Source organism: Tasmannia lanceolata, unplaced genomic scaffold (genome assembly GCF_043159265.1).
Source record: "Tasmannia lanceolata isolate RefF3 unplaced genomic scaffold, GAP_Taslan_0.1 ptg000029l, whole genome shotgun sequence".
In the NCBI taxonomy this organism is placed as follows: Eukaryota; Viridiplantae; Streptophyta; class Magnoliopsida; order Canellales; family Winteraceae; genus Tasmannia; species Tasmannia lanceolata.
Window position 1 is genome coordinate 11,070,598 of NW_027518706.1, and position 72,089 is coordinate 11,142,686.

Sequence of the window (72,089 nt, forward strand, 5' to 3'; positions counted from 1 at the left end):
ATTTAGGCATCAAACCCTTAAAAAATAGATTAGCATGACAAAATCACCATCCTTTGCATTAGAAAAAAAGCCATCTAACTAGATTAGCACAACAAAATCACCACCCTTTAAAAAACCAAGTGACTTGCGGGTGCCCGTGGGTTGACCCGACCCGACCCGACCCGTGTTTTTGCGGGTTGGGTCGCCCGCGGGTTAGTTTTGACGGGCCACTAAAACTCAGACCCGTGCCCACAAATTTGCGGGTGGGTCGGGTCGACCCGCGGGCACGGGTCGCTTTTGCCAGGTCTAGTTAAAAGGGAACGGGCAACCTCTCTCTAATGGCTACCTTTTACAGGTGAGTTCTACCCGGTTAAATTCCCTACAGGTCTAGGATCATCCTATGGAAATGACTTTTTTGCTATCAAGTGGATGGTTTGGATCATCCTATGATGAATGGCAATATGGTATATTTAAAAAAATATTTGGACTATATGGCCCACTCCATAAGATGATCCAAACCATTCATTTGTTGTGGAAAATCTTTTCCATAGGATGATCCTAACCCTCCCATCTACAGAGAGATTACACATTGTGGCAACGTATATAGATCCAAGGGTTAGGGTCGTCCTTGAAAATGATTATTGGGGCGCATTCTATTTACGATGTGGCCCAACAAATTAACGGTTATGATCACCGCCATATAAAATCTACGCACAGGGGAAAAATTCATGATTTGTATTCTTTTAGTGAGCTCTTAAATATCCAGTCAGGTAATCTAATCAATATTTCAATGGTTGTTCTATTTGGATCAGGATAATCCTTACTTCCTCTAGTAAGATCCATCCAAATAGAAGTCAACAGTTTAACTTTTCTTTGAAGAATTTTAATTCAAAAAAAAAAAAAAAAAATCTAACAAAAATTCCATTCCAAAAGGGAAGGAATCAAAATACCACTTATTGAGGCGGAAAACAGATTCCAGCATTTTTCCATCCTCTAATTCTGCCAGGCGTCAATTCCGCCTCCTTCAATTCCATTCATTTTTTAAACCAAATGCCGGAATCAGGTGGATTTGGAATCAAATCCTGATTCCAATGCCTGATTTTGGCAATCCAAACGCATCCAAAAAGTCGGCCTATAGGATCATTCAATCATGAAATAGGCTTGACTTAGTGATTGAGCCTCTAGCTAGGTTCAATCCCAGCTTACTTACCAAAATTAATTAGATTGCCCACCAAACGAAAAGGCTTTATCATCTCTAGGGCAAAAAGGTTAAAAGTAGGTGGATTTCTTGTTTTTTTTCTATCATTTGGCTTAAGAGAGTTGTTAGGAAGAAGGAAGCCCTTTTCTCAAGGAAAATGGGGCCTGAAATTATACCAGGCTCCAGGAAAGATGTTGAGGACAATGACCAATATGCCGCAATCCAATTGTAAAATTTTTAGTGTAAATTTTTTGGTAGGTAAGCTGGGGCTTGGCTAGGACTAACACCAGCTATTAGTTGTTGTTTGGTGGCCAGGAGCGATCAATTGCCAAATCATATGAGAGTCCCTTTGCCCAAAAGTGGGCTCCCGGCCAACAAAATAACAATCCAAAATATGACACGTATCTTAGATCTACGGCCCACCTTTCATCTGAAATACTCTCCTCCGATGCCATATTGGCCGGGCTGAATAGATGGGGGAAACAAGTATTACCTCCATATCCTCACCCTTTTTCATGGGTGATTGCACGGTTTATGTATAAGTATGTAACGTATACCGCCATAGCCGCTGAATGTTTTGTTTTATATAAGAAAAACACAAGCCATGGATGATACCACCACAAGCAAGCAAGTGAAATTCCCTGGCTCTTCTACTGTAGCCCCAATCGATTTCCTTATCGCCATCATAGCCTTGCCTCACCCGAATCCCATTTTTGCTATTTCGGTGCTCACCTTCCATTGTTGCTTTCTTGCATCTCTTCATAGATATCTGCTTCTAACCTTCTCTATTGTTTATTAGTTTGAATTGATATGAAACACTCGATAAACATTATTGTGGTTGATAGGTGACCCCGTAGTAATAGTTTCATGCCATTACCAAGTGTGAAACAACCAGTAACAAAAGCTTAACCTGTTGGAGAAGGTATTATTTAATATTTTATACTTTAACACTCCCACTCATGTGTGGCCCTTCTTTTAGGGTTGGCCTACTCATGGCACATGTGGTCCCTTATTGGGTTTGGCCATTGCATGTGGATTTTTTGCTATAAGAAGGTTTGAACCCAGACATTTGCTCTGATTCCATGTGAAACATTGAGTAACTCCAAAAGCTTAAGCTGTTGGAGAAGGTGTTATTTAATATTTTATAATTTAACAGCAAGTTATTGTAGGAATTAGGGGTGCAACATGGGTTGATTTTTTGGGAATTCGGGTAGTGCTTTTACCCTAAAATTGATTCCAATTCATTTTTTAGCAAAAGCTCATCGACCCAACCCAAGCCGTACACATTGGGCTCTATTTCACTACAAAGGGCAAATCAAGCAATCTACGAGTCCTCCTAATTTAGTTCCTTGATGACCCAACGGTGAAGATGATTCCAGCCATTGGCGAGAATGATTCTTGTTAAGAAGTATGAAATTGATAGATGTACCTCACCTTACCCAAATACATTCGAGCACATTCTACGTAATCTATCAAGATCAAAGCACAATTCTGATTTTCTAGTCATCAAGACACTCGGTGAGGATGGTTAGAGCAATTGGCAGGACCACATTATGTCAAGAAGCATTGAATTGAGAGATGTGACCCGCCACCCCAGCATAGGGCCACGGCACGACAAGAATCGTCAAATTGAGTGAGGTATCGCAACAAGCACAAACATAATCAAGCCTGATCAAGGCAATTCATAAGTATACATCTGTGTGCCACATAAGGGAAAGTCCTTATTTGGTTATGTTGACATCATTAGACTAGTAGGGATATCTCTTGGTCGATCAGTGCATGCCATGCAGAGGGCAGGTTTGATCGATGTGGGATGCTAAGGTAGCAAATTCACAAGATGTGATTGATAATCAATAATCTACTTGCTGAGTCATGTTTGCTTACCTACAATCATATTTGCTAACTCACAAGGTAAATCATAATTGCTATCTAACACGGTCAATAATTGTATTTGGACATGATTGTATATCCATCTTGATTGGACATGATAAGACACGATTTAGTAATGCTTCTAGATGTTGAGGAGAGGGCTCTAACCACTTTCCCTAGGTCTTTTATTATCATGGACACTCAATGGGGCACTTGCCTAGTTAAAAAAAAAGAAAGGCAAGAGTGAAAACTGAGAGTGAAGTTTCCACAGAGTGGGTTGCCACTGAAGGGGCGGCATGTGAAAAGTGCAACCTGAAAAAGGGCCAGAGCGAAAGTCATAACAAGTGGGCTACTAAGGATGGCGGATGCGGAAGCGTGCTGGAAAGTTACAGTCTTGAGCGGGGGCCTGCTTAGGTACGAGACTAGGTGGGACTAGCCTGGTATGAGACAGGAGGTTTAAAGGACCTAGCCTAAAGCATTCCATCAACTTTGGAGCCGGCGTAATCTTTAACCATTTTCAAAATAAGGCTTGTGAAATTAGAACTACAACTAACTAAGGCTTTTGAATATCACTACCAACTAATTAACCAAGGCTTGTGAATATTAGAACTACATCCCACAAGAAAGTCCCAACGTAACGTCCTTTCACACATAGAGAACTTTGAGTCCAATAATCGGTTTAGGTGTCAAAATCTAAAACAAACAGGGCCTTAAGAAACAAAATCTTCTATCATCTGCATATATCTCACCTTAATAATTGATAGTTAGTTGAAAAAAATTCAATCTCCAAATAGTCCTTCCAAAACAAACACATTGACATTCACAATAGCCTTATTCATGTTGATATGATTTGATATGTTAATTTACCGAGGAATGCTAGACTCACAGGAGCCCTACCCTTATTCATGTTGATATGATTTGATATGTTAATTTTTATGGAGGAATGCTAGACTCACAGGAGCCCTTGCCAAAAAGAGAGTAAAGGGCTCTCTCATTTTCTGTGCCATTGTCATTTGATTTTGACCAATGGGAGAGCCCTTTACTCCCTTTTTTTGCAAGTGCTCTGTGCTCCTGTGAGTCTAGCATTCCTCTTATTTATCAGGTTCATGTTTTTCTTTTTCTTTTCTTTTTTCTATTTTTTACTCCTCTTCTTCCTTCTGCTGCTGCTTCTTCTTTGTGAAAGTGGGGGCAGAGAACAAAAGAGACTGAATAAAGAAGAATAGTTTTTGTACTGAGTGAGATTTTTTTTTTTAAATTTAAGGTTTATTTTATCGTTTTCTTATTCAAAATACTCTGCTGAGAACTAGCCATGGATAGTTTGTAACTCCCAAAAAAAGACTACTGATATTGGTTTTGATAATGGCACGAACTCATCTTGTCTTTTATTTGTTGAAACAGCTGCACAATATGTTATTACAGCTCCCAAAAAGCTCTCAAAAGTCAATTAAAGAAGACAAAACAAACTGAGTTTGTGCAATTATTAAAACATAATAGTGCCAATATCAGTACTCTAAAAAATCATAAGGGATTTTTGCTGATCAGTCCCTACGTGGCAAAATAATTGCTTATTAGTCCCTGAGAAAAGCACATTAGCTGAACAGCCCTACTTTTAGAAAATATTTGCTAAAAGGTCCCTAACACTCACGGTTATTTTTCTCTATTAAAAATTTTAAAATGTCAAATTTACCCCCAACCCATTTAATCAGTTTTAACGTTTTTTTTTATTTTCTTCCAATATTTTGAAAAAAGACTAGGAAATAAGCAACAATATCATCTTTTCCAATATTCTCGTCAAAAAAACTTCGACAAAAAGATCATTTTAGGAATTAAATAAATTGAAAACCCCTCTAAAATAAATTAAATAGGGTCGGTTTGAGTTATCTTTTCTTCGTAGATAAATAAAGTAAGAAATTTTAGGAATATTTTTCATTTTTACCTTTTCTAAGAAATTCCTATCTTGGTTGGATTGCAAGAAAATATCTTTGATGGAAAATTATTTCTATGGGATTTTTTTTCTATTGAGGAAGAAGAACTAGGGTTTGGCTTCTAATCTTAGAAGAAGAAGAAGAAGGCAGAATGTCAAAGGGAAAGTCAATATTGGAAGAGATAATATTGTTGCTTATATTTAGTTTTTTTCGGAAAATACTGGAAGGGAAATAAAAAACGTTAAAACGAATTAAATGGGTTAGGAGGGGTGAATTTTCCATTTTTAAAATTTTTAACCGAGAAAAATGAGGTTCATGAGTTTTAGGGACCTTTTAGCAAATATTTTCTAAAAGTAGGATTGTTCAGCTAATATGCTTTTCTTAGGGACTAATAAGCAATATGTTCACAACTCACGTATTTACACTCATGTACAAAACCCTTACAACGATAAACAGATTTATATATTTTATAACTACACGCAGTTGCCCATAAAAAAAAGGGAAAATTACATTTACACCGCCTCTAGTTTCTGACACATCCACCCCTATAGTTTAAAACGTGACAAATACACCCCCTGTAGTTTCAATTTGATTAAGGTAGGCCCCCTCAGTTGACGGTTCGTCCACAGATTAAAGGGTTAGGATGATCCGATGGAGCTGAATTTTTGGGCACACATTATCTATGTCAGGGCCCATCAAATGAACGCTTTGGATCATCCAAACAATGTGGGCCCATACCCGAATCCAAACACTACCAAAAACGCAGTGGGCCCACATTATTTGGATGATCCAAAGCTTTCATTTGATAGGCCCTGGCATAGATAGGGTGTGCCCAAAAAATCAGCTCCATCGGATCATCCTAACCCTTCAATTTGTGGACGAACCGTCAACTGAGGGGGCCTACCTTATACAAATTGAAACTGCACGGGTGTATTTGTCGCGAAGAAGTGGATGTGTTAGAATCTAGAGGGGGTGCAAATGTAATTTTCCCTAAAAAAAAAGGACCCACGAGAAAAAAGCCACATCTCATACATTCCGGGTGAAAAAAAGGCTTACAATTAGGAATCATCTTAACCCTCTGTTTCTCTTCAAACTCTCCAAGACAAACAACACAATCCAAACCCTCTTTCTCACTTCCCTCATAAACAAACACTGGCAAGGCTCCAACAGCCGCCGGATTCAAACCCTCCGGCCGGCTCTGTTCTCTCCGGCGCCGGCGTCCGGCCATCTCTCGGGCGGCATTTTCTTCGGTGAGGCGGCGGATGTAGACCGAGAAGTAGCATACAAAAAAGAGGGCTGTGAGGAGAATTAGGATTGTTATGGCATATAAAGTGTTAAAACTTGAAGGGGGTTTGAAGGGTTTTTTGTTCATGTTTTGGTGGGTTGATGGTAAGAGAGATGAGGGGTCATTGTTTAGAAATCTTCGGCTCATTGAGGGTATTTGGTGTTCTATTTTGATGGTTTTTTTTATTATTGAGATATTATGAGAGGAGGAGAAGGGTTTGTTTTGGTTTGGGTTTTGATTTGTATGGGAAATGGGAAGAAATCTAGAAAGGAGGAGATGGAGTGTGTAGAAGTATCCGGAGTTTGGGAGTTGAGACTGTACGGGTGTGAGGGAATTTATTCTCTTGTATTTTTGGATGGGTCGAGTGAGATTTGGAACCTTTTGGAAGAAGGCTCGAATCTATATTATCAAAATTCACCCCATTCTAGGATGAATTCATCCGATCTACAGAGAAAACTCTATAATCAAACCCCTATAGATCGAACGGTTGGGATACCCTATGGAAATTATTTGTGGGGCACAACCTATTTATATTGTGGCCCATCAAATGGACGGTTTGGATCAACCTATGGTGTGGGCTGCACAGTCGATTTTAAAAAGTACGGGGGTGAATTTTTCACTGCCCTTTCGGGGAAATGTGTAAAGTGGTGGGCCCCACCCTAATCCAGAGGTTTGAAAAGTGAAGCCCACCTCATCAATAACATTAGGGGTAAAATGGTGGGGCACTGCCTTGTGGCTTTAGACAGATGGTGGGACCCACCTCATCAAAACGTACATATGCTCGACGACAAAAAGGGCAAGAATTCAGAAAATGACAGATGGTCTCCCATTTCCCAAAAAGCATTGTTTTCTGATTTCTCGCCCTTCTTTCCGTCAGGAAGACACCAGGAGATCATCCCATGTTTCCAGGTTTTAAAAATCTCTGGATGGGAGGATAGATTTCTAAAACCTGGATTTCTTGCTTAAAATCCAAGATTCCGCAGAACGGACGGTCTCCTCTTGTCTCCAATCTAGGATTTTGAAGAAATCCCAGATTCTACAACCTGCGTATCCAAACGGCCCTTCAAGGTTAGAATCATCCAAGGAGGAAGGCTCTTAGGGAATGGCCTATCAATGGTGGGCAAATAAATGAAAGGTTTGGATCATTAAGCAATTGATTTCAACCTGCACTTAATCCCCACTTTCCTCTGCTTACAGAAGATCCATGGAACAAGAACTATTAAGGATTAGAAATAAACACGTACGCAATGCAGTTTATTTTGCTTCTACTATTGTAAAAACAATAATCAGTCAATACATACATGAATGAATACAAAACAGTAAGAGTTGCTTATGGAGATGAAGCAACTTCAAGAACTGCATTTCGTCGACTCAATTTCATGTACAAGCCCTGCAACAATCGAAGTAAGCTGTTCAAGAACATGTACTGACATCATAAACACAACTCCTGAAACTATATAGCTACTTTTCAGTTAATAGCAATCTAAAGACAGATTTTTTTAAGTGAGTGAAAAACCAATTCTTTAGAGAAAAGAAAAAATGTTGCACTTAAAAAGAATTTTTGTCTGCAGCAATACCATCAATTTCATTGACTGTTCAAAAGAAAAGAAACACATTACGAACAATACTCCGCTTATTCTTCTGAGTACGCTCTACTATTTTCATCTTTACAAGTATGAATACCTCGGAAGTTGTCCATTTCCACTGGTGCAAGCTATGGGGTCATATCAATACCATCCATGTTACATGGATTCTTCAAAATGGGAAAGTACCCATGTCAGACACATCTCTGATTCTAATACTTTTGGATTCTCTGATATACTTCTAGATCTCTTTTATCTGTTTTTTTCTAAATACTACGACCACGACTTTACAATTACTGTATGTTTTGAGCCTTACGTATTCTAATAGTAATAATTTTAAATAGAAATAAAACATTGTATCTACTTGTTAAAATTTTCAATATATTGCTTGTTATGACCATGTTATTAAAATTTACGAATTGATTAAAATATTTCATCTAATTTACGAATCAGTATTTTTTAGTTTTGCCGAATCTGATACTCCCTACCCATGTCGGATTCCAATACTTGTACCCGCATTGGTATAACATAGCAAAACATGGGGGTTTCATCTCGCTTACAACAATGGAATGGCCGTCGTTCCAAGTCCAATAAGCACATATTACCGGTCTTCCAAATACCAAAATAGCCATACCAATTGAGCTTGTATATGTGCTTGTGTTAGAGACAGTTCATGTGGCAAGGCCTTCATAGTGTCTCAAAGAGAACATTTTATAGGGGCATTTGTGCACGTGTGTACTGTGTAGTATTCGTATGTGTGTGGAATCTGCATCACATGATTGTACAGAGGTATTTGGGCTTACATTTGTTGTATGAATAGTAGCTCCAGTAGTCATGCTAATATTTTGATCGGCAACCAGCTCAAAGTTGATATGCTGCAGAAAAATTGCAAGTGCAGCAATTGCTTCCAGCAAGGCAAACTGATCGCCGACACACTTGCGTGGTCCTCCACTGAATGGAATGAATCTACAATGTAATGTTACAAAGTCAGAATACAATGAACATCATTATAATCAGTGCATAAAAAGGCGGAGGCATCAACCATATTGTGAAATGAGCTATAAGGCTCACAGAATGAGCACAAAAAATGGCGAAAGGGGTGTTTTATATTCACATGACATTTTTTACGGTTGGTTTTGTGAAAAATGCATCTAAAACTACCTTCTTAAAGAGAAATATATTGCGACTCAAAGGTTTCAATAATGTAAAGTGGCTGCTAAGAATTTGTGAAAAGCTCCTTACTCAAATTGTGAGCTCTTGAAAGGGAAAAATGAGTACAGAGATAAGATGTGGTTACATAAAACCATCGAAAGCTTTACTTCTACCTTCTTAACCGTGACTAAGGTTTATTACCTTAAAGGGGAAAATAAAAAAAGGGAAGAAAAAGGAAAGTACGAATAATATCCATCTTTAAGTTACATGTGGGGCATTTACTGTATTGATCTTTAAGGTTATGCACTGCATTGATGTTTATGGTTAACATATGCCTCATGAGACGTATACTTCGTGAGCACCATGCTTGAACCATGTGAGTTAGAGGCAGTTTCCTACTTTCCTATGCCACGCCGCAAGGCATATCATTAAGCCTCATCCCTCATCATCCTCTTTTTCATCTTTTCCATCCGCTTTTCTCATTTTTTGCATATTCTAATTTTTTTTGTATTGTGCAAGGTAAACGATAATTATCACCATTTCTCGCCCATTTCTTATTCTTTTCTTTCATCGTCTTCATCTTTTCTTTCCCTGCCTCAACACACATCACCTTCTCCTTTTCTTCCTCTCCTCCTCTCTCCTCTCCCATATCTTACTCATTTCCCTTTCTTCCCTACTCCTCACACCCACCATCATCCTTGACAAGCCCATCTGAACCCTCTCCATTCACATTGGCACCCACTCTACCACGTACCACCACAAACACTCCATTGATCAAAACCCCAATCCGCTGCATCACCGCCCATACTTTATCACCCCACTTGCCACCATCCTCGGCTATACTCCCTTGTGCTATAACGTCGCCTTTGATACCTGTTAGGTCTAAAATTGGTAATAGGTTATGGTAGGGCCGGAAGGGCTGATCTGACAAGCTACAGCTGAAGGGCTGGTGGAGTCCTGCGCTGCACAAGGGCACAGACAAGAAGACAAAGGGTCATAAGACCAACCCGGAGTGTTGCTCCGGACGGGCGCTTCGACACTCAAGTCAGTATGAGCAGGAGTGCAGAGCAATGTCAGAGCAGAAAGCTTAGGGTTTTTGATTTCAGATCCCCCACCTTAGCACAAATGAGGGCTATTTATAGTGTGATCCTGAGCCACCTGTCCAGGACAGGTGGTAGTTCTGAGCCACCTGTCCAGGAGAGGTGGTGGCCTCTGTATGGACCAGGTCTCATACCTAGGAGGGGCAGGTGGAAGTCCCTGATTGGTCCAGGTGTCATACCTAGCAGGGACAGGTGTTGGCTTTGCAGTGGTCCCTGTGAGGGCCACGTGTCAACAGCCAATTGGTTGCTGAGTTCGGACCCCATCGCTGAGTTCGGACCCCATCAGTTGCCCCCTGGTTCTCCGAGTCGTGACAGCGGCTAGGGGAAGCAAAAAGAGGGTTAGAACAGCATCTGGCAGGCCTTAAGGCCTCTGGGCAGCTGAGGCCGGCCTCAGGCAGGGGCCAGAAAAAACCGCGGCGGCCAGGGGCCTCTGGGCGGCCTGGTCCGACCTTGAAACTTGGTCTGAAGGAGTACGGCCGAACAGGAGCCTCTGGGCGTTTCAGTCCGGTCGAAATCTGAACCAGAAGTCTGGCCGGCCAAACCTCCTGGGCGTCATGGCCGGACAGATCTCCTGGACGGGGCGGCTAGGCCGGACAGGTCCTCTGTCGCCTAGTGAGTGCGCCATATCCTGTCCGGCTCCGGCTAAGGCGCTGGACGGCCAGGCCGGACAGGTCTTTTGGCGTTTAGCGAACGCGTCATATCCTGTCCGGCTAGGCCTTCTGGGCGGCCAGTTCGGGCAGGTCTTTTGTCGCGTAGCGATTGCGCCATATCCTGTCCGGCTCCGGTTAAGGCGCTGGACGGCCAGGCCGGACAGGTCTTTTAGCGTTTAGCGAACGCGTCATATCCTGTCCGGCTAGGCCTTCTGGGCGGCCAGTCCGGGCAGGTCTTTTGTCGTGTAGCGATTGCGCCATATCCTGTCCGGCTCCGGTTAAGGCGCTGGACGGCCAGGTCTTTTGGCGTTTAGCGAACGCATCATATCCTGTCCGGCTAGGCCTTCTGGGCGGCCAGTCCGGGCAGGTCTTTTGTCGCGTAGCGATTGCGTCATATCCTGTCCGGCTAAGCCTTCTGGGGGGCTACGCCGGGCAGGTCTTTTGGCGTTATCACTTTGGAACTTGTACCTCGCATTTAATGCGGACGGTGCATTTAATGCGAGCGGCGCATTTAATGCGGTAGGTGACGTGGCGCACTCCGGCTGGTGGGAAAAGGGCGGGATTTTTCCCGCTCTTCCAAGCCTATATATACCGGAGTTTTTACTCTTCATTTTTCACTTTTCACATTCTTCTCTCCTTCTCTGCTGCTCGGCTAGTCAAATTTCTGCCCGCCTCGGATCAGTGAGCCCGGAGATCTTCGGTCAACACCTCAGTTCGGTAATTTCTTTTAGCTTTTCTTTTCTTCCCTTTTTATGTCAAGCACTAGTTCCGAGTCGGACTCTGGCTCAAAGGAGTTCGGTTCGACTAGTAGTACGGGGTCCGGGGCGTCGGAGAGGACGAGGCCGGCCTCGCCTACAGAGGCCGGTGTTGAGGACGAGGAGGTAATAATCGTAGTAGACGAGGAGAGCGGAGAGGAAGTGATTGTGGACTTAGACACAATCCCGGTCCGTGGGGACGGACCGCACCGGGTAGAAACCAGCGACGACGAAGAAGACGTTGAAGCGGTAGTTCCTCGCTTGCCGCGCGCGCCCGTTGAGGTGATAGCGGAGGCACGGATGGAGGCCAACCCACAGTACAACGTCGGGGCCCTGTACGAGGTGAATCATCTGGGGCCGGGCAAACTTCAGGCCGTCAAGGACAAGTACTGCATCCCTGATCGGTACATTTTGAGGGCGGCCGTTGAGGGGGACCGGGCCAGCAACGATAGTGCAGATCTCTGCCTATACGAAGAAGCCTTACGGGCCGGGCTCAGGCTTCCCTTGCATCCATTTTTTGTCGATGTGCTGAATTATTACGGGCTGGCGGTTACACAGGTCGTGCCGAACTCTTGGAGGACGCTGGTCAGCTTCCTGCACCTTTTGGGAGTTCGGCTCCGTAGGAACCCCACCCTGCCCGTCTTCAGGATGTGTGCGCACCTGAAGAGGCACAAGGACGGCGGCTGGATCTACATCAGCCAACGGCCCGAAGTGAAAATGATCACTGGCATACCTACTTCCATTCACACATGGAAGAACAGGTTTTTCTACGCTAGGGACACCGAGTAGGGCTCCCACTGGCCGTTCTCATTGGAATGGAGAACGCCGGACACCCAGAACCTTAGTCGGAAGTCAGCCCTTAAGGGCTACGACTATATGACCTTCGCTTTGATCAAAGAAGAGCTGAAGCGCGGTCAAATAAACTGCTCGGAGTTCTCCGAGGAGGCCGTCCTGGTAGAGCTCGGAATCAGCCGTGCGACGCAGGCACGTACGTGGACCCTTTTAGGCCAGCTTTCATTTTTTGAACTGTTCCTTTCTCTCTTTTTTTTTTATAGTGCTAACTCTGTTCTGTTTTCACGTTCAGAAATGGTGAAGCAGATGTCCATGCTGGACAAAATCAGGCAGACCTCCCAGGCGTCCCCAACGCATGAGCAGCCCCAACCCAAGGGCAAGAAAAGAAAGGTGCCGGAGTCAACTCTGGCAATGGCCGCACTGGCCGAGCCACTTAAATCAGCCGGGCGACGCATAAGCTGTCCGTCAAGTCGAGCCGGCCAAATCTCGTCAGGCAGAGCTCCGGGTCTGCACGGGTGACAGAGCCCCAACACAGCGGGCCGGTCCTGGGCATCCCTGCCGCCACGACGGCGAGAGGCGACAACGTCTTCCGCCCAAACTGGGCGGTGCAAAAAACGGACACCGGCCTAGGGGATAGCCGGGTGGCCACAGAATTGATGTACCAGGGCGTCCTCCCACGCGACCGACGGGAAGTCGAGAAAGAGGCGCCGGAGACCTGTGCAGAGGCGATCGCCTCCGCCCTCTATCAGCTCCAGGTGTACTCTAGGGATATGGCGAAGAAGAGTTATCTCTTCTCTGAGACGCTCACACAGATAGAGTCCGAGAAGGGCCAGCTCCAAAAGGACAAGGACGGGCTTAGCGAAGCCGTCCAGGTCAAAGAGGCCGAATGCAACAGCTTGAAGGACGAGGTGCAGAGGGTCAAGAACAGAGCCGTGCAGGATCTCCTAACTGCGAGGGAGAGAGCCGATCAGAGGGAGAAGGCGGCCGTGAAAGTGGCAGTGCGGGAGGCCGTGAAGAAAACCGAAGAGAGGAAGGACACACAATTCTTCAACCTGGGCCTCCAAGCCTATAAGGCGGGGTTCCTTCTCTGCTCCGAGCAGGTGAAGAAGGCTCACCCCGACATATCTCTGGACGGACTGACCGTCCCGTATGCCCCTCCAGAGGAGGAAGAGGACGAGGAGGAAGAAGGCGAACTGGACTCCTCCCAACCCGTCGAGGTGGAACAGGAAGTCGTTCTGGCTTCCGAGGTCACCCCTCCAACTGCCGAGGCCGGCCAGGTTGCAGCCCTTACTACAGAGGCAGTCACCGACGAGGTGACCGACAGGGAGGCCTGAGTGGCAGCCCTCTCGCTCCTATCCTTAATTTTTGTTTGTAAATTTTTGTAATGGCCCACGAGGCTCATTCTTTGTAAGCCAGCTCGGCGAAAAGAGCACTTTTGTGATATGAATACAAATTCAATTTTGTCTAACTATCTGTACGGCTGCCTTGCTTTTTTGTATTTATGACGTTTGTGCTTCTTCCTTATCTTTCTGCCGAGCCGGGGTGGTTGTCCGGATGTCATTGGCCGGAGTGCACCACTGCCGTTCTCTAAGTCTGCAAACACTTAGGCTGAGAGCTAAGTCTGCAAACACTTAGAGTCTTTTGGCGTCTAGCGATTGCGCCATATCCTGTCCGGCTTAGGCTGTGGACGGTCAGGCCGGGCAGGTATTTTGGCGTTTAGCGATTGCGCCATATCCTGTCCGGCTAAGGCTCTGGACGGCCAGGCCGGGCAGGTCTTTGAGGTGGTTTCCACTAGGGCGGGTCCATGTGGTTGGAACTGATCTTCACACCAATTTGGACGCGCCGGAGTGCACCACTGCCGTTCTCTAAATCTGCAAACACTTAGGCTGAGAGCTAAGTCTGCAAACACTTAGAGTCTTTTGGCGTCTAGCGATTGCGCCATATCCTGTCCGGCTTAGGCTGTGGACGGCCAGGCCGGGCAGGTATTTTGGCGTTTAGCGATTGCGCCATATCCTGTCCGGCTAAGGCTCTGGACGGCCAGGCCGGGCAGGTCTTTGAGGTGGTTTTCCACTAGGGCGGGTCCATGGTTGGAACTGATCTCCACACCAAATTGGACGCGCCAGAGTGCACCACTGCCACTCTCTAAGTCTGCAAACACTTAGGCTGAGAGCTAAGTCTGCAAACAAGAGTCTTTTGGCGTCTAGCGATTGCGCCATATCCTGTCCGGCTTAGGCTGTGGACGGCCAGGCCGGGCAGGTATTTTGGCGTTTAGCGATTGCGCCATATCCTGTCCGGCTAAGGCTCTGGACGGCCAGGCCGGGCAGGTCTTTGAGGTGGTTTTCCACTAGGGCGGGTCCATGGTTGGAACTGATCTCCAAACCAAATTGGACGCGCCGGAGTGCACCACTGCCGCTCTCTAAGTCTGCAAACACTTAGGCTGAGAGCTAAGTCTGCAAACACTTAGAGTCTTTTATTGGAGGAGCTGGCATATATTAGTGACTCAAAAATGAGGGACACTGTTTAGTGACAACTCCACTTTATTTCTCTTTGAAATTTAATTACAGAGATTCTTTACAGGCCTTCAAGCATTGGCTCTGAGGAACTGAGCAAGATCCTGCTGCGCGGCCTCTGACAGGGCAGAGCCGATCTGGACAACCCTCAGGTAGTCATCGCTGTACAAAGGGACGCATTCTTCCCTTTCAGTGCCGTTACATAGCAGCACCGCCTCGACTGGGGCTGATCCCCTCTGAGAACCCCTACACCTCCTGGTGTAGTGAACTTCATCTTCTGATGATAGGCGGAGGGAACAGCTCGGAGGAGATTCTGGCCGGGCGTCCTAGGATAGCATTGTAGGCCGACTTGGCCCTTACCACCAAGAAGTTCACCATGGCGAAGGACTGGCAGGGCGGCTCCCCGATAAGAACTGGAAGCTCGATCTGTCCTTCAACTTTGACAACTTCTCCGGAGAACCCGAACAGATCAGAGTGGGCCGGCTTCAGACGGTCAGTTCCGATCAGCATCTGCTCAAAGGCGTGATAATAGAGGATGTCTGCGGAGCTCCCGTTGTCGACCAAGATCTTCTTCATTTCCCAGTTTGCCACCAGCATGGTGATGACCAGGGCATCATCATGCAGGAGGATCAGGCCGTCGAGATCTGCATCTGAAAAGGATATCTCGTTCTCTAGCCTGGCCTTCTTGCTGCAGGTATGGACGGCGTTGACCTGCCGGGCATAAGTCCTGCGGGCTGATGAAGAGGTTCCTCCTGCGGTCGGCCCTCCTGAAATGGTACTAATAACACCATGAGGTTGAGGTTGAGGTACCTGAGGAGGGGGGCTGGCCGGGGCAGGAGCTTGGATGCGGTCGTCCAGAGGTTGAGCGCCTCGGGGGCTTCTGCCTCTGTTCCTCGGCTTGTCCTTGCGCTCTCTTCTGTTGTCATTATTTTTTAAGTACCTTCCGAGGTACCCTCTGCTGATCAGCTGCTCGATCTCCTCCTTCAAATGAAGGCACGCGTTGGTGTCATGACCGTGGTCCTTGTGGAACCTGCAGTACTGGGACATGTTTCTTTTCCCCGTCGAGGTTTGCCTCTCCGGCCACCGGATGAAATCCTCTTCCCGAATGGCTGCCAGGATCTGTGCTCTGGACGCGGTCAGCCGCGTGTAATGCTCTCTCGGGTGGGGGCTTCTCCCCTTTCGGGAAGGGCTTCTCTCCCTGCGGGAAGGGCTTCTCTCCCTGCGGGAAGGGCTTCTCTCCTTCTTCTGAGGTTTATCATCCCTACGCTGCTTGGTAGGGTTCTTCTCCTCAGGCCTTCTCTTGCTAGCAGAGTCCAGGGCGGCGAGAGTTTCCTTCACCGAGATGTACTCCTCCGCCCCGGCCATCAGGTTTGCGAGGGACTGCGGATTGCGCCGGGCCACTGCTCGTCTGAAGTCAGTTGATCGGGCGCCGGCCAGAAGGGCATTCGTGGCCGCGGAGGGATCTAGGTTGGGAACCTGAAGGGCTTCCCTATTAAAGCGACCAACGAACACTTTCAAGGCCTCATCATCTCCCTGCCTGAGGGCCATCAGCGAAGCCGTCGTCTTCCTGGGTCTTCTGCTGCTCAGAAAGTGGCGGGCCAGGTCGTCCCCAAAGTCATCGAAATTGTCCACGGACCTGGGTTTGAGCCGCGAGTACCAGTCCCTCGCGGTTCCAGTCAATGTGGTGGGGAATGCCCGGCAAAGGAATCCATCCGACGCCCCGTGGAGGAGCATTGTAGTCCTGAAAGTCTCCAAGTGGTCCACGGGGTCGGTGGTCCCGTCATACTGCGAAATCTGCGGCATCTTCCAGCCCGCGGGGGCTGCCGCGCTGAGCACTCTGTCCGAAAATGGGGGAGTGCTTGTGAAGATCCGGGAGGCAGGCCGGCCCTGCTCTCTCGCGAGCTCTTCAATCCGGTGGTCGATCTGCTGGATCCTTAGCAACACCGGGTCGTCTCTTTCCTCAGCCCGGTGGACGGGCCTCTCTCTTCTTGCTGGCGGGCTCATAGCCGATCCGGACTGACTGGCCGGACTCCTTCGCCGGTGCCGCGATCCCTCTCCGTGCGTGGCGTCTCTCTTGCTGCCATGCCTTTGTACGGAGGGAGATCGTGACCGGTGATGTAGGCGAGGCTCGGGGCGCACATGCTTGTCCTGGGAGAGGTGATCTCGTCTTGTAGAGTGACGAGTCTGCTCTCGGGGCGGGGGCGTGTGCTCTCTGCGGGAGCTTCCCCTCCTCTGAGTGGGCTGAGAGGCCTCGGCTGGGTGCTGCTGGAGTGCGGTGGCCGGATTTCTGAACTGCGCAATCACAGCAGTCATTTCTTGGAAAAGGACCCGCATCTCCCTCGGGGTCGGGGTAGGGTCTGAGCGGTCCGAGCGAGTCGGACTTCGCTCCCCTGCCGCCCCGACCTCTATCTGCGAGGCCAGTCGCTCGCTTCTTCCTTCGCGGGGGGCTGTAGCCCGGGTTGTCCGGGAGGTTGGCACATGCTTTCCGTTTTTCCCTACCATTGCTTAAGTGAGGTTCCGAACAGCTTTTTGTTGCGGGGTCCCACGGATGGCGCCAAATCTGTTAGGTCTAAAATTGGTAACAGGTTATGGTAGGGCCGGAAGGGCTGATCTGACAAGCTACAGCTGAAGGGCTGGTGGAGTCCTGCGCTGCACAAGGGCACAGACGAGAAGACAAAGGGTCAGAAGACCAACCCGGAGTGTTGCTCCGGACGGGCGCTTCGACACTCAAGTCAGTATGAGCAGGAGTGCAGAGCAATGTCAGAGCAGAAAGCTTAGGGTTTTTTATTTCAGATCCCCCACCTTAGCACAAATGAGGGCTATTTATAGTGTGATCCTGAGCCACCTGTCCAGGACAGGTGGTAGTTCTGAGCCACCTGTCCAGGACAGGTGGTGGCCTCTGTATGGACCAGGTCTCATACCTAGGAGGGGCAGGTGGAAGTCCCTGATTGGTCCAGGTGTCATACCTAGCAGGGACAGGTGTTGGCTTTGCAGTGGTCCCTGTGAGGGCCACGTGTCAACAGCCAATTGGTTGCTGAGTTCGGACCCCATCGCTGAGTTCGAACCCCATCAATACCGATGATCAGATCTCCATCCCAACCACCACATGACGTGGTTAAAAAAGAACACACACACACACACACACACACGTCCACAAACCAATCTCTTCGAGCGAGCCAGTGTGTGTGTGTGTGAGAGAGAGAGAGAGAGAGAGAGAGAGAGAGAGAGAGAGAGAGAGATATACAGAAAAAAATGAGAAAAGGTTGTAGGAAATATGGACCGGGGCGCGGGGGGGCGGGGTTATCACCTCCACTCCCTGGTTTGAAAATGGCACTTCACACTTTATTAATCACCTTCCTGACCAGATATTGTGAGCATTTTCAGAATTGTAAAAGCCTTACAGGAAAATTAGACAAGTGTAAAGGATTGGAGCTGCAGTATTGAAACATGGGAGTGCGTGCGCGTCACACAGAGAGAGAGAGAGAGAGAGAGAGAGAGAGAGATGCAGACTCAGACACGCGCGCACACACACACTATGTACCTAGAAATTGTTCTTGCTTGTACAACTAAAAGTCGAAAACAAGATAGAGAACCTGGTTGGTGAAAACAATCGTTGAAAACCACGTTCGAACAAAAATTGGAAGAAAATGAGATGCTTAACCACTTGTCTCAGAAAAATGAGTTTTATTGTTCAGCTGCAGATGTGTTTGATTCAAACTTTACCTTATCTCAAGTGCATCATGCAGCAATTATAGAAAGATATAGATCAATGACACACCTGAAATCAGTATTTGTCTCATTCGGCACCGGTCCTTCCAAGTCAAATCGTTCAGGCACAAACTCTTCTGCTCTCTCCCAGACCTTTAAGAATGCAATAACAAAATCAAATTATATAAAATGAAAATACAGAGAAGCCGCATGCCTTGATGCAATGCAAAACACAGGTCTTACAAGGAAAATAATTGAAGAAAAGTTAACATGTAGAAATTGATGGCAGCAGATAAGCAAGCTTTAGTCAAAGATTATTTTGAGAGAAGGGACAGTAAAGTCCTGGAAGCCTCTATTCCGTAGAAGCTTTTTCGATAGGGAATTGCCCTCGTTGGTATCGTTACTTCAGATATTGGAAGATACTTACATCAGCTCTTCAGGTGTGGACAAGAGGTTATGGGTTTGGGATTCTTCCGGTTTCTTCTCGGTAAAATCTTTCTTCAGGGGTCTTAATCCGATCCAAGAAGATCTTCATGTTGCAAAGGTGTGGAATATTAAGGTCCCCCCTAGAATTTGCTTTTTTGGGTGGACGGTGATTCGAGGCCGCATCCAAACGGTTGATTTTTTTAGGGCTAGAAATATGCTTATAGTAGATCAGTGCGACTTGTGTGTTGAAGCTGGGGAGTCGGTAGATCATTTATTTATTCATTGCAAAGTAGCTCGGGAGGTTTGGGGAGGGGTTTTGTCGAGATTCGGCATTGCGTGGGTGTTTCCTTCCAATATTAAGGATCTCTTTGAAGGTGGTCTTTTGTGCCATGGAGGAAAAAAGGGAAGGTGTTGTGATCGATTGCTTTACTGGCCACATTGTGGGTATGGACGGAAAGAAACAACAGGATTTTCGAAGGTCGTGCTAAGTCCTCTTTCTTCCTATATATTAAGGTTGTTGCGTTATCGATTTCCTGGGCTAGGTCGCTGACAATTTTCAAATTTGTTTCGGCATACGACTTGTGGGAGGGGTGGGGGTGGTATGTAACAGTCAAGTTCGCAATCCTGTAATTGTTCAAAAGTGGGTCAATCCGTCTGTTGGCTTCTCCAAATTGAATTTTGATGGGTCTAGCTTGGGTAACCCCGGTCTAGCTGGGATCGGGGGTGTTTTGAGGATTTCCTCTGGGGAAGTTGTGAAGGCTTATTCCGGGCCTCTTGGAGTAGCTGATTCAAACGAAGCTGAAGTTAGAGCAGCTCATCAAGGTGTGTTACTCCTAGGGCGAGCAAGGATGGCTAGCACTATTGTGGAAGGTGACTCGTTAAATGTCATTAGGTGGCTTAAGGGCTCTTTGGTGCCTCCCTGGAGATTTCTTCGCTTCTTTGATGAAATAAAGGATATTACGGTGGGGTGCGCTACGGTGTATCAACACGTAAGAAGATCTGCTAATGAAGTAGCGGATAAGCTGGCTAAAGATGGGGCTGTGAAGCAGGCTCTGGAGCTCTTCGACTTTCTTCCTCCTTAATTTCTTTTTTGTATTTTTCTCTGTCTGGGCGTGTTTGTAATGTGGTGTGTGTGGGGGGACTCTCTCGGTCTTCCCTTTTTAATGAAATCAGTTACTATTCAAAAAAAAAAAAGAAATTGATGTGTTGACATTGAACCTTTAGGACAGAGTTATCTCATGGGTGATTTCTAACTATAGGAGTATATTGGGTCTTTTCAGAAAGCTTAAGTAATGGTGGATAAGTCAAAATGCCCATTTATGAGGAGCTTGATGCTATTGTGGGACTACTTTTAGTTTGTAAATTACAATTTTGGGTTGTTTTCTAGAAGCAGATTTGATCTTTATTTAAAAATGAAACTCCCATGTTATTATAAACTCTTATATGTACAGCAGACACCTTGGTGGTTTTAACCACTACAGGGTTGATTCCCTAGTTAGTGATATATATTTTCTTTACAACACACATGGGGATAAAGAAGTTCAAGGAGTTCAAGAATGGGCATACAGTGCAACTGCTAATAGGGGTTGATAACCTAGTTGGACTTGATGATTAGTGACGGCACATTGCATCTACAATGAATATGCAAATGTAGCGCTAGATATACTGGAAATTAAATCTAGTGTATCATGTCTAGAATGACAATTAAGATTTATATTTTTCTTCTTGCTCTGGAGAAAATATCAGAAGGGGGAAGTCCAATGTTAAAGAAACTGAAATTGTAAGAGTATTTACAACTGAAAATTTTCATAAAATGGAAAGTGTACTATTCTAGAGAATTTATACGAGAGGAAGTCTGAAGATATGAGATGGATAATTATGAAATCGGTACGAACTATGAACTCTATTCTACATATCAGTGGAAAGGATTTCCTTACCTTTATTTGAAGTTCTATAAAGATTCTTCTTAAGATTTGAACTAAAGGAAGAATTCCCCCAACCTAAAGATTTGAACTCATTCTTCCATATGCTTTCAGTGATTTTACAAGATTTCGACTGAAATTCCAACCAAAACCAAAATATTTCTGCTTCCATGGAAACTGAAGCCGAAACTAAAATTTAAAACCTTAGCCGTCAATGAGTTGTAGCTTATATAAAATTGAAGTCCTGAAAGAAGAAAAAAAATGCATCAACCCCTTCAGTTACTTTCCCTAATTTCTTTCCACTTCCTTAGGAAATGGAGAGAAGGATCCATTCTATCGCTCTGCCATCATGCTGTTTTTCTCTAAGGTTACGAAATATCAGCAACAATGACAAGAACAACCACCAGCATCACAAAATCCCTTCAATACTTCCTCTTGGTTACGTACATCAATGCAAAAACAAGGCATCTTTGTATAATCAAGTAGCAGACAAATAGAATATTACAGTAACCCTTTTGCAAGCTGATGGGATACTTCCCATCTAATTGTAAAACCCATTATAAATGGAGGGAGAGATGTGTGTTTGTGTGTAAGCGCGTGCGTGTTCTAGCTTGCTTCCTACTCTATAAAACTAAGAAGCCCCTCTTTCCTTTCAGCGGGAAAAAATCCTATAAAAAGCCCCTATGCCTTGGACTATAAAAACTTGGGCTTTCTATTTTTAGACAAAAGTTACCAAGCTAATTCCAAATTTTAGAAATTAACCTTTTATAAGACCTATGTGAATTAGACTTGCCCTCAAACGGGTTTGCTAAATCCTCTCAGGGTTCATTGTGGGGGTTGGTCACCCTAATAAGAGCATTCAAAGCACTAGAAATTTTCTCAAGTCCAAAATTTGAAAGAAGGTTAAGACTTATTGATGGTATCAAAAAGCTCAACCAATAAGAATCTAGTCAGTGATTATAGACCACTTTTACTCAATTGATTTCAGACAGCGGTTAGTTCTATTTTGCATTCTTGGAAATAAAAACAAAATAATATTTGAGCAAATAAAATTCGATGATACCTGAGAGGAGCGATGGATATTATATATGCAAATCATTATATCTTGACCTGCCTTAACCTTGTAATTTCCTGGGAGAATATCAGCGACCTGAGCGCGCCTTATCAAAACCTACAAATTGTAGACTTAGGAAACCATGAAGAAAGGTGGAAAGTGCAAAGACGCTGTCATGCCATTAACTTAAAGATTTGTTGACCATAAAAGCTTGCAACTTACAGGTGGATGTGGGTAGAGACGCATGGACTCATTTATGCAGCGCATTAGATACTTTAGCTCTTTTATATCTTCATAACTGGGAGCTCTTCCCTTGAGAACTTTGTCAACCTCCTCTTGTGCTTTCTTCAAACAGGCTGAATCCTGCAAAAAAAAGAAGAAGAAGAATGGAAACAGTAAGGTTAATGGTATTTATTTCAGGCAACTCTAACTTCAAGTAAAACAGGAACTACACCTACGAAGTGTATTATGTTCATTAGAGTTAGCATTTCATGTTAATTAGTGTTAGTTTTATGTTAGTTTGACACGGCTCATCATTATGATGACCCTAGAGGCACTTTTTTTGTAACTATGCTGAAATGGATCTTATTAATATACCATTTTGTGGGGTTGGTGAGTCTCTCTCTTTCTCTCTCTCTCTCTCTCTCTCTCTCTCTCTCTCATACTGCACTAAACTTCGTGTGTAGACAGTCCTCAACACAATGGAGTTGTCGAATGAAAAAACAGCATAGTCTTGAAGTGGCATAATCACTGTTGTTTTGTATGTCCCAAAAACATATTGGAGTGATGAGGTCCTTAGTCTATCATTTGATAATCTGCATGCTGCTATCTATACCTCATGGTAAATTTCCATTTCACATGATGTTTCCTGATTCTCCTCTCTTTTAATTACCTTGACATGTGTTTGGATAAGTATGCCCTGTTCAACATCTTGGTCACCAGTCAACATCTTGTTCCCCAGTTAGATAAACCTGATCCTTGTGCTACTAAATGTATTTTCTTGAGATATTCTCGCATTCAAAAAGGTTATCGATGTTACTGTAAAAACCGCGAGATCTTCAATCTCACAAAATAGGATTAAAAAAACGTGCAACAAACGTCAAGGGGAGATGCAAGAAACACAATCACACAAAGCAAGAACACAAGGTGGTTCGGCAATGTGCCTATGTCCACAGGAGAAGAGTTTCACTATTTCAGTTTAGGGTTACAGTATCTGATAGAACAGATTGTGAGATTGAAGATCTCGCGGTTTAAACTTGTCCCATACGCCAAAAGCTCTAGTCCAGAACTGATAGAACAGATTAGGCTAAGCCCTTTAAACTTGTCCCATACTGATGCAGAAGCACCCCTGGACTCTTTAGGGTAGTCTTTTCCTTTTATTTGGTTGTTTGTTCATAGAGTATCTAGTTTTGTAATTTTATGGTGGTAGTGGTCCTTTTTTGTGTAATTGTGCTTAAGTAGGGGTATGGTCATTTCCTTGTATTGAGGCTGCCTATATAAGGCCTCTTTCGGTCTTTCCCTCTTTTTTGTAGTCATTTTGAATCTTGAATGGGGTTTTAGATCTGGGATTTGGTTTTGGAGGGAATTCCTTTGCTTGTGCAAAGATTCTTTCTTTTCTAACTTTAAGATTGAAGACTTGTAGGCTTGTTTGAGCTTTTCAATTGAATTTCTCCTATCTTTTCTGGTTCTAATGCAAGATTATCAAAGTTTTGGAATTCTTGTATCCCATTCCAAGATTTGAAGTTGATTTGGTGAACAAATTTTCAAGAAAAGCATCAAGAAGTGAAGATCTTTTCATGAAAGTGCATACTAGCTGCAAGTGTTGAATCCGTGGTGAAATTGACGCTTTCCTATGCGAATTTGGTGAGATCTTCCTTTGAAATTTCGTTTCCTATGAAGATGCCTTAGCTATCATCCATTCAAGTGGATCTGAGATTTAGCATATGTTCTTGAGCTTGAAATGCAAGCATTTGTTGGACTTTTGCAGAAATTCCAGAATTTTAGTGCCTCATTGTTTGATCCATATCTCCCTCATTACTTGGAATTTTTACATGCAATTTTTTTAAAATCTTCCCTACTTCATCAACCATAATATTAGAGAGGAATTACTGAAGAAATGTAACGAATTCATAAAGAAATTTGTGTCATAAGAAGCACCAGTCACTAGACCAGGCAGAAACTCTTGAAAAACAGTTTTGATAAAGCTCAGGGTTTGAGCTTGATCCATATCTCCCTCATTACTTGGAGTTTTTAAGTTATTCCACCTCCAGTAGTTCACATACATCTGTATTACAAGTTTGCTGAAGAGATCCTTATCACATTCCCAGCAAGATAGAGCAGATCTGATGATCTTCATGATCCAATTTTCTGCAAAGTGTAGAAAATTCCATCATGAATAATTTGCATATGGCTCATGTTTGAGTTAAGATCTGTGACAAACTAGAGAACCTATGTGAAATCTCAAAATTTATGAGTGTTATCGAGACTCTTAGCCACAGATCTACCAAAGATCACTGGAATTCACATCGAAAGTGCCGAATCTAAGCTTTTCATCTCAGGCGTGCGACTTTTTGAAAACCAGTTGCGTAGTGAAATGGAATCAAGTTGAATCCTCCTCTTCAAGCTTGAATGCTTCTGCTGATTTCCTCTCACATCAGACTTGGTATCCAAGCATCCCTGCATCCATTTACTCTGCATCACATACTAGGCTGGGTCCCACCCAGTCCCATACCTAGGCAGTAGTCCCCCACGTAGGACCGTAACATACCACCATGCTCCCGCATCCGCCATCCTCAGCAGCCCACTCTGTGGCGGTTTTCACTCTAACCTTTTTCTAGGTAGCCCTTTCTAGAGGTCGACCTTTCTGCGGCGGCCTACTCTATGGTAACTTCACTCTAGCAGCTTTCACTTTGGCATTTTTTTTACTAGGTAGCCCTTTCTAGGTAGTACTCTCCACATGCCACCCCTTCCGTGACTCTAACACGTGACGTGGTGGCTGCTCTGAGACCAAATGCTTGGTACTTTTTTTATTCTTTATAGTTGGAGGAATTTTCCCTTTCATATTTATTACCTTTGTTAATATATATTTTTTGAATGGCAAATAGATTTCATTAAAAAAAAACCAGAGACCGAGAAGGTCCCTAAATAGGAGTACACCGAAGAAGCGATAAAGATTTTACAATAAAAGACTGGGGAGAAGAAAATCGAACTGCTCAAGGCTATCTTTGTACACCCCTGCCCTCGCTAGACTATCCACATCACCATTCGCAGACCGCCTAACATGCTTGAATGTGACTGTTGCCATCGCAATTCTATCAAGAATTTCATCAAACTAAGCTCCAAATCTCCAAGGCACCGGCTTTGATCGCCAAAGCCATCTGGTAACGTTGAGTGAGTCCCCTTCCACCACTACCTTGTTCATGTCCACATTAAGAAGCATCTTGATGCCTTGATGGATTGTGCACACTTCAGCCTCATTTGCATCTGCGATACCAATGGGACCTCTAAAGGCCCAAATCACCACTCCCTCTTCATTCCTCAACAATCCTCCAATGCCAGATCGCCCGGGATTTCCCATACTAGATCCATTGAAATTCAAAATCAGTTTAATTTCTTCTTTATTACTTCCTCCGGTCTAGTGTTTAAGTTGTTCTTCCACATCTCTCAATATGGGGATTGAGCTTCACATCACAGGACAACGGACATTATCAAAATTCTTCCACTTCACACGACATAGAATTGAAGTGACAAAAACGTACAAATTGTAATGTACCTTACTTAGAAGATATAATGTCCATGTCAAGACTGAACCAGTTGTCTCATGGCCAGCAACTAACATCGACAGAAGGTCATCACGTAATTGTACACTAGAAACCTGAAATATATGGAAAGATCATATTAGACATTGAGTAAGTAAAGAAAAACAAAGAATAAAAGATAGGCTAACCAATATCAGATCAAATTACAATTAAACAAGTTAACATCAAGACATTCCATGAAAACAAAGCTCTAAATAGAATTGCAAATGAAATTCATATTCATAAATAAATTTAAGCAGGCATATATTATTCTTTCATAATTTCTAAAAAGTGTAATACAAAACATATAAGATATCTAATTGATCAAGTTTTCATATCAGATACCTTCTACTGTTTATCATGCTTTGTTGGAAATTTACATTTTTTTCTCATAACAATGGCTTAAATAGATTACAACAAGCTCTAAAAGTAGTAGCTGCAGTGAATGTGGGTCCATATGATTGAAAATTTGCATCTTGGAAGGAAAAAATTCATGCATAAAAGCTTTTTTTAGAAAGAATGGTGGACCTTATAGACTGCTATTATAATTTGATTTGAATTGGGTTTTAGAACTTAGCTGAGTATATTGGATTCCAAGCAGGTATGTTGGTAGTGATCAACAAATGGGATAGTTTTTGCTTGCTTTTCATTTATCTTTTGAGAGCATAATGGATAGGTTTAAGTTTAGGCCCTAATCCCCGCTTTTGATAATTTCTCTGCTCACCACTTTTTTTTGTCTGGTTGATATTCTTGGAATCAAAGGAGTACAAGAGCATACTCCTTCATGACAGATTAGTGATCAAGGGTTTGATGGCTGCAAAAGTGCTCATGAAGAATTAAGAAAACCCAAGCACTGCAATTGTCCAACTTTGTTCAGTGACTGTAGATGATCACCCCATTCATGACAATAAATTATCAAAGATGAAGAGTTCGGTGTACATAATGTGCCAAGGCTTATTCTTGTTGATCTCTGAGGTCGCTAAACATACTCATATGATTATCTGAGCAGGATTTTGTAGTTGGGCGGAGCCAAATTCAAACAGTTCGAGCTAAAACAATCCACAGCAGATGCCCATAAGACTGATATATATTAATATATTATTGATTTCATTAACATAATGCTAGAGCTTATCACAAATGTGCAAAATTTGCCTGGCCACTCAGTTTATAACCAAATAATATACCATAACTACAAATATATTCACAAGCCAAAACCAGCTAATACATTGCAGTAGCTACTAAACATCTATTTCTCTGAGATTCCAATAAGTGATTTCCTCAAGAAAGTTTCAAATTTTGGTAAGCCTATGAAAAGATAAGTATTCTATCTTGTCAATGGCTTATTCTCAGCATATCAATCCTGATTTAAACCACAACATCTGTAATCATAGAACAAACAAATTTTCAGCAAAAGAATATGTGTTTTAACTTTCAAAAAAAATTGACGGACCTCTTCTCGACTAGCAAGTAAGAAACGAAGTATACTTGGATCTGTTTCATTTAAATACTCTTCCCCATCAGCCTGTTCGCCTTGAGCTTCTACCATCTCTTTGCACTTTGTAATAAGTTCTTCAACAGTTCTCCTTATTATGGAAACTGCTTTTTCTGCTTTTATTTGTCTGGGTATTACCTTGCACAAGACTTTAATCTGCAACAAGAGAAGGAAAATAAATAAATAAAATAGCCAACGGCATAGATTATCAAACTATTCAAACCAGCATAATACAGAAAAACTATTCAAACCAGCATAATACAGAAGACCTTGAGTATTTTTATTTTTCATTTACCTTTCTTGAATATTTCTTATTAATAGAACTCCAGAGACGTCCAAAAAAAGAGAGAATAAGTTGGGTGGAGATCCAATTTACATGGACTCTACAAAGCAGGGAGTTTGAGACATTGAGCCTACCCATATTTATTGGTATCCATCCAATGCCAGGTGGGACCCAAGATTGGTCTCTAGTTCTCTAGGAAACAGCCAAATTCGAGTTTAATAATGGCCTGCTTTCAGGAATTTAATCAACTTGTTTATGAAAGACCAATTTACCCTCTTTCCGGTCATCTTAGGCATCATTTTCTAGGAAAAGATTGGAACTAGCATAAAGATTTCTTTTATTTTGGTAAATGAGTTGTACGTCCAATTTCAAATTTTAGAATGAATACACTTTTCCCTTCTCTGCTAGAAAGCTCGTGCACTAAAAATCTCAAGGATGTGAACTTCAATACTAGAAAATATATCAGGCTTTCTCTACACAGATTTAACAAAAGGCTTTGGCCATCTTAATATAAAGACATCAAAAAAGAGAATCAAGATGCAACCTGCAGCATGAAGGCATGGACATAGAGATGAGAAGAACACTCATGGAAGTGGAAAGTAAGAAAATTGCAGTTCACCAAACAAAAAATAGTATTGTAGAATAATTAGGTATTTAAGAAGCTCAAGAACACTACTATCATTTTCAATAAATTACAAACAAGAAGTTATTCAATGATGTATATTCTATCCCTCGTCTTGAATTATTTATTTTAAATTCAATGAAACGATGCTAGCGTAAAAGAATAACAAGAAAAAAATTAAGCTAAAAACAAGTCGAGGGAATATCAGTTTAAAAACAAGACGAGGGAATATCACTAAAAATGAAGAAAAAAATTGGGGTAAAAACCTGCCTTCCAATATGGCAGAATATCAGTGGAACGAGCTTCTGCCTCTTTTAGTGCAGTATAAACTGCCTCGATAACAGGACTATCGGAAGCAAGTGAATCAAAATTATAGTTGAACAATGACAAACCTATCACATCTAAAGTTAATTGAGAAAAAATTTCCTCCATGTTCACCGCAGCGCCACTTGAGGCATCTAGCTTAAGCTTCTCAACCATTCTCTCAGCACATTTGCAGAATACCTTATCGACAATCACAGACAAATACTTCTTGTGAAGAGATGGAACGACAGCTCTCCGCCTCACCTGCAACATGTCATTTTTTATTAATCAGAAAATGATTACATGAGATTAAGAACAGAAAAGACCATACATTAGTTAACCACTAAAGGTTCTAGTTTAACAATCATTAAGTTGGAAGGTTAAAAGGAATCAGCATGCTTTAATAGTAGTAAGGTATTGTTAGTGAAACCAAAAGATTAAGAAATCACACTCAAGAAGGTTAGAGATGTATTGAACTTTAGAATCTCAGGAATCACTCCACAAGATTATCTGATATTCATTCATGCTCGAATCATAGTCCCAAATAGTTAAGGTCCTAAGTGGGAGCCTACCTAAGTTTGGGACTAGGTGGGACCTAGCCAATGGGGCAGGTTTAAAGGGCCTAGCCTTACGCATTCCAGCTTTTGGCGTATTGGCTAGGTCCCTAACATTTGGTATCAGAGCAGCCACAACGTCACATGTTCGAGTCACGGAAGGGGTGACCTGTGGAAAAGTCAACCTGGAAAAAAGGTCAGAGTGAAAGCCGTCACATAGTAGACCAATGAGGATGGCAGATGCGGTAAGTGTGGTGGAATGCTACGGTCCTGAGTAGGGGCCTGCCTAGGTATGGGACTAGGTGGGACCTGGCCTAGTATGGGACAGGTTTAAAGGGCCTAGCCTGGAGCTTTTGGCGTATTGGTTAGGTACCTATCATAAACATGGTCTAATTTATGCATTTGCATTGCTTCTACCATGGAAAGCAATACCCTGAAATTAACTAAAGACAAAATAATAGCAAATATAAAAAATCCCTAATCCATGTGCACACCACCAATCAATTACAGCTCTATGAATTCAAATTTCAAACAAGGAATTCTAAACTTAAAAGCATCAATAAGAACAAAAAGGGTAATACCGTCCAAAGGGGGCCTTCCGCAATGGCGAAGCCAGACCCAAAGAGAAACTCAGAAACCTCAGAAACAAGACCCTTAGCATACATTCCATAGTTCCTCAACACATGCTTGGCTATAGCTGGATCACTGACCACCACAAAATCGCGGGGTCCCGCAGCAAGGCGATAAATTGGGCCATACTCATTCATCCATTTGAACAAAGGGAGAAAAAGCGCGCCTCCCAAAAGTTCAGAAACGTCTTCAAGCTTGGCACTGGCAATGGGTATGCCTGAATTGTCAGGGCTAATGCCTTTTGTTAGAGATTGGGTTATAGAGGTGAGCCAATCTGGGCTGACCCATGAGCCATTGCTAGGGTTTGTAGGGTTCTTTTTCTTGGTAGAGGGATTGGGTAATGGAGAATTGTTTTTTTCTATGGAGGATTTGATTGTGGGGAGTGAAATGGGAGGTGGGTTTCTTTGATGGAGATATGGGTTGGGTTTTGTAAGGGATTTGGGGATTTTGGGTGTGAAAGGAGAGAGGGGGGTGGTTAGAGAAGAGGTAGAAGAAGAAGCCATGTCATGTGAATAAAGGATGAGAGCTTTAGAAGAGGAGTCTCTTCTCAGTTCTCACTCTTACTGGATAATTGGGCCGTTGGAAGAGGGAACTTTTCAGGTGGATTAGATTTTAGATTTTTAACATTTTATACAGTTGTGGGGTAGATATGAGTTGGGTGACTCATTTTTCCTGCATTGGTTTACCTTTAAACATCGATGTGCAAGTAGACTGAGGGGTATTTGATTTCTAATGTTCTAGTGACAGCATATTGAAGGGGTAAATGTAGAACGTTTTTTTTTAGGCATTTATTTTATGAGAAATGATAGATGCAAGAGCCCTCTTTATGCAAGGGCCGGAGAAGGGTATGTTTGGTTGCCTAGAAAGATTTTAGTAAAATTTTTGTCCCATCTCATGTTTGGTTGCCTTTTAGCACTAGAATTTTTTAATCCCACTGTTGTAATGATTGCTTATGAGTCTGACATGGACTCCTTGTCCCCTCTTTCTTTTCTAGGGAATGATATCCTCTCTCTTTCTCTCTCTCTCCTCTCTTTCCATATTTGGCAATAACACTCCTAAATTTTGGCGGGAATTTTAGGAATTGTAGGAAAAAAAAACCTAGCAAATTCCGTTTCACTGTTGAGATTAAAAAGCTCATAGGATAAAAAATTTACTGCAACCAAACGGAGCAAGATCCACGTCATTTTTAAAGTCAGTTGTTTCACAACTGAATTCGGATGCAATTAATGACGTGGATCTATTCAAGGGCCTTTCTTTAGCTCTTGCATATAGAGGGTGTTGCATCTCTTATTCCTCTATTTTTATACAGGTGGATCAAAGGGTTAGGATCACTTTCTTTAGAAGAATTTTTTGGCCAAGATCTATCTACAGTGAAGATCGATAAATGAATGGCTTATATCATATGAAGTGGGCAATCTCATTCCGGAGACAGAGAGATGATATATATATATATATATATATAGAGAGAGAGAGAGAGAGGGTAGATGTGGGTTGGAAGAGAGTGGACATGAAGCGAGGGGTAGAGAGAAAGAGAGCATATGGGCCTATGGGGCTTCACCGAGAGGGTATACAACTTACATCACTTTGGGGTAAATAACGAGCGAAGGGATAAGTCAAGTACCCCTCATGAGGCGTATAGTTGTACATTATGTCTTGGAACAACCACCACTTTTTGTAGGGGTAAATAAATGTTTTACGCCCTATTTACCCCACTGGAACAAGCACAAGAAAAATGGTATATAACGATCATTGTTAGGATTTTTAGCTAACAATTACTATATATAGACGATCATTATTATTATTTTTGCTAACATTCACCCTTGGGCCCCACATATTCGACTTGGATGTGATTGGATCTGCCAATCCGTCTAGTGAACATAAGTAGGGGTGAGCATTATTCGGTTAAAACCGAATTAACCATTTCGGTTCGGTCATCAGGTTAATCGGTTCTGTTTCGGTTTTCACATTTTACAAAATCTGGTTTTCGGTTTCGGTTTCGGTTTCAGTTTTCCCAATAATTATTTTGGTTTTACCGAAAACCGAAGTTCTATAGTCCTATTCTTTCCTAGGAAAGGTAAAGAGAGTACAGGAGGTTGTGCCAGGTGGGTTCACATCATGAAGACTCAGTGGAAGTGATACGCTAGCCTCGTTTTTAACATTATTATTTCTTTACACTAAAGGGGTTGTACCAACTACCAAGTAGAAAAAGGGGGAACATATAATTTCGAGCTTTTAATACTTAGTTGAGAAATCATTGACTGGCAGCCTGTGATAGTCAAAAGTATTGCAAGGAGTTACATCACATTAATGACTGATTAACTGTCCATTACTTTTCAATTTATGGAAAAATGATATCTCCACGCCTTTTGTTTGCAAAAAAACGTGAAAAATACTTAAAAGGGAGTGGAAATATCACTTCCTTTGAGAATACCTAAACTTTTGTTGCAGGAGCTTTGATTAAAGTTTATTTTCTTTATTGGCACTATACCCAAACATCTGGTTTGTTCTTGGGATTTTCTTCTTTACGTGAGAAGAAGATATGGCAGAAATAGCACAAGTATTTGTATCCCATCTTCTTGATGCAATGTTTGGCAAAGAATCAGCATTACAAGACATTAAATCCATATGGGGTTTTGAGGAGGAGCACTTTGAACAGTATAAAAAAAAGGGAAAAAAAACTAGAAGGTATTCTCATGCTCTCTCTCACTCGATTTAGTTAAGAAGAAAGAGAAGAAGAGGCTTGTCATCTCTCTCAGATCATCCACCTCCACCATCACTGTAAGTCTCTCTCTCTCTCTCCATCAATTTGGTCTTTTGCTTAGGAAAATTGTTGTGTTGTGGTTAGGTTGTTCAATTTGGTTTTACCCGAACTAACCGAACAACCAAAAATTTTATTCGGTTTCGGTTTCAACTAAATTCGGTTTCGGTTTCTGTTCCAATTTTGGAAAACCGAAATAATTTCGGTTTCACGATTTCGGTTTTTTCGGTTCGGTTATAACCGAATACATACCCCACATAAGGTCAGATAATCCTCATCTTGATCTATAAGGCCTCATTTAGGGTTTGGCCAAGAGAATTTCAAGTGTTCATTCTTGTAGGTCTTAATCTTACAAATGGCACATCTGTTTTTCATGTGAACTCTTTTTTCAACTCGAACCCAACCCGACCCAAGTTCAACCGGACCCAACCCATCCAAACCAGACATTTTTATGGGAGTTGATATCCAAACTCACATTTTTTTTTTTTATAATGACCTCACTTTCTTAAACACTTTTATAATAGGATGTTGGTAGCTCTTGGGGAACCATAACTGGCATTAACAATTAACTAGAAAATTATAAATTAAAGAGAAGAGTGCCATTATCAAACAGGGAGTGCAAATCTCATTTTTAGTATACGTAACAACAGACTATTATCATCAAATCAAAATGGAGTCAAAGAAAATGGGCTGGACGACCAATAAAAAAGGTGGAAATGGGACAAAATATGTCTATTAGGAAAGAGCCTAAGAACCAGCCTTTTTACATTTTCCAAGTAAAATAATAGAAACTATTTTTCAAGTAAACTAAGAACAACACAGCTACATTGTCGTTTTACCAAATATCAATAGTTCTAGCTATCTAATACCAAATGCTACAAAAGTCCCCCCAAAAGACCTTGACTTTAAGTCAATTTCCTGGATTCCAGAAAACTCTTGCTCTTGTGTTCAATGGAAGAGATGTATTCAAGGAATGCAGCGAAGTCCGTGTCCTTGAAACGCCTTGGATTTTCTTCGTTGATGAGTTGTGGTGAAGGCCTGACTATGTTTTCGAAGGGCAGACTGTGCAAAGAAGCGATGGAGATGCGAGAATTGGTGGGATTCACAAGAACTCTGTGCAACACACTCTTGTATCTCCCATTGCTAAATATCTGCCATCACATCACATCAGATTAATTGAATCACCACAATAATTTTTTATAACAAGGGAATGATATTTCCACCCCCTGTACTAAGTAGTGAGTGACTTCAAATCCAGAGGTTAATCATAGTCTGACAACTTAACGTAGGTGTAGCTTCGGTCGGGCTCATTCTGGATTAAAGCCAATTTTGGCTCGGGTTGAGTTCGGTTAGGGTTGGAAAAAGGTCCAACCCAATTTATTTTTGGGTTAGGTTAGTGTTGATGCCTTGGGAACACAACCCGAACCCGACCCATCCTCTGACTTTATCACCATTTTAAAAGTTATGAGTTTTTTTTTTTTTTTTTTGGTATTTTTTTCTGCTTTTGCCTCGGGTCAACCCTGTTGAAGTATATATCATTAAATAACACAACTCTAACAGTTTGAACTTTTGGAGTAATTGGTTGTATCACATGGTATTAGAGTTATTGCCTGATAGGTCCTGGGTTCAAAACTCAAGAACTCCTTGATATTAGAAATCCATGTGTATAGCCAAACCATAAGAGGGGCCACATGTGCCACGTGTACGACCAACCTAAAAAAGAGGGAAAAGAGGGGGCACAGTTGAGGGGGAGTGTTGAATTATAAATGATTAAATAACACCAACTCTAATAGCTTAAGCTTTTGGAGTTTTGGAGTAATTGGTTATTTCACAAACCTGAACATATCCCGAATCAACCCCACCCAATTTGGGAAAAATGGGTTAGATAGGCTAGGTTAGGGTTGACCCTCCTTGACCCGAGGCTAGAGTTGGGTTGGGTTAGTGTGGAGGGAATGCTATATTTAGGGTTTGGGTAGGGTTTGCGTCAACCCAGCCCAAGTTGCACCCCATAGTTGAAATATCATGTTCATTCTTTTCGGTCCGAGTTCGAGTTTTTGAACATTAATAAATACGATTAGGGTTTCGATCAACCGACCTCAAGATGATCCCCAACGTTGATGACAAGGGAGCCATGGAGCGGTTCGATTGTAACCCACTCCCCTTTAGACATGATTTGGAGACCTTGGATGCTGTCTTGGAGGAGCAATGTGAGGAAGCCATAGTCAGAATGTGGAGGGATGCCTAGTGTAAGATCAGGTTCGGGGCACCACGGGTAGCAATTGATAACCATTAGCTGGCTCCCATCTTCAAATTCATTTAGAATATCCTCGTCTGCTAATCCCAAGCTCTCGATGATGGCTTTCATGAGCATGAAAAACAAAGTTTCCATGTGCTTTGCATAAGAAACAATTTTTTCCCTGTGTATAAAAAAATAATTACAATTAAGTGTATTTCGAAGGGTTAGGATGATCCTATGGAGCTGATTTTTTGGGCACACCCTATCTATGTAAGGGCCTATCAAATGAATGCTTTGGATCATCCGAACAATGTGGGCCCACATGATTTTTTGAGCTCTTGCTCAGATAACTTATCTGAGGTATCGCGCAGAAAACGTTCCCCCTTTATATATATATATATATATATATATATATATATATATATATATATATATATATATATATATATATGAGGAAACTGTTGGTGAGCTTAAGCTCACCAAACTTATGGTGAGCTAGCTTGCCCAATCACATGGGCCCCACATTTTGGGGAGTGATCCAAACCATTCATTTGCAAGGCCTTATCATAGATAGGGGGTGTACCAAAAATCAGCTCCATAGGATCATCCTAACCCCTCCATTTGTGGAGGACAAAAATGGGGCAAATTTGTATCTGTCCATTTTTGTCCTCCACAAATGGAGGGGTTAGGATGATCCTATGGAGCTGATTTTTGGTACACCCCCCATCTATGTAAGGGACTTTCAAATGAATGGTTTGGATCATCCTAACAAAGTGGGCCCCCATGTGATTGGGCAAGCTAGCTCACCAACAGTTTATTCTATATATATATATATATATATATATATATATATATATATATATATATAACAGTAGATATGATTTCCAAGATGCTCTTCATAGCCATGGTTAATAGGTGGAATGCCATTATCAAAACAAAGTGGGGGGGAAAAATATAGGAGGGAAAATTTCTAATTTTTGAAAAAACAATTCCATATATTGAAAATGACTTAAAATATTGCTTGAAAAATCATTTTCCACTGAAAACTTTGTAAGATAAAATTTCCTTAAATCTACACAACCCAAGTTCTCCAGAAATATTCGATGAATTGTCCCTATGTAGGCACCTAAAAATAAAAATAATTCTAAGAATCGAACCTAAACATGCCGTTTTGAACCTAAACGATGCCGTTTTGAAATTGATAATTGAAAATGATAATAATGAGATACGAGCCTAGAAAAGATACCTTATTGATCAAAATTCTATATATATGATCATTCAATTATGGTGGTACTTGCTTGCTGCAATGAGCTAGACTAGCTGTTGCTCTCAAACCAGGGTGCAACTCGGGCCAATTTTTGGGAATTCGGGTTGAGCTTTTACAGTAAATGCGGGGCAGGTTCGAGTTGATTCCAATCTTTTTTAGCAAAAGCTCAACCAGACCTGACCTAAGTTACATCCTACCTCAGAATCCTTGAATTTGATAATGAGCATATACATGTGAGATGCATAAGTGTCTAGAGCTACCTTTCTTAGTTTTCCTTTTCCTTTTTTTTTTCATTTTTTTACATGTGTTAAGATTGGCTAGGGATATTAAGATCGGGGTCAGCCGGTCCACCTCCTCTGCCCTAACCTTAGGAAACTAGACATTGACACACAGCTATATGTTGTTATTGCGAAATATTTCCAAAAAGAAGAAGAACTTGTATACACTTAAAAAGTTATATACGTTGTCATTGTAGAGAGTAGATATATGTTTATAGTCACATACACTTAAAAATTGGCGTAAATACGTTATGCGTATAAATTATTTTACGTCTAAAGAGACAAAATATTTGTAAGAAGTTAGATTCCAATTTATCTTTTTCTTTTGTAGAGTTAGGCAAATCAGAGAGATTGAACTATAGGAAGTGAAGTGGCTCCTCACCTTAAATCAATAGGAGTAGAAGGCCAATAAGGGAGGAGATCCAATAAGGGATGACAATTTAACTTCAAGAAATCCCTCCAACAAAAGATACCATCTATGTTCTGATTGAAGCTGGTTCCATATCGGACTGCTGCTCGCATATCGGTTGACATGTACTTTGCTCTTTCCTCGAAAGGGAGCTCGAAAAATCGGCGGCTGACATCCATCACACTACTTATAATATCACAAGGAATCCCATGATTTGTTACCTGCACCAACCCAAAACCATAGTTAGCAAAACATGATTTGGCAAAAAACGGGAAGGGAAAAATTCGGGTTTAATAAGGTATTGGTTCAAGAAAACATAGTAAAAAAACAGCCAATAGTAAAATTTAGCAGGGTAAAGTCGAAAAGTTGGCCCAAATAATATGTTTAATACGTTCAAAACGTGTTTTAAACGTTTTCCATAAAAAAATGGAGTTTTTTTGCTGTAAAAGTTTCAAACGGAGTATTAAACAGCGAACTTTTTTTTTTTTTTTTTTTGGAAATGGCAAGATTGTATAAGATAAAAACTGGAGCCCGGATGGACCACCCCAAGAATAAAAGATATAACAATCAAAAGAAAGAGAAAAAAAAAAGGTTTTTTTCAACAGCAAACCTACAAAAGATGTTTTTTTACTGCTTAATACGGTGTTTTGCTAACAACATAGTAATCTCAATTATTTCATACCTGAAAGAACCCATATTCTTCACAAGCTTTCGCAAGAGATTTAAGGGTTTGTGATCTGTTATTGCTTTGTAAATCGGAAAGATCGATGATGGGAAGCTCGAGATTGAGTTTGTTGTTCTTCCCTTCTCCTCCATCTGTATTGGGTCGATCAGATATAGGTAAAATGTATTTGTTTGGAACCCTAGTTATTCCACTTTCACAAAGATGTCTCACTCCTTTCATGTATCTTTTCTCTAATGGATCATTCTCCATTTTGTTCTTAACTACCAAGCCCATAGCCATTGCCATAGAGAGAGAGAGAGAGAGAGAGAGAGAGAGAGAGAGAGAGATTTAGAGAGAGATTTTTCAACTACGAATGGGATGAAAGTAAGCAGTTATGAATGGTGTATTTATAGTTGAAATATTTGGACAACAGTGTAAGGTTTAGAAAGGCGGTTTCGGTTTCACCAATCCCGAGGATTTGTTCTATACTGCAAGAAATCATTGACTTAGTTGAGTCAGAGCACGAGGTGGGGACTCTAGAGTTCCCCGTCCTCTCCGAAAAAAACTCAAACTTTCCCTCTCTCGATCTTGACATGACATGAGGATATATAAATAGAGATTTAAATGTAGTAGGCCATGTATAGCTGACTTTTGTATGTTCACCGCCGACTATATTGTTTCCCTTGTATGCCCCTATGCAACCTACATAGTTAATATATTTAGGTCTTGTTTGTTTTGGATTTTGAGTATCAATTGTGACTCCCAAACTGATTATCGGACTCAAAATTACGTTTAATTTTGAGTCTAATAATCAGGAGTCCAACCTAAAATTAAGTAATTTTGAGTACAACCTAAGATATATCACGTATAATTTTGATTGCAATAATTAGTTTTGGACTCACAATCGGTTCTTAAAATCTAAAGCAAACCGGGGGCGATGATATTCGCACTTAGGAGTGCAACTTGGCCCTGGTACAACCCGATTTCGGCTTGGGCTGGGTTTGCATTTCCTCGGGTTCATATAATTTCGAGTTCTGTTATTTTAACATGATTTTTCAAAATCTTAGGGTCATGTGTTATATACTTTTTGTTTCTTTTTTGCTTCAGGATATCCAACCCAATTTAGAAAATTGTGTTGGACGAGTTACGTTAGGGTTGAGAGATTTAGAGGAGTGTTGTGTGAGGATTGACCTCCCTTACCCCAAGTTGGGGTTAGAATTGAGGTAATGCTTACTCAGGTTGGGCTAGGATTGGCCTCAACACGACCCAAGCCGCTCGAGTTGATCCTCTATTCGTATTCCCTTGTTTCAATAGTGACGCTCCTCTTTGTTTTTCCCATTTCTAATTATCTGTTAAAGGTTCTCTAAGTCTAAAAAATCTATAAAAAACCATACAGAAAAGAGTTTAATAGAGTGAGGAGTGGCATTTTCAAAAAATGAGGGAGTGTAGATATCATTTCCCTAAATTTATAAAGAAATACGTAAGGGGTGATTGATTTATCCCTCGTTTTAGTCATCCATTTTTATAAGTAGATTTTCTATCACTTGTACTAACAGCTTACAAAGAGTTGGCCAAACCAATGAAAAAATTCTAAATAAAAGAGATGGTGTCAATGTCATTTTCCATTAAACAAACTAAAAAACTCTTGTTTTCTTTGCTTCTTGTTCTTTTATTTATGAAAATATACAAATCGTATGATAACTATTGATTATAGAGAAATAGAGGGAGAGAAAGATGGATGTTATGTGCATTAACATATAATGTACTACGGGTAATCCTAAGAGTTCATAGTATATAACAAGAGAATGCCTAGGAAATTTCGCAAAAAGCCATTTCGGGGCTCATCTTTTCAGGAGAGAACAGCCATGGGAGATGAATTAAAGAACAAGTCAAATCACGCTACGAGGTGGCTGTTCTCTCCTGAAAAAGAACCATGGAATGGCTTTTTTTTACAAATTTGCATAGCCTTTCCCATATGATATAGTGATTAACCTAATTATGGGGTAAACCAATTTTCTTCTCAAACCTGGCTCTCTTGAATGTTATGGTGTTTGTTTGCCAAAGTAACATCCAAATCCCTAGAGATTATCAGACAAGAAACATGAGTAGTAATTGTATGTCTGTTGACATGGCATCACTAGCATTTACATATGAAATATCCTAAAAAAGAAGGGATTTCTAGGTAATCCTCACCTCCCCTCTCTCTTTCTCTCTACCTCTCTTGGTGAACTTGCATCCAAACAGAATAAAGAACATGACTTTGCCAGGGTTTTAATTGCATACAAAATCCTGCCCTCTCCATTGACTTTACTTCCCTAAAGAATGCTTCAGCATCTAAATAGACCCGTTAGAGGCATTTGGATACATGGATTTTATAATCGAGGATTGTAAAATCCTGGATTGTACAAGCTAAAACCTTGGTTTTATATTCCAGGCTTTAGCTTATAAAATCCAGGTTTTAGCCTGTGAAATCTAAAGATGCTCAATATATAGGGCGTTCTCTTCTAGACTTCATTAACAAAGAAAAAAAATATCTTGTTAGTAAAAAATAATAAAAATATCTTCTCCATAAGTATTAGAGTTTTTTAAACAAATAAGAAAAGACCTAAATAAAACGGTCTTAACTATTCACCTCCTACAATTGATATTAACTACCTAAAACATAAAATTACCTGAAGACTCAACCCAAACAAAGAAATAAGATATAAATAACAAAAACAGTATATGTTCATTGTATTTTCAATCGATAGCTTTATTATAGACAAAGAACAATCAAACAAAATATTGGATGACAATAACATTTTCCATTATTTTACTTCGATCCCATTTTTAAGACATATGAAAGAACAATTTTGGATGGCATTGCCTTTTCTTTGGTGAAAATTGAATGTAAATGCTCATTTAGGGCACGTTTGGCTACCATGAATTTGTCTTCATGATAAATTGGTGTATCCAAGCGGAGCTGAGGATGAACTGAATAAAAATCAAGAAACAAAAAACAGGAAACTAGTGTCTCAAAGTAATAGAAGTGGCTAACAATCAGGAAACAAAAAAACTCTACTTAAAATATGAACAACTTTTGTCCAGATTTTTAGCCACTTCCCACACTCATCTCGATCGTGCCTTCTCAAATCTCTCTCTTTCTCCCACTGCCCTACGCCTCTCCTACCACTTGGAGATACCGATTTATCATGAAAAAAATTTCCTAGCTGCCAGACATGTTCTTAGAGAAAGAAACAATATAAATAATGTTTATCAATTTGCTAATTACCACTATTAAAAAAAACAACAAAATCAATTTTGTAACTAATAATTCTCCTCATTTTTCTTGGCTCTCCGCGGATGTAATCAACACGAATATTATTTTGATCGTTTTCTCTTTAATAATAACACTAGGAGCTTATGTATCCAAGCTCGAGACAAGGCAATCTATCATAGCAAGGATTTCTAGGTGACATAGCACAAGTGACATACACACCCATATATTGTGTGTGCATGTCTAGGCAATTATTTTTTTGATGACATAGGGTGTCCCCACCCCACTTTGTAGAGTGGGACTAATTCCCTCCGGATGCGCGCAATCACCCGTAAACCACGCGCATCGGGCAAGCCCAGGGGGATTCGAACTCATGTCTAGGCAATTTGGCAAAGCCATTTCACACCCCTCTTTTTCACGAGGGAAATCCCACCTAAGCGTTGACTTTTTCATTTAATAACATTGAATCATTGCGTAAGTGGTATTTCCCTCGTGATAAAGAAGGGCTAAGAAATGTATTTTATCAAATTGCGTTGACACTCCCATGGATACATACATTGTGTGTGTGACTTGCTAGGGACCATGGCAGAAGGCATTTCACGGATGGACTGTTGCATGTGAGAGCAGCCACCTCGTATGAATAAAATAAATAAGACAAAATCTGCTGAAAAGTGAGCTTGTGTGGCTGCTCTCACATGCAACAGCCCATCCTCGAAATGCCTTCTGCCATGGTCGCTAGCAAATCCCTATCTATCTATATTTATATTTTTTTATTTATACATATGAGTGTAGGCAATTTTACAAAACCCATTTCGAAGACCATTATCAAAAGAGAATGCTTCTCTGCAATGATGCAAGATATTGAATAAAAAACTTGAAAGTCAACGCAATTTGGAATTTGCTGGGAAATTGCCTAGATACTCCCTATATATATATATAGAGAGAGAGAGAGCGCTCACCAAACTAATGGTGAGCTAGCTTGCCCAATCACATGGGTCCCACATTTTCTGTGGTGATCCAAACCATTCATTTGCAAGGCCCTATCATAGATAGGGTGTGTACCAAAAATCAGCTCCATAGGATCATCCTAACCCCTCCATTTGTGGAGGACAAAAATGGGCAGATTTGTGGACAAATAATGCCTGTCCATTTTGACCTCCACAAATGGATGGGTTAGGATGATCCTATGGAGCTGATTTTTGGTACACACCCCATCTATGTAAGGGCCTTTCAAATGAATGCTTTGGATCATCCTAACAAAGTAGGCCCCAATGTGATTGGGCGCTTAAGCTCACCAACACTTTCCTCATATATATATATATATATATATATATATATATATATATAGAGAGAGAGAGAGAGAGAGAGAGAGAGAGAGAGAGAGAGAGAGAGAGAGAGAGAGAGAGAGAGAGAGAGAAGGGTTGCAGCGCTCGAGCGCAGCTAAGCCACAGAAACAGGGGTGTGGGGCCATTGGGGGGTGATCCTAAGCATTCATTTGGAAGGCCCCCATCATGGATGGGGGGGCCTACCAAAAATCAACTCCATTGGATCACCAATGAGTGTCCAATTGTGGGGCAAAAAATGGACAAATTTGTGGGTAAACAATATCTGTCCATTTTTTGCCCCACAAATGAACACCCTAAGGTGATCCAATAGAGCTGATTTTTGGTGGACACCCTACCCATGAAAGGGCCCATCAAATAAATGCTTTGGATCCCACCCAAAATGTGGCCCCACCCTGTTTCTGTGCTCGAGCGCAGCAAATGCATATATATATATATATATATATATATATATATATATATATATATATAGAGAGAGAGAGAGAGAGAGAAAAGTGTAGCTACACATACGTGTAGCTAACTTAGCTACACCAACGGCTTAAAATACAATGGGCCCCACATTGTTTGGGTGATGCAAACCATTCATTTGATGGGCCCTCACATAGATAGGGCGTGCCAAAAAAATCAGCTCCATAGGATCATCCCAACCCTACGATTTGTGGAGGCAAAATTGGACGTGTTAAAACCTTCACAAATCTATCCATTTTTGCCTTCACAGTTTGAAGGGTTGGGATGATCCTATGGAGCTGATTTTTTGGGCACACCCTATCAATGTGAGGGCCTATCAAGTGAATGGTTTGGATCACCCAAATAATGTGAGCCCACTGTATTTTAAGCCGTCGGTGTAGCTAAGTTAGCTACACGTATGTGTAGCTTCACTTAACTCATATATATATATATGAGGAAAGTGTTGGTGAGCTTAAGCTCACCAAACTCGTGTAGCTTCACTTAACTCATATATATATATATATGAGGAAAGTGTTGGTGAGCTTAAGCTCACCAAACTTATGGTGAGCTTAAGCGCCCAATCACATTGGGGCCTACTTTGTTAGGATGATCCAAAGCATTCATTTGAAAGGCCCTATCATAGATGGGGTGTGTACCAAAGATCAGCTCCATAGGATCATCCTAACCCATCCATTTGTGGAGGTCAAAATTGACAGACATTATTTGTCCACAAATCTGCCCATTTTTGTCCTCCACAAATGGAGGGGTTAGGATGATCCTATGGAGCTGATTTTTGGTACACACCCTATCTATGATAGGGCCTTGCAAATGAATGGTTTGGATCACCACAGAAAATGTGGGACCCATGTGATTGGGGCGCTTAAGCTCACCAAACTGCTCACCATAAGTTTGGTGAGCTTAAGCTCACCACTTTCCTCTCTCTCTCTCTCTCTCTATATATATATATATATATATATATATATATATATATATATATATATATATAGAGAAAACATTTCCTACACACTTGTGTAGGTAGGTTACCTACACACTAGCTTAAAATACAGTGGGGGCCCACATTGTTTGGGTGATCCAAACCATTCATTTGAATGGTCCTCACAGAGATAGAGTGTCCACAAAAAATCAGATCCATAGGATCATCCCAACCTTACGATTTGTGGAGGTCAAATGGACGTGTATAAACTTTCACAAATTAGTCCATTTTTTGCCTCCACAGTTTGAATGGTTGGGATCATCCTATGGATCTGATTTTTTGTGGACACCCTATCTATGTGAGGACCATTCAAATGAATGGTTTGGATCACCCAAACAATGTGGGCCCCCACTCTATTTTAAGCTAGTGTGTAGGTAACTTACCTACACAAGTGTGTAGGAAATGTTTTCTCTCTCTCTCTCTCTCTCTATATATATATATATATATATATATATATATATATATAAAGTTAAGTGAAGCTACACATACGTGTAGCTAACTTAGCTACATCGACGGCTTAAAATACAGTGGGCCCACATTATTTGGGTGATCCAAACCATTCATTTGATAGGACCTCACATTGATAGGGTGTGCCCAAAAAATCAGCTCCATTGGATGATCTCAACCCTTCAAACTGTGGAGGCAAAAATGGACAGATTTGTGAAGGTTTTTACACGTCCAATTTTGCCTCAACAAATCGTAGGGTTGGGATGATCCTATGGAGCTGATTTTTTGGGCACACCCTATCTATTTGAGGGCCCATCAAATGAATGGTTTGCATTACCCAAACAATGTGGGGCCCACTGTATTTTAAGCCGTCGGTGTAGCTACACTTTTCTCATATATATATGAGAGAACGGTTCCTACACATATGTGTAGATAAGTTATCTATACACTAGCTTAAAATACAGTGGGGGGGCACATTATTTGGGTGATCCAAACCATTCATTTTTAAGGCCCTCACATAGATAGGGTGTCCACAAAAAATCAGATCCATAGGATCATCCTAACCATTCGAACTGTGGAGGCAAAAAATGGACTAATTTGTGAAGGTTTAAAGACATCCATTTTACCTCCACAAATCGTAGGGTTGGATCTGATTTTTTGTAGATACCCTATCTATGTGAAGGCCTTTAAAATGGATGGCTTGAATCACCCAAACAATGTGGGCCCCCACTCTCTACACATAGGTGTAGGAACCGTTCTCTCTCTCTCTCTCTCTCTATATATATATATATATATATATATATATATATATATATATATATATATATATATATATATATATGAGGAAACTGTTGGTGAGCTTAAGCTCACCAAACTTATGGTGAGCTAGCTTGCCCAATCACATGGGTCCCACATTTTGGGGAGTGATCCAAACCATTCATTTGCAAGGCCTTATCATAGATAGGGGGTGTACCAAAAATCAGCTCCATAGGGTCATCCTAACCCCTCCATTTGTGGAGGACAAAAATGGGGCAGATTTGTGTCTGTCCATTTTTGTCCTCCACAAATGGAGGGGTTAGGATGATCCTATGGAGCTGATTTTTGGTACACCCGCCATCTATGTAAGGGACTTTCAAATGAATGGTTTGGATCATCCTAACAAAGTGGGCCCCCATGTGATTGGGCAAGCTAGCTCACCATAAGTTTGGTGAGCTTAAGCTCACCAACAGTTTCCTCTATATATATATATATATATATATATGCATTTGTTGCTCTCGAGCACAGAAATGCATGAGGAAAGTGAACCTACACACTCGTGTAGCTAACTTAGCTACACCGACCGCTTAAAATACTGTGGGCCCACATTGTTTGGGTGATCCAAACCATTCATTTGATAGGCCCTCACATTGATAGGGTGTGCCCAAAAAATCAGCTCCATAGGATCATCGCAACCCTTCAAACTATGGAGGCAAAAATGGACAGATTTGTGAAGGTTTTTACACGTCCATTTTTGCCTCCGCAAATCGTAGGGTTGGGATGATCCTATGGAGCTGATTTTTTGGGCACAACCTATCTATATGAGGACCCCTCAAATGAATGGTTTGCATCACGCAAACAATGTGGGGCACACTGTATTTTAAACACGGGGTGTATAGCTACACTTCTCTCTCTCTCTCTCTCTCTCTCTCTATATATATATATATATATATATATATATATATATATATATATATATATATAATGGAAGTTTGTCCATTGCGTGGAGTAAAACCAAATCAGACAAGACAAATGAAAAGGTTGGCAATTCCCTTACAATATTAGTTAATAATGGCACTCCTCTCTTCATTTTACCATGGCAAGTAACTAATCTCAAGAGCCAATGCCATTTCTCTATATTTAGTATCGAGAATTACATCCATACTCCCTTAAATTAATGCTAGCACTCTCTTCATGTTACACTTTCTTATTTAGCTTCTGTCTAGTCTGTTGTGGCAGCCAAAAAACTAGCACACCCAATTAGAAAAGTGTTTTAAATGACACTATGCGTGTGGGAATAGTTTCCAAAAGTTCTTAAATTTTAATTTCCAAAACAACTAAGTTGGATATTGTAATGCAATTGTTTTAATTAGTTAGACCCATTCTCCTTGGACTTGTCTTAACTTAATATACAATGAACATGTGGTAGCTTGGGATTAATTAAGATTTTCTTTTAGACTAGGTTTATAAAAATTAATAGCATATACCTTGTTGCTCCCTAACTAATTGAAATTGATAGCTTTTTTAACCTCATGCCCTTTCACTTAGGTCACAAGGTTCTTATAGTATATTCTCTTAGCATGCATGACCTAAGACCCCAAGTCAAATCCACAGTAGTCTTCTTTGTCATCCTTTGTCTTTTCTTCTTTGTTTGTTCTTCTCCATTCATTGTATGGTTGGGAACCACATCAGCTATAGAATATTATAAGTGTATTTTCTTAGCTTCCTTAGATCACAGGTAATAAGCAATCATGCATGCTCTTTGAGGCTGTTTTTAGACCTTTCCTCTCCCATATATTCTTGCAGAGAAGTCTTCCTATCTATCTGTCTCCATGTATACACTTATCTGTATACCTTGTGGGTGTCATTTATAATATGCATATTTTCCCCTTCTTAGAGAAGCATCATAATCTTGCACTGCCTTTCAATCATACTCTAAGAAAGAGAATGTGAGGAAAATTGATTGTTGGCCCTTGATTAGGATACTCACTAATTTATATTTTACTTACTAAGAAGAATGCCCATGTTGCACTTCGGAAAAAAAAAAGTTCAGAGTAGGATAACTATTACTCCAAAAGCTTAATTTGTTAGAGATGGTGTAATTTAATTGTTTATACCTTAACACTCCCCCTCACGTGTGGCTCCTCTTTTTTGGGTTGGTTGTACATGTGGCACATGTGACCCCTCTTTTGGTGGGTTGGCTGTTTGCATGGATTTTAAAGATCAAGGAGTTGTTGGGTTTTGAACCCAGGATCTACCATGAGGCAACTGATACCATCTGAAACAACCAATTACTCCAAAACTTAAGCTATTGGAGTTGGTGTTATTTCATCATTTATACTTCAATACTTTTCACATCCAAATTTTCTTTTTTATTAGAAAAACAATATATAAATTCAAGGGAATTGCTAGCGTCCATCACAAAAGGCATTTTGCGGCTGGTTTGTCGCATCAAGAGGTGGCTGGTCTGACATGCAACAGACCAGCCGTGAAATGGCTTTTGCAATGGACCCTAGCAAATCCCTAGATTCAAATATCCAATTACCAAATTAAACTTTCATTCTATTTTTTTTAAGGGAAATGATTTTAGCACTCCACTCTTTTGATAGGTGGTGAAAGCTTCTTGTCTTTTAGTGTTTAAATAACGTTTTGACAGCCCTTTAAACAGTAAAAGACAATAAGCATTTTGGGAACGGTAAATAACCTTTTGACAGCCCTTTAAACGCTAAAAGAAGCTTTTACCACCTATAAAAGAGTGGAGTGCTAAAATCATTTCCCTTTTTTAATTTTACAGTAACAATACAATTTTGATATGGTTATATATTATATCTTATTACTCCATTACTTAATTTGATCTCTAGAAATATAATTATTTTATTACTATTTTTTTATTATAATTCTACATATGTTAACCTCCATATAAACGCATTTACTACAAATTTATATTATGCATTTGGTATAGGTTACACGGTACCATTTAAATTATCACTGCTCAATACAGTATTCCTCAATTTTCCCCACAAATACACTTGATTATTGCCCTTTCCTACACTTTTTAGATAAATTTCAATACTCCATTAGCTAATTTTGTTTCTGTAAATGCAGCTCATGATTACTTTTCTTACAATCGGCACACACGGTACCATCCCACAAGGCATTTTGCGGCTGAGTTGTTGCATGTGGGAGCAGCCACATAGGCTAAGATTTTGTCTTCATTTAATTCACCTGAGGTGGCTGCTTTCACATGCAACAGCCCAGCTGCGAAATGCCATTTCCAAGGGTCCCTAGCATATATACATATAAGGGAAAAGGTTTCTGAGGTATTGCTCAGCCTGAGCAACCCTCTAAATACCCCATCTCCCGTAGTTGTTTGACTCATCCAACCCATTCATTCTATAGGTTATAGTAGGATTAGGGTTATGCTTATGGTTAGGGTTATGGGTTATGGGTATGGTTATGATTTGTGGAGGTTTTCAAATGGATGGCTAGGAATTAGGCTCCTATATATCGAATGGTTAGGATTATGGTATGGAGATGATTTCTTAGGAACACCCTATCTATGTGAAGTTCTATAGAATGAATGGGTTGGATGAGTCAAACTACATGGAGATGAAGTTTTATACTGCTTTGCTCAGGCTGCGCGATACCTCAGAAACCTCGCCCCTATATATATATATATATATATATATATATATATATATATATATATAGAGAGAGAGAGAGAGAGAGAGAGAGAGAGAGGAGCAGGTACTCCCTGGAGTAGATAACTTATCTACTCCCTAGCTTAAAATAACAGTTGGGGCTACATTGTTTGGGTGATCCAAACCATTTATTTGATGGACTCTCACATAGATAGGGTGTGCCTAAAAAATCAGCTCGATAGGATCATCCTAACCCTATGAACTGTGGAGGCAAAAACAGACGTGTATAAACCTGCACAAATCTGTCCATTTTTTGCCTCCACGGTTCATAGGATTAGGATGATCCTATCGAGCTGATTTTTTGGGCACACCCTATCTATGTGAGGGCCCATCAAATGAATGCTTTGGATCACCCAAACAATGTGGCCCCAACTGTTATTTTAAGCTAGGGAGTAGATAAGTTATCTACTCCAGGGAGTACCTACTCTTTTCTCATATATATATATATATATAGAGGAATTGAAACTAAGGGAATTATTTTAATTTCTCCCAAAAATCTGTGGGAATTACACATCACTTTTTTTTTTTACTTTTTTTAAAGAAGGCACCCATTCAACCCACATATTTACAATCCTACCCCCTCTTTCATGCTTTCTAACAAAGGCACCCATTAAAGCCACATAATTTCAATCCTACCCCCTCCTTTATGCTTTTTAACAAAGGCACTCATGAAAGCCACATAATTTCAATCTTACCCCCCTCCTTTATGCTTTTGTAATAAAAAATCTATAGGGTGATCTTAACCATCCGATGTAAGAGGAACAGCATATTATGGAAACCTCTATCTTTTGGACGGCTAGGATCAGCGTATGGAAATGATTTCTGGGGTACAACCTGTTGATGTTGTGTTCCATCACATGGACGGTTTGGATCAACCTGTGATGTGGTTCGTACAGTTCTTGGGCCGGGTACAGGCCCAAGATTCGTGACCTGTAAATTTTCCCTGGTCATTTTGACCTGGCCCGTGTCACCCGGACCCTTACGGGGCAGTCAAACCCTCCCATATTTTTCAAAATCTTTTTGATGGGCCCAAAAATTAATCTCTTCAAATCTTTGAACTGGTCTATCCCCCACAGTTGATGGGCCCAAATATTAATTTCTTCAAATCTTCGAACGAGGTAGGCCCCACCTATAATTTTCAAAATGAATTGTACTCACCGCCCCATGATCCAAAGCCTCCATTTGATAATCATAGCTCTCTGATCTAAAGAAAAACTGCATATTACGGAAACCTCTATAGATTGGAGAGTTGTGATCATCCAATGGAATTGATTTTTGGGGCACAACCTATTTACATTCTGGCCCATCAAATGAATGGTTTCGATCATCTTATGGTGTGGGTCGTACATTAACATTAAGGCCAAATTGTAGGCCCCACCCAGATTTTTCAAATTAAGTTTGCGGTCAACGCCATAGGATGATCCAAGCCGTCCATTTAATGGGCCGTGACGCAAATAGGTTGTGCCCCCAAAATCATTTCGATGGGATGATCGCAACCCTCCGATCCATAAGATTTCCGTAATATGCAGTTTCTCTATTGTCTATCATGAGAAGCTAAATATAATGTTTTCCCACTCCCCGTGCATCGCACGGGGTGTCCCACTAGTGTATATATATATATATATATATATATATATATATATATATGAGGAAACTGTTGGTGAGCTTAAGCTCACCAAACTTATGGTGAGCTAGCTTGCCCAATCACATGGGGGCCCACTTTGTTAGGATGATCCAAACTATTCATTTGAAAGTCCCTTACATAGATGGGAGGTGTACCAAAAATCAGCTCCATAGGATCATCCTAACCCCTCCATTTGTGGAGGACAAAAATGGATAGACACAAGTACACACCCTATCTATGATAAGGCCTTGCAAATGAATGGTTTGGATCACTCCCCAAAATGTGGGACCCATGTGATTGGGCAAGCTAGCTCACCATAAGTTTGGTGAGCTTAAGCTCACCAACAGTTTCCTCTATATGTATATATATATATATATATATATATATATATATATATATATATATATATATAGAGGAAAGTGAAGCTACACCGCCGGTGTAGCTAACTTAGCTACACCGCCGGCTTAAAATACAATGGGCCCACATTGTTTTGGTGATCCAAAGAATTCATTTGATTGGCCCTCACATAGATAGGGTGTCCACCAAAAATCAGCTCCATAGGATCATCCCAACCCTACGATTTGTGGAGGCAAAAATGAACGTGTAAAAACCTTCACAAATTTGTCCATTTTTGCCTCCACAGTTTGAAGGGTTGGGATGATCCTATGGAGCTGATTTTTGGTGGACATCCTATCTATGTGAGGGCCAATCAAATGAATGGTTTGGATCACCAAAACAATGTGAGCCCATTGTATTTTAAGCCGGCGGTGTAGCTAAGTTAGCTACACCGGCGGTGTAGCTTCACTTTCCTCATATATATATATATATATATATATATATATATATATATATATATATATATATATATATATATATATATATATATATATAGGGGAAACGTTTTCTGCGTGATACCTCAGATAAGTTATCTGAGCAAGAGTTCAAAAAAACATATGGGCCCACATTGTTTGGATGATCCAAAGCATTCATTCGGATAGTCCAAAGATAGATAGAGTGTGCACAAAAAATCTGTTCAACATGATTATCCCAACCCTTCTATTTGTGGAGGTTAAAGTGGATGGGTATAAACCTCCACAAATCTGTTCATTTTTAGTCTCCAAAAATCGAAGGGTTAGGATGATCCTATGGAGCTGATTTTTTGGGCACACCCTATCTATGAAAGGGCCTATCAAATGAATGCTTTGGATCATCCAAACAATGTGGGCCCACATGATTTTTTGAACCTTGCTCAGATAACTTATCTGAGCTTGAGCGTCAAAAACTCATGTGGGCCCATGTTTTTTGTAGACCTGCCAAACGGGTGGGTCGGGCCGGGTCAACCCGCGGGTGATGCGGGTGCGGGTCCATGGGTCGGGTGAGAAAATGACCCGCATTTTGGCGGGTCAAAATTTACGTGACCCGCGCGGCCCGCGGGTGGGCCGGGTCAATCCGCGGGTCACCCGCAAATATGGGATTGTAATAATTATTTTGATTTGACAGCCTCTATTTGCCTGTAATTGTCATAACCTCCAATATGTGATTTGGTATTTTTTTCGTAATTTTAAAATTTTATAACCCTTTCTAGGTAATTTTTCTTTCAAAACTTTATAATTTAGCTAATTTACTTTTTGTGGTGTAATGATTACTTTTTTACATATTTTCTAGGAACATTTTAGCAACATTTGGATGCGCACATCTTTGCATACACAAAGGCCACTTGCCGAGAAATTGCCAAAGGATAAGCTTGATAGCAAATTCTAATAAAATAAAAACCACATTTAAATGTTATCAACACTACTGGGCACTCTCACTTTATGTATGGCCCACACCATAGGATGATCCAAACCGTCCATTAGTTGGGCCATAGCCTAAATAGGTTATGCTCCAAAAATCATTTCCATAGGATGATCTTATCCCTCCAATCTGAATGTTAGAGGGTTGATCCTAACCCTCTATAGATCGGAGGGTTAGAATCAACCGATGGAAATAATTTTGGGGCATAACCTATTTAGGGTATGGCCCATCTAATGGACGGTTTGGAACTTTGGATAATCCTACGGTGCAGGACATACCGTACTTTTTATAAAGTGAGGAGTTACTCATAAAAAACAAACAGCGATGATAACATTCTCAAAAAGATTAAAAAATACTGTAAAAATGCGGGTGCCCGCGGGTTGACCCGACCCGACCCGTGTTTTTGCGGGTTGGGTCACCCGGGGGTTGGTTTTTGACTGGTCACGGAAACTTAGACCCGTGCCCGCAAATTTGCGGGTGGGCCGGGTCGACCCGCGGGCACGGGTCACTTTTGCCAGGTCTAGTTTTTTGGGGGGATCCAAAGCATTCATTTAAAATGCCCTATCATGGATAGAGTGTATACAAAAAATCAGGTCCATAAGATCATCCTAACCCTTCCATTTGTGGAGGGAAAAATGGACAGATGCGGTTTCTCCAAAAATCTGCCCATTTTTCCCTCCACAAATGGAAGGGTCAGGATGATCCAATGGAGCTGATTTTTTGTGGACACCCTATCCATGATGGGGGCTTGCAAATGAATGCTTTGGATCCCCCAACAATGTGGACCCACACCTGTTTCTTAGGCAATAACAAAACCAAGAGAAGCAATAACAACTGCAATTATCTCTATAGTCTTAGATTGACTAATTTTACAATACCAGCTACCTAGTCCTCATTAATTTCTATTCTATCATTCATTTTTAAAATGGTATCTCACTGAATCCCTATGCTATCATTGTATTTCCATGAACACATTCAAATATCCCATTACCCAATTTAACTTACAAAATTATAATATGATTATTACCTTATTTAAAATCTGTAATATAGACTTATTCATATCACCACTTTTTATTGTTCAATTTGTATCAGTGACAGTATTCCTCCGTTGTTATAACTGCATTCAATACAAATTTTCACCATCTACTTTACTCATATCAGTTAAGCACACTTTACAACCACACAACATAAAAAATAAGAGGAAGTCTAAACTGAAGGGAGCCCTTGCAAAAAAGAGGTGCAAGGGCTCCCCCATTGGCTGCGCATCACCATCATGTTTGACTTTTCAGCCGCTATTAATGCATGATGGTGATGCGCAGCCAATAGGAGAGCCCTTTCACCTCTTTTTTGCAAGGGCTCCCTTCAGTTTAGAATTCCTCAAAAAATAAATACACTTCTTTTAACATTTGTCACTTATAAAACCAACTATAAATGACATAATGTTGGTTTCCTAAAACATCAAAAATCTAAAATCTTGCAACATCTGCTTGGAAATAAAGAAGTTTACATAATATACAATGAATTCCCATTTAATTCTTATAATAATTAATTAAAATTCTAAATTAAAACATGCTTATTGACATTGGAACGTATCGATCGACATTGCAATCTATATATTTACAAAGAATATATTTTCTTCACACCATCAGATATGTCACTCTCAGGATGAATATTTTTAGGGAAATGTTATCAGCACTACTGTATTTTGATGAGGGCACTCTTCACTTTATTAAAAGTACGGTATAGCCCGCACCATAAGATGATCCAAACCGTCCATTAGATGGGCCGCATCGTAAATAGGTTGTGCCCCAAAAATCATTTCCACAGGTTGATCCTAACCTTCCGATCTATAGAGGGTTAGGATCAACACTCTAACATTCAAATCGGAGGTTAGGATCAACCTATGGAAATGATTTTTGGGGCACAACCTATTTAGGATGTGGCCCATCTAATGGACGGTTTGGATCATCCTATGGTGCAGGCCATACCGTACTTTTAATAAAGTGAGGACACCATTTCCCTATTTTTAATAGGTGTCATTAATACCATTTCCCTTGCCTCCGCTACTATTGATTTTAGAATCTTGCTCTTTTCTAATGTTTTATAAAATTGCATTTAATTTTAAAATTTTGTAGGCAATTTTTCAGTTGGTTCAATTAGTATATCTTCTCTAATTGAACACTTTTTGGCCTCAACCCTACTTTATTTGTCACGATAAAACTGCAATTACCTTATGTGAGCTTCAGTATGAACTCCTAAAGGTCTTAGGCTTTTTACAAAGATTTTCAGCCATGTCAACCAAAGAAAACAATATCTAATGCAGACATAAAGCTCTTACTGGTTTCCATCGTCGTTCTTGATTTGGTGGAGTTATCCCTCTCTTTAGATTTCGTTCTTGAGCTTTAGACGTGCCCAAGCTAGGCCAAGGCCGTATCCCTCCCACATGCTCCGGACAATGAAAAACTATCTAAACAACAGGGAAAACCTCTTCAAATTGGGGTATTTTTTCTAGTGTTGGAAGAGGGACCTAATGAGTATATATATATAGATTTGAGGAGGTCCCACCAATCTAGATCCTTCTTTACGTGCAATCTTTTTCTTACAAAAGTGGTCCTTCTTGTAATATGCTTTTTTTCTTAATGTATCCGGCAGGGGTCCGCCTAACCCCAGCTTGCCCATCAAAAAATATAAAAAAAGTGTTACTTAATGCCAAGTACGAGTCGGTCCTCCTAACCCCAGCTTGCCCATCAAAAAAAAGAAAAGAAAAGGTGGTACTTAATGCCAAGTATGAGTCGACCTGTATGTTCTTTCAGAACTCACCCTTTCCTTCTCTTAGAAACATATAGCAATCAACTCACTCATATGTCACATCTCTTTCTCTGTGTTATAGTTAATCTTAAATGGACCGAATTGTGGAGGCAGAATACCCATAAAGAAATGGATTAGAAAACCTCCAGAGATCTCCATGTCCATTCCCTTCAACTGAGTGGCCATGGCCATACCATTCATCTTCATGATATACTCAAATAAGATATGTTTGAGCATCCATTTGAGGTTGCTCCATTCCTTTCCTTGTCATTCCTTGAATTTCCCAAGTAGCATCCAGAGGTCAACACGTAGTTCGAAGTTCGAACTCAGGGCCCTATTTTTATTAATGTTGACCTCCATATATGTCTTTGTAGGATTGGTTTGTCGAGGGACTAAAGACCACTTCAATCAGTAGAGATGTGGAATGATTCTCAAGGTACAATCTGTTGGGTACATGATATAACCCATGTATGTTCTAATGTAAGCCCAATAAGATAACGGACCGGTGTAGTGGGCCTACATGGGCTAGAGTCCATTAACCAGTCATTAACCCTAGTGTATCTCTATATATAGGGGCTGGAGGCAACAAACTTGGTATTTCAAATTAGATACCTTGGGTGTAATGCTTCAAGCAACCTCTTGCTTGACCTAATTCCTCTAACACAATCCACTTTCTCCATCATAAGCAAAGCTATTATCTTCATCTCGGTGTCACATCACAGAAAATCGGTATCCTAAAGAGTTTGCTCTGTCCATAGGAATGTGTAAAAAGAGCACATAAGTCCACGTCAACATAAAGGTGAGGGGTAAGAAAAGGAGCATCTAAAAAAAGGAAGATCATATGTGTCCTCCTTTGATTGGCTAAATGTCAAGGTGGCAAACGTGCCGTGCCGGAATCTTTTTTTTAGAACACATTCTAGAAAGATATTATTTCTTATCATATGTGTCCTCCTTTGATTGGCTAAATGTCAAGGTGGCAAACGTGGGCACGGCACCACCAATCTAGATCCTTCTTTACGTGCAATCTTTTTCTTACAAAAGTGGTCCTTCTTGTAATATGCTTTTTTCTTACTATATCCGGCAGGGGTCCGCCTAACCCCAGCTTACCGATCAAAAAAAAAAAGAAAAAAAGTGTTACTTAATGCCAAGTACGAGTCGGTCCGCCTAACCCCAGCTTGCCCATCAAAAAAAAGAAAAGAAAAGAAAAGGTGGTACTTAATGCCAAGTACGAGTCGACCTGTATGTTCTTTCAGAACTCACCCTTTCCTTCTCTTAGAAACACATAGCGATCAACTAACTTAGGAGTGTAAATGGATATTCGAAAATTCGATTACCGTCTGCATCCGAATCTGTTTAAAGCGAATATTATCCGGATCTGTTTCAAGCGGATATTATCCGAATCCGTTTATGAGATATCCGGCTCTTAGCGGATGCGAATCTGGTAAATGGTATATCCGATCCGTTTAACATCCGTATCCGAGAAGTAAATCCCTTTTATTTATTATTAATAATATCATTAATATTTATTTTTAGTAATGACACACTATCTTTTGTTTCTAAAAGAAAAGTGAATTTTCTTTTTAGAAAAAAACAAAAACAAAAAGTGTTTTGGGCAGGAAATGAAGTAATCTCTCATTTTAAGGGCATTCTTGAAATTTGACATGGCTTCTTTATGAAGCAACAACTGTGGGTTGTAGGATGAAAGGGATAAATGGATGATGGTGATTGAATGAAGATGTCATAGTTTCTAGAGAATTCTAGAGCAAAAAAGCCATAGTCATTGATGGTAAATTGACGACTATAGAAAGATAAAGTGCTGCAATACAATGTTCGAATTTACCGGATAAACGGATACGGATAATATCCGAATTCGAACAATATCCGACGGATACGAATTCGGTAATAGATATTAAATATCCGTCAAATTCGAATCCGAATCCGAATTCGGATAGTGTATACTGTAATCGAATTCGGATATAGCAATATCCGATTCGAATTCGATCCGTTTACACCCCTAAACTCACTCATATGTCACTTCTCTTTCTCTGTGTTATAGTTAATCTTAAATGTACCGAATTGTGGAGGCAGAATACCCATAATGAAATGGATTAGAAAACCTCCAGAGATCTCCATGTCCATTCTCTTCAACTGAGTGGCCATACCATTCCTCTTCATGATATACTCAAATAAGATATGTCTGAGTATCCATTTGAGGTTACTCCAAATCCTTTTCCTTGTCATTCCTTAAATTTCCCTAGTAGCATCAAGAGGTCAACACGTAGTTCGAACTCAGGGCCCTATTTTTATTAATGTTGACCTCCATATATGTCTTTGTAGGATTGGTTTGCCGCGGGACTAAGACCACTTCAATCAGTAGAGATGTGGAATGATTCTCAAGGTACAATCCACTTTCTCCATCATAAGCAAAGCTATTATCTTCATGTCGGTGTCACATCACAGAAAATCGGTATCCTAAAGAGTTTGCTCTGTCCATAGGAATGTGTAAAAAGAGCACATAAGTCCACGTCAACATAAAGGTGAGGGGTAAGAAAAGGAGCATCTAAAAAACAGGAAGATCATATGTGTCCTTAGGGGTGGCAACGGGGCGGGTCGGGGCCGGATGTTGGGGTCCCCTTCCCCTTCCCCTCTGCGGGGAATTTTCCCCCTCCCCTTCCCCTTCCCCTCTGCGGGGATGGTGGGGAATCCCCCTCCCCTCCCCGCGGGGAATATCTAATCCCCTTCCCCTTCCCCTTCCCCTTCCCCTCCCCGCATCTTTCGGGGACAAAATCCCCGCCCCGCCCCCTCTTTGGAACCCAATCAAACCAGCAAACAGAGCTTCTTTCTTCTACGTCCATTACAGGTAATATTGTGATGAATGCTATGATTCTATTCATGTGATCAACAAACAGATGGACAAAATCAGAAATGCATGGATGAGACAACAAACATAAATAACAACAGGACCTCATCTTTCAGCAATTTTCTGCATAAATTATGGAATGATAAATAGGAAATGAGCACCAAGATTACCTTCATTAACAGACAGCCAATGTGCAAAAAGTAACTATTTCAGTATTCACAATGAACTTTAAAAGTCCATAAGTGGGCGCTCACACACGCAAAATAATGTTCATTAGTTCATTCTGTATAGCATGTTAACCCCCAGATGAGCATGAGAAATGAGAATGGAGAAGAGAACAAAATCAACAAATGACTTATTTCTTTAACTGCAATTCAGTCTAGTGCTGACATGAAACAAATTTCTAGTAGCTAAATTTTTCTTGTTGAAAATTAAAACCTGCAATCCAACCCTAAAATTTTGTTGGCACTACGATTTTTTGATAATTGCATACACTCAGCGTCTCAGGCTCTCAGCTTGTCTTTATTATTTCAACATCTGTGAAAAGGTTATTATAGTTCCCAAAATGCTCTCAGAAGCTAATTAAAAGGAAAAGACAAGCTAAGTTTATGTTTGGGGGAATCTTGTAGCCGATCCACAGAATTTCTAGTAGTTTTCCTTAAAAAAAACACTTAAAAATTTACAAAAAAATGGCATTGATTAGCGGGGCGGGTCGGGGTGGGGCGGGGCGGGGCGGGGACAACTCCATCCCCTTCCCCTTCCCCTCCCCGCACCGGGGAATTTTTATAATCCCCTTCCCCTTCCCCTTCCCCTTTCAAATCGGGGAATCCCCTCCCCAAACGGGGCGGGGCGGGGCGGATCCCCGCTTTTTCGAGTGAAATTGCCAGCCCTATGTGTCCTCCTTTGATTGGCTAAATGTCAAGGTGGCAAACGTGCCATGCCAGAATCTTTTTTTTTTTTAGAACACATTCTAGAAAGATATTATTTCTTATCAATGTGTCCTTCTTTGATTGGCTAAATGTCAAGGTGGCAAACGTGGGCACGGCACCACGGCACGGCACGAATGAGACCTGAATAGGCCCGCACAGAAGGGGTCATGGGTCGTGCCGGGCCGAGCCGAAATCCTCGAGGCTAGGCACGGCACAGCCCGCAGCCAGCCGTACCGTGCCCGTGTTTTTTTATTTTTTTGAAAATATATGTTTTGGACGAAAATACCCCTCAAACTAGCCGTTTGAAACAACTTTCGGGGGTAAATACATTTTATAAAGAGGGAACCGGGCTCGCGGGCCGTGCCGTGCAGTGCCATGCCTGGGCAAACGGGCCGTGCCGGGCCTCCCAACCAAGTCCGGCACGGCACGCGTCACTATAGCTATCTGTGCCTTGCGTTGCCGGGCCGCGGGCCGGCATGGCCTGTTTGCCACCTTGAGCTAAATGCATCCGCATGTAAGGACATATGTCGGCCCATTATTTGTGACTAAGATTCTAGAATGCTTGAGCCATGGACTATAAGGCTTTGTTCATTTTGGAATTTGTGAGTCCAATAATCAGTTTTTGAGTCAAAATCCAAAACGAATGGGGCCTTAGGAAGGGAATTTATAATTTTTTACTTTTCAAAGGTTAGACTCTTTTTGAGATCCCGATTATTTAGATTTCTTTTAACTTTCTATTTTGGAAGTCTTTGTTGTAGGACTATGTAGATTTTGAGGTCTTAGACTTTGAAACCTCTATTGTATTCAACAAGTATCAATTTGAACCAAGCCCTTTTCCAATCTTTCTTCATTTATTTTCTGCAAAATTGCCTAGTAAATCCATATAAATGCTACTGATATTTGTACTACCATATTTTAATAATTGCACAAACTCAGCCTGTCTTTTCTTCTTTAATTTTCTTTGAGAGCCATTTTGGAATTGTATTAACATTTGACAATGGTGGTCACGAGTGAGGTCATGGTAAGGTTGCTTGTGATGTGGTGGTCATGGGTTCGAGTCACGGAAACAGCTTCGCTGCAAAGCAGTGGTAGGGTTGCGTACATTTAGCCCTCCCCAGACCCCGCAACGGTAGGAGCCTCATGCACTGAGCCGCCCTTTTATTAACAATTGACAATGGTTTAAATAATAAAAGAAAAGATGAGTCAGTGCGTAGAAATTTTTTTATTGGAAATTTTTTAGGAAAATTTTATTAAAAAAATTCCACAAAGAATTTTATTCAATTTATTTCCATAGAAAATTAAGTTTTCAGCACTTTGTAAACTCATTTTCTATGGAAAATATTTTTTAAAATAAAAATTATCTCTACTTTCAAGGAAAATTCCAAACATTAGTGACCTTGGATTTTTTCCATAGAACACAATTTTTTTTTTTACTCCTCATACATATATAGCATGAGTGGGGGTCACCATTTCACACCTCATGTTTTGATGGGATGGGGTCCACCAATTTACTCCTCATGTTTTGAGGAGGTGGGTCCCACCATCTCCATCCAAACCCATGCATATAAAGAGAGAAAATGCATATTTCAGTATGAATGATGAAATCTAATTTATAGTTTTTATTTGTGGTGTCGGTGTATTTATTTTGGTCTTTTTCATCTGTCAACGTTCCCAAGTTTTTTATATCGTTTATTGTTTTTCACTTTCGTTTTAGATACTGAGTATTCAGAACGAAACTTGGCTCAGATCGGGGTCTGAGGAACTTTCCTCAGACCTTGCTTATAGTCTAGTAGCAAAGGGTGTGGAAATATCAATTACTTCTGAAAATAAAAAGTAAGCATGGAATTGATATTTCCACACTCTTTGCTATTATAGAGGGTCCGAGGAGGAAAGTTCCTCGGACCCGACCTGAGCCGAGTTTTGTTCGAGTAGTCAACCTCTTACCTACACAGAGCTTCAAAAATAAGACTTGTGAGTTGTGAGTAATGCAATTCTGCAAATAATGAATTTCTGCACATAATGCAATTCTGCAAATATCTGCAAATAGTGTAAATATCTGCAAATAATGCAATTCTGCTTTTAAGTTCATGGCCCCACATCATGAATTTTGCATAATTCCATTAGTCCATAGATTTCAACAATGACACACCCTGGCCCACTTCAATAATGTTAGTTAGTAATTTCATTGACCCACATCATGAATTTTGCATAATCTCATTGGACTATAGATTTCAAAAAGGACATGCCCTGACCAACTTCAATAATTTTAGCTAGTTTGTTAGTTGGGTAATGAGACCTGGGCCCCTACCTGTTTCAACTTCTAATTTATTGTTGAAAACTGACCTGTATCTGTTTTTGCTTGTTTTTTTTCAAATGGATACGGCAAACTAAGAAACCAAGAACAGTACACAAGGGGGTTGTGCAAGTAGTTCAATGATTGAAGTTTTGTTTCTCAACCTTGAGGTGCCAGGTTCGATCCCAGCTTACCTACCAAAAGGCAAAAAGAACAGTACACAAGAGGGTTGTGCCACTAGTTTAATGATTGAGGTTTTGTTTCTCAACCTTGAGGTGCCAGGTTCGATCCCAGCTTACCGACCAAAAGACAAAAAGAACTGTACATAAAAAATCTAGCATGTCAAAAATTTAGTGCAACTTAAAATGTGTAGACACCTCATTCCGCTCCCTTGACTTACACCCAAGTCTCATTAATCATCCAACCACTCGATCTGCTATCTCGTCAATCTACTGCACAAACCACCGTGGGTGAGCTTCGCATCTTTTCAACCATCTTATTACGTTCAAAGGGTCACCCAAACGACAGTAAAATAGACAGACGTTGTCATCAGTTTAGACATTTCATTTTTTTCGCAATGTCACAACCTTTGATAAAGAGACCTCTGACAAAGAGGGGCAACTGTAGACACCCCTTTTTAAGGGTACTAACTAGGATTCCACATCCATGAATACATTTTCATAATCAATCAGAAAGGCATCAGACCGTTAGAAGCAGACTGCTCGAACGCTTGAAGCGACATCAGGTTAAGCTTTTCAAAGGGTCTCTTTCTCTTCTATCTCTTAAGTGGATTACGGCTTTTATTCTCTCGTTTTATGAGTAGACTTTTATGTTCTACTTCGTTTATGGTTTCACAAGGGTCTTTCTAAAAGGGTTTACAAAGCTCTCTATGAAGTAGACTTGGCAGACTTGTGCACATTAATTTCAAATTTAGAAGCACAATTATGGGAAAATCATGAAAATTCTAAAAATCCAATGTGATATATGGGACCATCACGCATTGAAATCATTTATCGATGCTCTCAAGTACTCTCATCGACGGTCAAGAATACTAGATCAAGACAATGTCTTAGATTGATTGCATAGTCATCAACTTGTATCTCGGTTTTATGAAAATCATATGTTGATATGAAAGTAGAATCATACCAATGCGCTCATAAGGTTGCAATTGCCTTCAGAGAGACCTCCGAAATTAGCAAATTCGGGCATCTCTGATGCTTTGATCAAACACCAAAGAGCAAATGATTGAGATTGATTGAGAATTGTGCATCAAGAGATATAAATCTCCCTTAAGACGCATAAAATTGGAATAATCTGATCCAACTGATCGAGATTGATTGAGAATTGCATATCAAGATATACAAATCTCCCTTAACTCTCACAAAATTGGAATAATCTTATCCTTTCGATAGTCCCGTCACAATGTCTATGATTCACCGAAGGTTCTCACAATTCAAAATCAAGCCCAGAGGCATCCAAGCAAGCAGCAAAGTAAAGAACGCTCTAGATACACCAAAAATTTGAAGAAATTACTCTCTCAAAAAGAAATTCATGCGATTAAAATCAATCTAATTCAATCCAACATTACAAATTGGCGGTGATTTTTTTAGAGGATCGAGAATTTTGTCTCAGAGCCAAAAAAAAAAGGGAAATGATAAATGCGCCCCTTTTCATCACTTGGGACACCGAGCACAAGTGTATCAATGACTGCAGAGGGGCTGATGTATTTCACGTCAGAAGGATTCAACGGATTTGATTGCCACATACACTGCAGTTGGGTGTCCCGTGTGATGAAAAGGGGCGCATTTATCATTTCCCAAAAACAAAAAATGGTAAAGAATTAAATTAATAGAGAAACGGAAAATCCCCACGGATTGAGATCCATACAAAGAAAATTGAAAAAATCACTCAATAAGCAAAAACAATTTAAGGAGGAAGAAAATCAAAATTTTCCAACTCTGCCCTTGAAATCGCCTCCTGAGCTAGCCCATCGACATCACTATTAGCCTATCTTACATGTTGAAAAGCAACAGGGGATCCAACCACTCGATTTGCTATCTCGTCAATCTACTGCGCAAACCACCATGGGTGAGCTTTGCTTCTTTCCAACCGTCTTCTTACGTTCAAAGGGTCACCCAAACGACAGTAAAATAGACGGACGTTGTCATTAGTTTAGACATTTCATTTTTTTCGCAATGTCATGGGGCGTCACAACCTTTGATAAAGAGACCTCTGATAAAGAGGGACAACGGTAGACACCCATTTTTAAAGGTACTAACTAGGATTCCACATCCATGAATACATTTTCATAATCAATGAGAAAGGCATCAGACCGTTAGAAGCAGACTGCTCGAACCCTTGAAGTGACATCAGGTTAAGCTTTTCAAAGGGTCTCTTTCTCTTCTATCTCTTAAGTGGATTACGGCTTTTGTTCTCTCGTTTTATGAGTAGACTTTGATGTTGTACTTCGTTTATGGTTTCACAAGGGTCTTTCTAAAAGGGTTTACAAAGCTCTATCTTCTATGAAGTACTTGAATCAGGGTTTTGGCAGACTTGCGCGCATTAATTTCAAATTTAGAAGCACAATTAAGGGAAAATCATGAAAATTCTAAAAATCCAATGTGATATATGGGACCATCATGCATTGAAATCATTTATCGATGCTCTCAAGTACTCTGATCGACGGTCAAGAATACTAGATCAAGACAATGTCTTAGATTGATTGCATAGTCATCAACTTGTATCTCGGTTTTATGAAAATCATATGTTGATATGAAAGTAGAATCATACCAATGCGCTCATAAGGTTGCAATTGCCTTCAGAGAGACCTCCGAAATTAGCAAATTCGGGCATCTGATGCTTTGATCAAACACCAAAGAGCAAATGATTGAGATTGATTGAGAATTGTGCATCAAGAGATATAAATCTCCCTTAAGACGCATAAAATTGGAATAATCTGATCCAACTGATCGAGATTGATTGAGAATTGCATATCAAGAGATACAAATCTCCCTTAACACGCACAAAATTGGAATAATCTGATCCTTTCGATAGTCCCGTCGCAATGTCTATGATTCACCGAAGGTTCTCACAATTCAAAATCAAAACCAGAGGCATCCAAGCAAGATGCAAAGTAAAGAACGCTCTAGATTCACCAAAAAATTGAAGAAATTACTAGCTCAAAAAGAAATTCATGCGATTAAAATCAATCTAATTCAATCCCGTTTTCATCACTTGGGACACCGAGCACAAGTGTATCAATGACTGCAGAGGGGCTGATGTAATTTCACGTCAGAAGGATTCAACGGATTTGATTGCCACATACACTGCAGTTGGGTGTCCCATGTGATGAAAAGGGGCGCATTTATCATTTCCCAAAAAAAAAAAAAGAAGTGTATTTTCAACCAATCGATGTGCAAAATCAATAAATCCTGAGACCAAGAGTGATACAAAAAAAATTTCCAAAATTATTCTCTGTTCCAAAGAATTCTAAAAATCCCTTGAAAATCAAAATTTTAAAATCACCCATTGGCCTTTTTGATAAAAAACCATCAAAAGATAATTAATGTTTTTTATAAACTACCAAGTAGCTTGAGGGAAACAAATAATGGGAACACCTGAAAAAAAGAGAAAAAAAACCGAAATGAATGATGTTCTATCTCTCACGGATGACTTACTGCTCTCCTATGGATGAAAAGCACCATTGGCCTTTATTTTGAACATAAGGTCCTCATTGTAACCTATAGAAGGAATTCATTGCCTAATGGGTCTAATCAAAATCTATGCTCTAAGTCGGAGGATCTATCACTATTATCAGTATATTAGATCAAACAAGGTCCAAAAGACACAGTGCAGGAAGCTTCATTTGTTTAAGCCTTGTCTATCCTCACCATGCGTTTTATAGGCATGTTCAAAGAATCAAGATAATGAAGATCATCTGTTCTTAAATTAGTTTCTATCATCATAAAAAACCAAGAGGAAAAAAGATTGAAGGGTGTCTGTATAAACTATTGAGCATAATCAAACAAGAGTAGAAAGAGGTGATCTAAATTCCCTCGCGCAGGAATTAATAGCACAAAAAGACACTTTTTGGTTGCTAATAGCAGCTATGTTCCCTTCAGTCTGTTAATCTGTGCCGTCCCCAAGAAGTGAATGACTGATTTTGGTGCAACAGAGCCTTAACTAAAACATAATAAACCTCACCAGATTTAGTCACACTTATTCCCATAAATCGCCCTTAAAAGCTCTTGATTTTCTCCTGATAGCCCATTAATTAAAGATTATATCACTTCAATAAAAAGAATTGACACTTCACTTCAGAGAAATGCTGTCAAGAAGAAATGTTATGTGGGTTTAATTCCTTCTTCCAGCATGATAAGAAGTCAAGTGAAGCTACTGACTGTTGGAGGAAATAACAAGCAAATAGATGCATAAGAAAACCGGACTATAAAAATGGTATGAAATAGAATTTTAAGACTGGTTTGAATATTTCCAACTGGTGGATCGCCAAAAACATCTCAATTTCTTAGCTCCCATTATCAACAATAAGAAATGAACATGTTTGAAATTTCTTCTGGCTGTCACCTTTAGTCTCTGAAATGAAAATGTTTCTATATCAGGATGCGGAGTACAGCGAGACCAACAGCAGAGACGGAGACGATAGTACCTATGCAGTACTTTATCATGTCATATTTTGCTGCTTCCAGTTGGGCCCTACATGAATGGATTTCCTGTGGATAAGAGTCAACAACAGAGATATTAGATGCAAAGGGTCTAATTATATGATTACCAAAAAATTGCACATATCATAAACCTCACCTTGTCAAGTTTGTTGGTGAGGCTGGTGGTTTCTTCTCTTAGGTTGGCTAGTTCATCTTGAGTACGCCTGAACTCATGACTTAACCGTATGTAAGAACTAAACAACAGTGGGAAAACAAAATAACTTGCATGGTTTTTTCAATAAATATGTAAAAAAAAAGAAGTAATAACAAGTATTCGGATACTAATAAAGCCTACACCTGCATGTCTACATGGGACATGCTTGAACTGGTCAAATTAAGAAAGTGAGTTTGTATTTTCCTTCTCAATTTTGGTTGCCAAAACAATTTTGTGCTAAATTGCCAGAACATGAAGTTGCTAGAAACTCAAAGGCTTCTGCTCAGTCATTACACAAGTTAGGCTATGCCCTGTAAAACAAGAGATGAGAATTTCTTTTTCTTACCCTCGTTCAAGGTTCAGATCCAAACGATATCCAGCAGTAACTTTGTCAATCTCATACCTGAGTCAGAAAACAAAGCTTTCCTCAATTGGAATTTTGTAATGAACACATAAATTAGTCGTGATAACATTTAGAAACAGTTTAATTTATAGCTAGAAAAACCAGACCTCATATCGATGCGCAACTTTTCTATATTAGGTCGTAGTTTCTCAATCTCACGTTGAGACCATGAAACATGGTGCTCCTGCATCACAAATGCATAACTTCATTGAAACCAAGATTTGACACATGGAGATTTCATCCATATATATTCTAAATAAAAGCGCATTTAAATAAATAAAAAACATCAGCTGTCAAGAGGAAGCCAAAATAATGTTTTTGATGGCTACTAAAAAGAAAAAGGCATGTGCACTCTATACTGAAAATAGTGCTACTAACTCTATTGAACACTTATCTGATTGGATGTTTACATTACAGTTTTTTCGGGAATTGTAGAAGCTTTAACAGGTTATGAGAAAAGGAGATGATATTTTCACCCCCTCTGCATTACTTGCACGCTCCCCTTATAACCTGATTTGACGTGAAAAGTGGGCAACTTTATGTCAAATCACGTTATAAGGGAAGCGTGCAAGTAATGCAGAGTGGGTGAAAATATCATCACCCTATGAGAAAAGGTATATAAAGAGTATCATTACTAAAACAAGAGAGGCTGCTGCTGTTCTCCGGAGCCATCACAAGGGTGTACGGTTGATGTTAGCAGCTGTACAGTCATGTAGGAAACTCTTTTTTTTTTTTTTTAAAATTTCTTCCTTCTAGAGGTACATTTTACATAATGCTTTGAAAATCAGAATCGAATTGAAAATCGTAATAGGAGTTGAATCATATTGGATTGTAAATCGTATCATGAATCGTAAGGGCCTATGGATCTGATTTTTTGTGGACAAACACTGTCTGTCCATTTTTCCCTCCACGTTTGGATGGGTTAGGATGATCCTATGGATCTGATTTTTTGTGGACATCCTATCTAGGTAAGGGCCTTTCAAATGAATGGTTTGAATCACCCAAACAACGAGGGCCCCACTGTTTTTTCCCGACCGAGTAGATAAACTATCACTTTTCCGGAGCTGATTTTTTGGGCACACCCTATCTATGTCAGGGACGCTCAAATGAATGGTTCGCATCACCCAAACAATGTGGGCCCCCACTGTAGTTTTGGCCAGTGGACTAGAAAAGTTCTCTAGTCGGCCGACTAGAGACACTTTTCTCATATATATATATATATGAGTTAAGTGAAGCTACACGTACGTGTAGCTAACTTAGCTACACCGACGGCTTAAAATACAGTGGGCCCACATTATTTGGGTGATCTTTGCCCCATTCATTTGATAGGACCGCACATTGATAGGGTGTGCCCAAAAAATCAGCTCCATTGGATGATCTCAACCCTTCAAACTGTGGAGGCAAAAATGGACAGATTTGTGAAGGTTTTTACACGTCCATTTTTGCCTCCACAAATTGTAGGGTTGGGATGATCCTATGGAGCTGATTTTTTGGGCACACCCTATCTATGTGAGGGCCCATCAAATGAATGGTTTGCATCACCCAAACAATGTGGGGCCCACTGTATTTTAAGTCCTCGGTGTAGCTAAGTTAGCTACACGTATGTGTAGCTACACTTTTCTCTCTCTCTCTCTCTTCTATATATATATCCTTCCATGGATAAGGTGTGGCCCAAAAATCAGCCACATTGGATTGTCCTAACCCAATCAAAGGTGGGGGGGGGGGAATGGACAGACACTGTGTGTCCATGTTTCTGCCCATTTTTCCCCTCGTCAAATGGCAGGGTTGGGATGATCCAATGGGACTGATTTTTGAGCCACACCCTATCCATGGAAGGGCCTTCCAAGTGAATGCTTTGGACCTCAAAAAATGTGGGCCCCCACCCTATTTCTGCACACGTGTGTAGGTAAGCTTACCTACACGGCTGCACACGTGTGCAGGAACCCTATAATATAAAAAAATAATAAATAAATCTAAAAATAATAAACTAGCAATTATTCATTTTTAATCCAAATTCAATAATTTAAGTAGAAACTACCATGATTAGTTATTCAATATCAAACTAGGAATTTTTTGCTAACAAGCTTGTCACATACTAATAATCTATTTCCCTTCAAACCCATGCATATTGGATAACAGTCTTAAAAATAAAAATCGACACAAGATCATATCAATTCATAAAATCTCAAATATCAAATGATAAATATCAATTATAAAAAACGGGTAAGTCATCAATGTTCTCATTATAGTCTTCTCCCTCCTCGATGCAAGTAATGTCCTCAATCACATGCACTATGCTCTACTGGTTCAAACTGATTTGATTCATTTGAACTCCTCCTCTATCTTCTGCCTTCTTATGAGAGGGTTTAAATTGCATGAATCGTACGATTTACAATCGAATCATAAGATTCAGTAAAAAATAAAGATTCATACAGATTAAGAATCAATCATGGTATTCAAATTGAAATCATAAGATTTGATTGAATCATAAGATTTGAATCATAAATCATAAGATTTTTAAAACAATAGTTATGCTAATACATTTCTTTATGGATCACCATGATATTTTTCTCTAGCTGATGGATATCTGAAGACTTAGAAAAGGGTAAAAAGATCAGAACTGGAGTTATTTGTTTAGATCTGCATTTTGTCCAATCAGATCTTGATTTGTTTGTTTAGATTGTAAAAATCTCCCCTGATCATATCTGAGGTTTCCCATACTCGTATTAATGACCATGAAACATGCCTTGATGAATATGGAAAGGTCATGCACTGTATAAGACATTGAACCAATATCCAGGAAAAGACATGGACTAGCAATAATTCGAAGATCACCTCTTTAATAGCAAGAACATAGGGAACAAGTCCTACCGTGAGTACCTTTGGTGATTATTGACATAATGTGCAAATAACAACAGTAAAGTTGGATGCCAAAATCATCTCAAGTAGTTTTAGTCCGCTAAGATGTATATCGGTGGCCAAGTTAAATTGAGATGTTACTGGACGAACATACACCGAAGGAGGATGATCCAGCTTATGATTAATGGTAATGTCATGGCGGTTGCATTCAATGTAGGCTCAACAATCGTGGATATTTATTCTTGGAGACCGGAAATGACATTTGGAATAAGGCATATCGAACCTATTCTCAGAGGAAAAATATTGCACAAGTGCAACAGCTTAGGCAGGAGATTGACTCTTCATCAAGTTGAGCAAAATAGTATATTCGATTTCCTAATGGGGCTTGTTAACGCCTTCTCCAACAGCTTAAGCTTTTGATGTAAGTGGTTGTTTCACATGGTATCCGAGCAAAGCTCCTGAGTTCAAACCTCCTTGATAGCAAAAATCCACATGCAATGGCCAAACCCAAAAGAGGGGCCACATGTGCCACATGTAGGCCAACCCTAAAAGAGGGGCCACACGTGAGGGGGAGTGTTGAAGTATAAAAGACTCAATAACACTTTCTCCAACAGCTTAAGCTTTTGCAGTAAGTGGTTGTTTCACAGGGCTAAATGCTGAATATGAGATGACCAGTCTGGAGATATCGGGAAGAGATGAGCTTCCTGACTTAGACAGGGTTTATTCATTGGCTTATAGAAAAGCAAGCACGAAGAATGTGTTGCAACCTCAACAATCCATTCATCAACAGAGCTCCAGACAACAAATACAAGCTGAAATGTGACTATTGTGGGAAAATTGACATACGAGGGAGACTTTCTGGGACATTGTTGGTCGACCAACAAAGTATAATCGAAATAGAACTCAGAGTTCCTAGTCAACAACAAATGTGGCGGCTGCCTCTAGTGCTCTCGTTGGTGATGATAAAACTTTAGGACTGCGTTTGTTGATCCTTCTAGATGGGAGGAAAAAACTCATGGGACAACCTCCCTCCCTCCCTCCCTTTCTCTCTCACCCAACTAAGCCCTTTCATAAAAAATGACCAAAATACCCTCTGTAATCGAAAACAACCAAAATACCCCAATCTTGTAGAAAATTATCAAAATTCCCTTATCTCATGGAAAAATTGGCCAAAATACCCCTACCCAATAGAAAATTACCAAAATAACCTTACACAAAGTTTGTGTATCCATGATGAGTTCGAGAAAATTGGAAAAAATGAGAAACTGAGAGATTTTAAAGAATCCTGAGAAGAAGAAAAATCCTAGAACACTCTTATTTCATAGGAAATCAGAACAATAATCATGTCATAAAATTTCCAAGGTACCCTTATGTCATATAAAATGACCAAAACACCCTTATCACATAAAAATAACCAATTTATCTCATAGAAAACAATCAAAATGCCCATGTGTTATCAGAAATGCTTAAAATGCCCCTAATTACAAAAATGCCTATCTTTCAAAAAAGACAAAAATACCCTCAGCTTTCATTCACCCATACCTCATACGAATTATGGGGATTTTAATCATTTTTATGACGTAATGGTACTTTGGCAATTTTCTATGAGATACGGGTATTTTGCTCATTTTTCATTTGATAGGTATTTTGGTCATTCCATGAGATAAGAGCATTTTGACCATTTTCTTTGAAATAGGGGTATTTTGGTCATTTTATGAAGGGTTGCTCCAGTTGCTGTGAGAATTGCTGGTCCAATGGGACACCCTCACTGCTAGGTTATTGCAAGGGTGCCCTTCACTTTATCATTCTTCTAGATAATTTATTTCTTAATAGTAAAACATGAAATAAATAACAGAAGAAATAACTCCACGATAAAAAATAAAAAAAAGTTGACAAACAAAAGAGAAACTAATTCAAGACAAGCTATCCATGACAACAGGCAATTCGGAAAAAGTGAAGCAGCCTAGTAGGATTATGAAGTTTATGATGAAACAGGATTCCAAATTTTTAAAATACATTAATAGTCATTAAAATTCTCAAGTAATTTTATTAATTGGTAATTTTTAAGAAATTAAACATTTAAAACCAAAATCAATGGTTTTAGAATCTAGGTTGCATCCAAACAACATAATATTGAATGCTTGGAAATTATAGGATGTTATCCAAATATATTTTAAAATCAAGGATTTAGTAATCAAGCTTTCTTCAATCCTAGATTTTGAAGAAATACAGGATTTTAAAATAATGTTTACCCAAACGGCCCGTATGGTTTGCATTTTGAATAGAAGAGATTTAAGTTTGAGTGAAAAAGTTGAATTAGGATTGGTTTATAATTAGAAAGTTTAGTATCGAAAGTTATTTTACTAGTGGAGATTTGGTTAGTTTTCTTTGAAAGGTTTCTATATTTGCGTGTGATTAGACTCCGAATAAAATAGAAGCCTTTTGGTTTGTGTTAAATTGGGATAGTGGCCCGGATCAAAAGTCCTCACTTTGAAAAAGTTTTGGAGTCCTAAAAGGGTAAGTATATGGTCCATATAAGGGTCTTCCAACACTTATAGGTATTGCGACATCACCAATACATATCACCAATACATATCACCACAAGCTAAGGTTCTTCAGAATCACCTGCAAACCATCGGATTTGCAGCACGGGAGATCATAACTTACCCTTGTTGCATGCACAAACAACCTTGATCAAGAGGAGAAAATTGGTTTAGAAAGCCCAACTCAATGGATCATTTTGGAGCTGTAAAGGGCATAGAAAAGGCATTCATTGAATGTCTTTTGAAACATTATACCTCAAAGTTGTCCAAAAGATTATGAATCTCGAGTGATCTTCCTCCTCTTCTGTTGAAAACTCCCTTCTCATTGAAATAGATTACGGAAGCATTGTTTAGCCTTAACAGAGACAAAGCACCACGGGTTGGCCGGCTTCTCATTAACTTTTTATTAAGGGCTTCTATCATATTTTGGAACCATATATCATGCAACACAAAGCCATGGGCCCTTCAAACCATAAATTGGAAAAGGGTGGATGATCTTTGAAGAAAGAAATTCTCATGAATTTTTAGATTTTTATTGAATTTTGGAGTATTTTTGTTGGCTTTTAGAAAATCTTGGAAAACCGTGGGATTGTTTAAGGATTCTAAAGTTTCCATTTTGAATTGAGGAGATTTAAGTTGAAGTAAAAAGGTTGAATTAGGATTAGTTTATAGTTTAAAATTTTAGGATTGGAAGTTATTTTAATAGTGGAGATTTGGTTAGTTTTCTTTGAAATTTTTCTATTTTTAAGTGTGAATGGGCTCTAAATAAAATAGAAGCCCTATGGTTTGTGTTAAAGTTGGACAATGGCCACGATCAGACATCCTTACTTTGAAAAAGTTTTGGAGTCATAAAAGGGCAAGTATATGGTGTATATATGGGGCTTACAACACCTCCTTTTGCCTAGAAAATTTAGGATTGGAAATTATTTTAATAGTGGAGATTTGGTTAGTTTTCT

The 72,089-nt window shown here is 40.3% G+C and overlaps 3 protein-coding genes across 6 annotated transcripts in view; all 3 read right to left on the minus strand.

The window, feature by feature from the left end:
• Positions 1–7,497: 7,497 nt before the first annotated feature.
• On the minus strand, positions 7,498–30,220 carry LUT1 (Cytochrome P450 superfamily protein). 2 transcript variants are annotated; one of them, XM_077370014.1, is made up of 9 exons: positions 29,541–30,220; positions 28,607–28,669; positions 27,156–27,353; positions 25,681–25,782; positions 22,131–22,271; positions 21,918–22,025; positions 18,577–18,659; positions 8,643–8,805; positions 7,498–7,646 (listed from the first exon to the last, which is right to left on the minus strand). In XM_077370014.1, the coding sequence occupies exons 1-9, from the start codon at positions 30,090–30,092 to the stop codon at positions 7,587–7,589; spliced, it is 1,470 nt and encodes a 489-aa protein (XP_077226129.1). In that variant the 5' UTR covers positions 30,093–30,220; the 3' UTR covers positions 7,498–7,586. The 2 variants fall into 2 exon arrangements, with proteins under 2 accessions (XP_077226129.1, XP_077226128.1); XM_077370013.1 differs by having other exon boundaries at positions 28,373–28,669; positions 29,541–30,218.
• A 2,800-nt stretch (positions 30,221–33,020) lies between these two features.
• On the minus strand, positions 33,021–54,083 carry LOC143859270 (2-oxoglutarate (2OG) and Fe(II)-dependent oxygenase superfamily protein). 2 transcript variants are annotated; one of them, XM_077369979.1, is made up of 5 exons: positions 53,902–54,083; positions 37,220–37,353; positions 36,511–36,758; positions 34,443–34,764; positions 33,021–33,498 (listed from the first exon to the last, which is right to left on the minus strand). In XM_077369979.1, exons 1-5 carry the CDS (start codon positions 53,909–53,911, stop codon positions 33,253–33,255), a joined length of 960 nt encoding a protein of 319 aa, XP_077226094.1. In that variant the 5' UTR covers positions 53,912–54,083; the 3' UTR covers positions 33,021–33,252. The 2 variants fall into 2 exon arrangements, with proteins under 2 accessions (XP_077226094.1, XP_077226095.1); XM_077369980.1 differs by lacking the exon at positions 37,220–37,353.
• A 10,852-nt stretch (positions 54,084–64,935) lies between these two features.
• Positions 64,936–72,089, minus strand: part of LOC143859217 (protein FMP32, mitochondrial-like) — a 9,912-nt gene continuing 2,758 nt past the window's right edge. Inside the window, exons 4-7 of one of the 2 annotated variants that reach the window (XM_077369913.1) lie at positions 65,839–65,915; positions 65,675–65,731; positions 65,272–65,338; positions 64,936–65,183 (exon numbers count right to left, since the gene is read on the minus strand). In XM_077369913.1, the coding sequence (XP_077226028.1) occupies positions 65,064–65,183; positions 65,272–65,338; positions 65,675–65,731; positions 65,839–65,915 (321 nt within the window). In that variant the 3' untranslated portion in view covers positions 64,936–65,063. Of the gene's footprint in view, positions 65,184–65,271; positions 65,369–65,674; positions 65,732–65,838; positions 65,916–72,089 lie in introns of both variants that reach the window. The other variant, XM_077369912.1, reaches the window with a different exon arrangement.

Excerpts from the sequence above, each read along its gene's own strand:
- LUT1 (XM_077370013.1), bottom strand. The coding sequence starts at position 30,092 with ATGGCTTCTTCTTCTACCTCTTCTCTAACCACCCCCCTCTCTCCTTTC. Across the intron at positions 22,272-25,680 it reads CATTATATCTTCTAAGTAAG|GATTCAGCCTGTTTGAAGAA; the intron begins GTACATTACAAT and ends TTTTTTTTGCAG. Across the intron at positions 18,660-21,917 it reads ATATCCATCGCTCCTCTCAG|GTCTGGGAGAGAGCAGAAGA; the intron begins GTATCATCGAAT and ends GCATTCTTAAAG.
- LOC143859270 (XM_077369979.1), bottom strand. Across the intron at positions 34,765-36,510 it reads TCTACTCCTATTGATTTAAG|GGAAAAAATTGTTTCTTATG; the intron begins GTGAGGAGCCAC and ends TTTTATACACAG. Across the intron at positions 33,499-34,442 it reads ACGTTGGGGATCATCTTGAG|ATATTTAGCAATGGGAGATA; the intron begins GTCGGTTGATCG and ends ATGTGATGGCAG.